Raw genomic sequence first — 62,303 nt, 5'->3', positions numbered from 1 at the left:
TACTGTCCTGTAGGTTTTCAGTCCAACCCAAATTTAGCATATCTGATTCAGCTAGTTAAAAGGTCTTGTTGAGCAGCTAATTAGTAGAATCAGGTGTGTTAAATTAGGTTTGGACTGAAAACCCACAGGATGGTAAATCTCCAGGAAGAGGGTTGGGCAGCCTTGCTGTACTGTATTGAATCATACTGTATTATATGGACTGAAATTACGATAATCATACAAACCATGATAAACCAGGAGAGAACAAGTGATTCTGGTGCAGCGCCTGCGGCCTACAAAGTTAAAAATATAGGCTAGCGAATTTGATTTAAATTTTGAAATATAATAGTGCCTATTTGTATAGGCTAATTAGTAGGCTGTCGCATATATACAGTTGAAGTCAGAAATTTACATACACCTTAGCCAAATACATTTAAACTCAGTTTTTCACAAAGCCTGACATTTAATCCTAGTAAAAATTCCCTGTCTTTCGGTCAGTTAGGATCACCACTTTATTTTAAGAATGTGAAATGTCAGAATAATAGTAGGGAGTGATTTACATACTCTCAATTAGTATTTGGTAGCATTGCCTTTAAATTGTTTAACTTGGGTCAAACGTTTCGTGTAGCCTTCCACAAGCTTCCCACAATAAAGTTGGGTGAATTTTGGACCATTCCTCCTGACAGAGCTGGTGTAACTGAGTCAGGTTTGTAGGCCTCCTTGCTCACACACGCTTTATCAGTTCTGCCCACAAATTTTCTATGGGATTGAGGTCAGGGCTTTGTGATGACCACTCCAATACCTTGACTTTGTTGTCCTTTAACCATTTTTCCACAACTTTGGAGGTATGCTTGGGGTCGTCCATTTGGAAGACCCATAACTTGAAAATGATGTGATATCTTAGAAAATAGAGGTAACTGTCAAAATGAAGGAAACACTTGAGTAAATGAGGGATGCAAATTATATTGAAAGCAGGTGCTTCCACACAGGTGTGGTTCCTGAGTTAATTAAGCAATCAAACCAAATGTTGATTGTCACATTGTCACGAGAACTTTCAATCCCAATGATGATAACAATCACTCTACCTTTGACCAATTCCCCCTAGGTTGTAAAGCTAGGGTTAATAAAAATTAGGCAAATACTCAGATTCTGCAAAATGTTCGTTGTAGTTTATTCATGAGTGCTCAAGTGCTCAAAATGTGAAGTCTTTATAACCCCCTTTACTCTCTCTCTCTCTCACAGACAGACAGACAGACAGACAGACAATTTTATCACTTTTCTACCAGCCTTGGCAGTTTCTCACCGTTCTTTTCCTCCCCAGATAAGAGAGGCTTTGGAAGTGCCTTCCTGTTGTAGCTATCATGTGTAGTCTACCAGCCTCTGTTTTCCTCACATATTTCTCCCTCTTAACTTGTCCCACATTGGAATATAGTCTTATACGTTTCAGGGTGGAATTCTTTAGCCATTACCTTAAACATATAAATTCCCTTATCACACATACGCCGAATACAACAGGTGTAGACTTTACAATGAAATGCTTATAGTCTGGGTAGCCATTTGATCAGCTGTTCAGGAGTCTTACGGCTTGAAGCTGTTATGAATCTGTCTGGCCAGCGGCCTTGTGAATGTTGACCTGTCTTACTCACATCGGCTGCGGAGAGCATGATCACACAGTCGTCCGGAACAGCTGATGTTCTCATGCATGCTTCAGTGTTGCTTGCCTCGAATCTAGCAAATAAGTCATTTAGCTTGTCTTGCCTCAAAGCGACCATAGAAGTCATTTAGCTTATCTGGTAGGCTTGTGTCACTTGGAAACTCGAGGCTGTGTTTCCCTTTGTAGTCTGTAATAGTTTGCAAGCCCTGCCACATCCGACGAGCATCGGAGCCAGTATAGTATGATTAAATCTTAGTCCTGTAATGACGCTTTGCCTGTTTGATGGTTCATCTGAGGGCATAGCAGGATTTCTTATAAGCGTCCGGATTAGAGTCCCACTCCTTGAAAGCGGCAGCTCTACCCTTTAGCTCAGTCCGGATGTTGCCTGTAATCCATGGCTTCTGGTTGGGGTATGTACGTACAGTCACTGTGGGGACGACATCATCGATGCACTTATTGATGAAGACAGTGACTGATGTGGTGTACTCCTCAATGCCATCAGAATAATCCCGGAACATATTTCAGTCTGTGCTAGCAAAACAGTCCTGTAGCTTAGCATCTGCGTCATCTCACCACTTCTTTATTGGCCGAGTCATAGGTGCTTCCAGCTTTAGTTTGCGCTTATAAGCAGGAATCAGGAGGATATAATTATGGTCGGATTTTCCAAATGGGAGAGCGTTGTACGCATCTCTGTGTGTGGAGCAAAGGTGGTAGAGTTTTTTTCCCCTCTGGTTGCACATTTAACATGCTGGTAGAAATGAGGTTAAACGGATTTAAGTTTCCCTGCATTAAAGTCCCTGGCCATTAGGAGCGCCGCCTCTGGATGAGCGTTTTCCTGTTTGCTTATGGCCTTATACAGCTCATTGAGTGCAGACTTAGTGCCAGCATCGGTTTGTGGTGGTAAATAGACCGCTACGAAAAATATAGATAAACTCTCTTGGTAAATAGTGTGGTCTACAGCTTATCATGAGATACTCTACAATAGGCGAGCAAAACCTCAATACTTATTTAATCTCTATGGGACAGTTGCGCTAACGTGTGCTAATGTGATTAGCATGAGGTTGTAAGTAACAAGAAAATTTACCAGGACATAGACATATCTGGTATGGGCAGAAAGCTTATTCTTGTTAATCTAACTGCACTGTCCAATTTACAGGAGCTATTACAGTGAAATAATACCATGCTATTGTTTGATGAGAGTGCACAGTTATGAACTTGAAAATGTATCAATAAACCAATTAGGCACATTTGGACAGTCTTGATACAACATTTTGAACAGAAATGCAATGGTTCATTGAATCAGTCTAAAACTTTGCACATACACTGCTGGCAGCTAGTGGCTAAAATCTAAATTGCACCTAAACTGGAATAATACATTGTGGCCTTTCTCTTGCATTTCAAAATTAAAAGTATTATCTTTTACCAGGTCTAATGTGTTATATTCTCCTACATTCATTTCACATTTCCACAAACTTCAAATTGTTTCCTTTCAAACGGTATCAAGAATATACATATCCTTGCTTCAGGTTCTGAGCTACAGGCAGTTAGATTTGGGTATGTAATGTTAGCTAAAAATGGAAAAAATGGTCCTTAAGAGGCCTTAATATTAGATTTTGTACACCGGCTGTTGTTTACAAATATACACAGACCGCCACCCCTTGTCTTACCGGAGGCATATGTTCTATCTTGCCGATGCAGCTTAAACTCTACAAGTTGTATTTTATCCATGTGTCCGTTTAAGGTAATGGCTAAAGAATTCCATAGCCAGTTCATTTTTTTATTTTTATTTTTTACCCCTTTTTCCGCCCCAATTTCGTGGTATCCAATTGTTGTAGTAGCTACTATCTTGTCTCATTGCTACAACTCCCTTACGGGCTCGGGAGAGACGAAGGTTGAATGTCATGCGTCCTCCGATACACAACCCAACCAGCCGTACTGCTTCTTAACACAGCGCGCATCCAACCCGGAAGCCAGCCGCACCAATGTGTCGGAGGCTACACCGTGCACCTGGCAACCTTGGCTAGCGCGCACTGCGCCCGGCCCGCCACAGGAGTCGCTGGTGCGCGATGAGACAAGGAGATCCCTACCGACCAATCCCTCCCTAACCCGGACGACGCTAGGCCAATTGTGCGTCGCCCCACGGACCTCCCGGTCGCGGCCGGTTACGACAGAGCCTGGGCTCTGTGTTGATAGAACTTTGATAGCATTTTCCTCAAATTAGATTTTTTTTTAAATCCCCAGCTACAATAAATGCGGCATCAGGATATGTAGTTTCCAGTGGAGGTCCTTGAGGGCCGTCATAGTATCGGCTTGAAGGGGAATATACACGGCTGTGACTATAACCAAAGAGAATTATCTTGCGAGGTAATACGGTCGTCATTTGATTGTGCGATATTCTATGTCGGGTGAACAAAAGGACTTGAGTTTCTGTACATTATCACAATCACACCACGAGTAGTTAATCATGAAACATACACCACCGCCTTTCTTCTTCCCGGAGAGTTATTTATTCCTGTATGCACAATGTACTGAGAACCCAGCTGGCTGTATGGACGGGGACATTATATCCGGAGAGAGCCATGATTCTGTTTAACAGAGTATGTTACAGTCCCTGATGCCTCTTTGGAAGGAGATCCTCGCCCTGAGCTTGTCTACTTTATTGTGCAGAGACTGAACATTAGTGAGACGTCTACTCCAAATACTTCTTCTCCACCGGGGAAGCAGACTCTGGAATAAGTTCAATTGCCTTGGGGGGTACGATCTAAGAATCCAATTCGGGAAAGTCGTATTCCTGGTTGTAATGCTGGCGAGTTACCGCCGCTCTGATATCCAAAAGTTATTTCCAGCTGTATGTAATAACAAAAAAACCTTCTGGGCTAATGTAAGAAATAACACAGACAAAAAACTAAATCCAGCAAAGTTGCTTAGGAGCTAGAGGCAGAGCTGCCATGTCTGTCGGCGCTATCTTTACTTGTTTGGACCACAGACTTTGTCTTGTACTCAACATGCTACAGCAAGAACAACTTATTACCCTGCTGACCACCATCATAGACACAATATCAACTCACCACTGTAGCAGACAAAAGGGAAACTGTCATTGCATTTCAGTGTAATACTGATGAGACTGATTATTGTATTGAAGTGTGACAGTGCTGATTCAAGTCAATAATGTAGAAAATACATATTCACCACTTGAAGATGAAGGTGCAGTTGTTCCATCTTGAGTGGTTGTAGGTTCAGTTGTTGGGAACATGGCTGTTGTTATACGGTGCACTTGGGAAAGTATTCAGACCCCTTGACATTTTCCACATTTTGTTACATTACAGACTCATTCTAAAATTCTAAAAAATAGTTTTATTCCGTCGTCAATATACATACAATAGCCCATAACAACAAAGCAAAACAGATGTAGAAATTTGTGCAAAAAACCCTCCCCAAAAACACTGAGATATTACATTTACATAAGAATTCAGACCCTTTACTCAGTACTTTGTTGACGCATCTTTGGCAGCATTTACAGCCTCGAGTCTTCTTGGGTGGGAAACTACAAGCTTGGCACACATGTATTTGGGGAGTTTCTCCCATTATCCTCTGCAGATCCTCTCAAGCTCTGTCAGGTTGGATGGGAAGCATCGTTGCATAGCTATTTTCAGGTCTCTTCAGAGATGTTCGATTGGGTTCAAGTCCGGGCTCTGGCTGGAGCCCTCAAGGACATTGAGACTTTTCCTGAAGCAGCTCCTGCGTTGTCTTGGCTGAGTACAATCTTGGTGTCATCAGTCCAGAGAATCTTGTTTCTCATGGTTTAAGAGTCTTTGGGTGCCTTTTGACAAACTCCAAGCGGGCGGTCATGTGCCTTGGTGGACTCTACCATAAAGGCCTGATTGGTGGAGTGCTGCAGAAATGGTTGTCCTGGAAGGCTCTCCCATCTCCACAGAGGAACTCTGGAGCTCTGTCAGAGTGACCATGGGGTTCTCGGTCACCTCCCTGACCAATGCCCCTTTCCCCTGATTGTTCATTTTGGCTGGGCGGCCAGCTCTCGGAAGAGTCTTGGTGGTTCCCAAACTTCCATTTGAGAATGATGGAGGCCACTGTGTTCTTGTGGACCTTCAATGCTGCAGTTCTTGGGGTACCCTTCCCCAGGTCTGTGCCTCGACACAATCCTGTCTCGGAGCTCTACAGATAATTCCGTCAACCTCATGGCTTGATTTTTGCTCTGACATGCTCTTTCAACTGTAGGACCTTTACAGAGCAGGTGTGTGTGCCTTTACAAATCATGTCCAATTAATAGAATTTACCACAGATGGACTCCAATCAAGTTGTAGAAACATCAAGGATGATCAATGGAAACAGCATGCACCTGAGCTCAATTGAGTCTCATAGCAAAGGGTCTGAACACTTATGTAAATAAGTATATGTTTATTTAAAAACCTGTTTTCACTTTGTCATTATAGGATAGTGTTGTAGATTGCTGAGGAAAATGGAAAATGTCAATTTTAGAATAAGGCTGCAACAAAACAACATTTGGAAAAGTCATGGGGTCTGAATACAGTAGTGCAGTGGTTTTGTTCAGTTGAGGTTATTGTTGTTACTGGAGTGGCTGTAGGTTCAGTTGTCAGCAGTGGTGGTTGTAGGTTTAGCTGTCAGTAGTACAGTAGTTGCATGTTCAGTTGTCAGTTATCCTTCCTGTTTGGCCCTGTCCGGGGGTGTCCTCGGATGGGGCCACAGTGTCTCCTGACCCCTCCTGTCTCAGCCTCCAGTATTTATGCTGCAGTAGTTTATGTGTCGGGGGGCTAGGGTCAGTTTGTTATATCTGGAGTACTTCTCCTGTCCTATTCGGTGTCCTGTGTGAATTTAAGTGTGCTCTCTCTAATTCTCTCTTTCTTTCTCTCTCTCAGAGGACCTGAGCCCTAGGACCATGCCTCAGGACTACCTGGCATGATGACTCCTTGCTGTCCCCAGTCCACCTGGCCGTGCTGCTGCTCCAGTTTCAACTGTTCTGCCTTATTATTATTTGACCGTGCTGGTAATTTATGAACATTTGAACATCTTGGCCATGTTCTGTTATAATCTCCACCCGGCACAGCCAGAAGAGGACTGGCCACCCCACATAGCCTGGTTCCTCTCTAGGTTTTGGCCTTTCTAGGGAGTTTTTCCTAGCCACCGTGCTTCTACACCTGCATTGCTTGCTGTTTGGGGTTTTAGGCTGGGTTTCTGTACAGCACTTTGAGATATCAGCTGAAGGGCTATATAAATACATTTGATTTGATCAGTAGTGGTTTAGTTGTTGGAGTCATGGCTGTTTACTTAAAAAAAAAATGGAAGATCCATCCTGTGAATTCCGTCAGCAAAAAGGACACTTCTGAAGCACCAAATCAACTGACCACGTTTCCATCCACAGTTATGAGAATAAAGTCTTATCGTAATTTTTTTTATCACAACAGCTGTGATAGAAACAGGAAGTTTCGGTGTAATTTTATAATTTCCGACAGATCATTTGTCCATTCAACATGGTGGGATGTTTGTCATGGTAAAATTATACTGAACAAAAATATAACATGTAAAGTGTTGGTCCCATGTTTCATGAGCTGAAATAAAAGATCCCTGAAATGTTACAACTTATTTCTCTCAAATGTTGTGTACAAATGTGTTTACATCCATGTTAGTAAGCATTACACAGGTACACCTTGTGCTGGGGCCCACTCAAATGTGCAGTTGTGCAACAACAACGCCACAGATGTCTAAAGTTGAGGGAGCATGTAATTGACATGCTGACTGTAGGATTGTCCACCAGAGCTGTTGCCAGAGAATTGAATGTTCATTTCTCTACCATAAGCCACATCCAACATAATTTTAGAGAATTGGACAGTACATCCAACCGGCCCCACAACCGCAGACCACGTGTAACCATGCCAGCCCAGGACCTCCACATCTGGCTTCTTCACCTGCGGGATCGTCTGAGGCCAATCACGCAGACAGCTGATGAAACTGAGGAGTATTTTTTGTCTGTAATAAAGCCCTTTGGGTGGGGAAAAAACTAATTTTGCATGGCTGTGCCCTTGCCCAGTCATGTGAAATTCATAGATTAGGGCCTAATGAATTTATTTCAATTAACTGATTCTTATAGGAACTGTAACTCAGTAAAATAGAAATTATTGCATTTTGCATTTATATTTTTGTTCGGTATAATTATGCGGGAAATGGCGGTGGAAACGACTATCATATCGAAGTAAATTTGGAGCGATGATATATCCTCCCACTATGACTGGGGAAACCATGCAGTTTATTAGGCCAAATAGTAAATAAATTATGAACTTCACAGGGTGGTGAAAGTGCACAGTGATGAGCTACATGCTAATTTCCAATTAATATTTTAGGGTCTAATCCTGGTGACATGCTGACCGATGCTTGTCAAATACAAATGTTCTCGCTCTTATACATAATTATCTCGTCATGTAGACCAGACAACTCACACAGCCTAGCCGCATGGTACTGTCAATCTGCCAACTTCTGTCTGTAGTGTCCGAAGGTTTGGGCTACACACACACACACACACACCTCTACGGAAAGGTGAGACATACATTAACAGGTGTGCCTTGTTAAAAGTTAATTTGTGGAATTTCTTTCCTTCTTAATGTATTTGATCCAATCAGTTGTGTTGTGACAAGGTAGGGGAGTATACAGAAGGTCTTTTACCAAATAGGGCTAAGTCCATATTATGGCAAGAACAGCTCAAATAAGCATAGAGAAATGACGGTCCATCATTACTTTGTCATGAAAGTCAGTCAATAAGGAACATTTCAAAAACTTTGAAGGTGTAGTTGCAAAAACCATCAAGCGCTATGATGAAACTGGCTCTCATGAGGACCGCCACAGGAATGGAAGACCCAGAGTTCTGTGCTGTAGAGGATAAGTTCATTAGAGTTGCCAGCCTCTGAAATTGCAGCACAAATAAATGCCTCACAGAGTTCAAGTAACAGACATCTCAACATCAACTGTTCAGAGACCATGTGAATCAGGCCTTCATGGTCAAATTACTGCAAAGAAACCACTACTAAAATGACACCAATAAGAGACTTGCTTGGGCCAAGAAACACAAGCAATGGACATTAGACCGGTGGAAATTTGTCCTTTGGTCTGGAGTCCAAATTTGAGATTTTTGGTTCTGCCGTGTCTTTGTGAGATGCGGTGTGGGTGAACGGATGATCCCCGCATGTGTATTTCCCACCATAAAGCATGGAGGTGGTGTTATGGTGTGGGGGTGCTTTGCTGGTGACGCAGTCTGTGATTTATTTAGAATTCAAAGTATACTTAACCAGCATGGCTACCACAGCATTCTGCAGCGACACACCATCCCATCTGGTTTGGACTTAGTGGGGCTATCATTTCATTTTCACCTCCAGGCTGTGTAAGGGCTATTTTACCAAGGAGGAGAGTGGCGTGCTGCATCAAATGACCTGGCCTCCACAACCCCCCAACCAAATTGAGATGGTTTGGGATGAGTTGGACCGCAGAGTAAAGGAAAAGCAGCCAACAAGTGCTCAGCATATGTGGGAACTCTTTCAAGACCGTTGGAAAAGCATTCCAGATTAAGCTGGTTGGAGAGAATGCCAAGAGTGTGGAAAGCTGTCAAAGGCAGAGTGGCTATTTGAAAGAATTTATAATATAAAATAGATGTAGATTTGTTTAACACTTTTTTGGTTACTACATGATTCCATGTATGTTATTTCAGTCGATTTCTTCACTATTATTCTACAATGTAGAAAACAGTCAAAATAAAAACCTTTGAATGAGTAGGTGTTCTAAAACTTTTTGACCGGTAGTGTACATTTTCATCTCTTGATTCATTTCTCTGTTGTTCCATGTATGAATCTGTTGTTCAATTAATTTCTATGGGCTAATACACTACATGACCAAGAGTATGTGTACACCTGCTCATCGAACATCTCATTCTAAAATCATGGGCATTGATATGGAGTTGGTCCTCCCTTTGCTGCTATAATAGCCTTCACTCTTCTGGGAAGGCTTTCCACTAGATGTTGCAACATTGCTGCGGGGACTTGCTTCCATTCAGCCACAAGACCATTAGTTGGGCACGGATGTTGGGAAATTAGGAATGGCTCGCAGTCAGCATTCCAATTCATCCCAAATGTGTTCAATGGGGTTGAGGTCTGGGCTCTCTGCAGGCCAGTCAAGTTCTTCCACACCAATCTTGACAAACCATTGCTGTATGGACCTCGCTTTGTGCACAGGGGCATTGTCATGCTGAAACAGGAAAGGGCCTTCCCCAAACTGTTGCCACAAAGTTGGAAGCACAGAATTGTCTAGAATGTCAGTGAATGCTGTAGCGGTAAGATTTCCCTAAACTGGAACTAAGGGGCCTAGCCCAACCATGAAAAAGAGCCCCATCCTCCTGGCATCCGCCAAGCCCATTCGTCCGTCAGACTTCCAGATGAAGAGCGATTCATTACTCCAGAGAACAGCCCATTCGTCCGTCAGACTTCCAGATGAATAGCAATTCATTACTCCAGAGAACGTGTTTCCACTGCTCCAGAGTCCAATGGAGGAAAGCTTTACACCACTCCAGCCAACGCTTGGCATTGCGCATGGTTATCTTAGACTTGTATGCGGCCATGGAAACCCATTTCATGAAGCTCCCGACAAAGTTAGTGCCGACGTTGCTTCCAGAGGCAGTTTGGAACTCGATGAGTGTTGCAACAGGACAGATCATTTGTACTCGCTTCAGCACTCTGCAGTCCCGTTCTGTGAGCTTGTGTGGCTTACCACATTGCGTTTTTTCTGTTGTTCCTCCTAGACATTTCCACGTCACAATAAGAGCACTTAAGTTGACCGGGGCAGCTGTAGCAGGGCAGAAATTTGACTTGTTGGAAAGGTGGCACATTGGAAGTCACTGAACTCTTCAGTAAAGGCCATTCTACTGCCAATGTGTGTATTTTACACCTGTCAGAAAAGGGTGTGGGCGACCACCTGCACACAAGGCCAAATTCAATGTTTCATCAAATAATTGTTTTTGATCACTAAAGGGGTCGTAAACTCAAATCACAAGCTAAATGATCCTTGTTATGACCATCTTAAAACCAATTCCATATGTTAGTTTATTAGAACCTGCCATCATGACTTAACTGATATCTCATTGACGGTAAGACTATCGCAACTGGGGTCTCAGCCATCACTCTTCCCATCTGTACCACAGTCAGTCTCCATCTCAGACCAGCTCTGGCACTAACAAATCTGGACAAGGAAGCGCCTCAAACTTGTCAGAAGTTTCACATTTCTCTCTGATGATCATATGGTTAACTGTTGTGAACTCAAATTCATGTTTACAGTCACAGTACCCCATCAACACTTAATTCTGGGAGCGCCGAGTAAGACTCAGAATATTACCCAGGTAGCAGTATAAGGTTTAATACAGTATACTTTACTGGAAGGGCCACTCTGGCATTAAGGCAGGGGTGTAAAACTGAATTGGAAGGCATGAGTCTGCTGGTTGTAATTTCCTTTCAATTAGTAGCCAATAAAGACCTCTACAACCAGGTGAGGAAAGTTCCTAACTGATCAATGACCTTGATCAAGGCCTATTTTTTTTCTCCTTAAGATGCACAAGAAACCTAGCCTGGTCACAGATTTGTTCCCAGATCATTGTACTTTTGCCATTGTCAAGCAAAACAGGTTTAGCAATGACAAAAAGGCAAACAAATTATTGTGCTCTATTACACTGGGGCACTCACATTGGGTCATGTCTTTGCTGTCAACCTAGACCAGGGCATTTCTTTGTTAATTTAGTTGCTATATGTAATCTTGATATAACATTTAGGAACATCACCCAACCATGAATGACAAGGCCAAAGGAAGTAACTTGCATTGTAATTTATTGTGGTTTAACAGATTCTTTCCACAGCATGAAGCATACAAAATTCTAGGGCCATTCACACATCGATTTGCAGTACTGCAGTGACAGAAACCCCAAACAGTCTATTGACCCAAGTCCATTAAACATTATATGTCCACAAGTCAAATGCATTGACATGCTGTGTTAGGCCAATATTAATAAAAACCGACCACTGCATTTCAGAAGCCTACGCATATCTGAGATGACTGACTCCCAACACAAACCACATCAATATTGTTCATAGGGTGTGACAGTACACCCAAGGTCAAAAACACCAGTTTTCTTGGCAGGCCTCTTCCTCTGACCATTGGTCTGGGCCCTTGGAGTAATGGGGGGCATCTGAGGACACCAGGGCCCCACAAGGCAATTGAGGGACATGTTGTGGACCAGGTAGTCCAGGATGGCATCCAGAGAACCGCTCACTTTGCCCTGAGGTCTGATGCCCAGGTGGGGGTCAGTGGAACTAAAGTTGTTTAAGATCTGTGAGGCAGAAAGCAGCACACACACAGCCTGCTGCTGGAGGTGGCGGGGGAGATTTTGTAGGCTGCAGGCCAGGGTCAGACAGTTTCTCTGCAGCTGGTGACTCACACTGGGAGAGACATTCAGGCAGTGGATAACCACCCGCTGGAGAAACAGAGGTTATGTACTGCTTTATATATGGTACTTTGCTGAACCATGCAAGCGAACACAACCAATGGTCTGGGAAAAGCAACAGCATGGTTGAGCACAATTCTGTTTTATTTAACATGTTAATTCAGGTACTGAAATGTTTTCAGTAAGGATTTCTCAATTAGCCACTTGAATATGAGCTAATTTCTAGGGAAATAATTTAAAAACCCCTAGAGCAAGCTTGTAACAGTAATAATCACAGCTTTTAAGACCCATTTCCACCAACAGTACATTAGTAAATAGATTTGATAATACCTCGGTCTCCTTGTCTTCCTTCTCTTGAACGTTACTAGTCCATTCCACCAAGGCGCCAAGATTGTCCTGCACACATTAATTCCATCAGAAGCATAATGGACATTTTGGACTCAAAGTAGCATTTCTATTTCAAGAACATGGATTATACTGAATATAAATGCATCATGCAACAATTTCAAAGATAACAGAGTTCATATAAAAGTAGTCAGTCAATTGATATAAATGCATTATTCCCTAATCCATGACATATGGATCTGTTGGGCACAGATATCTTAAACGGGTAGGGGGTGTATCAGAAATCCAGTCAGTATCTGGTGACCACCAGCCTTATGCAGCACAACATCTCCTTCACAGAGTTGATCAAGTGGTTTGTGGCCTGTGGAATGTTGTCCCACTTCAATGGCTGTGCGAAGTTGCTGGATATTGGCGGGAACTGGAACATGCTGCCATACACGTTGATCCAGAGCAACCAAACATGCTCAATGGGTGACATGTCTGGTGAGTATGCAGGCCATGGAAGAACTGGGACATTTAGCTTCCAGGAAGTGTACAGACCCTTGCGACATGGGGCCGTGCAGTATCATGAGGTGATGGCGGTGGGCCTCGGGATCTCGTCATGTATCTGCATTCAAGTTGCCATCAATAAAACGAAATTGCGTTTGTTTTCTGTAGCTTATGCCTGCTCATACCATAACCCCACAGCCACCATGGGACGCACTGTTCACAACATTGACACCAGCAAACCAAATCAAACCAGGACCCCAAACTGACCTGAAACTATTAGGCTACCAAATCCTATCAGTGGGTCCCTCTCCCAAATGGACTTCTAGAGAAACTGGTTTAAGCATCTACCAGGCTTATTACCAAGTGCATGGTGTGCTGAAGCAAGTTGAGGGATTTCTGACCGCAGACTTTGACAAAGCGCATCTTCTCCTCTGCCTGGTGGTATGCTCGTTTACACAGCTTGACCGCGAGGGAAACCAGTCGGACAGGAGAGCTGGGCCTGGCGGCGGCAACGTCAAAGCCCTTCACAGTCTTGACCTCGTCTTCTAAAGACAGAAGAGTAAGTGTGATGAGAGATTACAAGAGAACACATCAGCTTTCAGTTGCCTTTCATTTGTGTCAGTATAAGTTTCCAGAGGCCTTGGAAAACCATAGTTAAGGTGCAAAACATTGTTGAGTACACTTTGATATGCTGGTGTAAATAGCCCCTCACTTCCATTACGAAATATTTTGCTACATTTCGCTATGGTGTGCCACTAATGCATACACCCCAGCATTAGCATCACTCACCCATCTCTTCATCGGTCGGAGGAAGGGCTTGGTCCACCAGGGCTTCTGACAGGCTCAGTGCATTTTCCAGTCCAATACTAACCAGCTGGACAGCATGTTCCAGGGACACAATATTGGCTCTCCCAACACTTGCTCCTTTTGTCATCGCAACCATTCCAGTCAGGGTGTAATACATGCAGTTCTTTGCTCCGTAGACAGCAATGACTACAGCATCTTTGGCCTCCATCATTATATTCTTCACATCTGAAACAATCTGGGTGATAATGATAAACAAACAGAAATAGTTCTTACAATAATATAAAAATTATATTTGTCACAAAGGACAGCCAATAGAGGATTGGGACATATTTGAAGATTGAATTCACCTGCTGTGAAGGCTGTTGAAGCACTGGCAATGTACTCTCAAGCTTATCCAGGCCTTTGCATGCAAGATCATTCACAACAGAAACTGTGGGAGCACAGCATAGGGGTTGGATTTGGTGTGAGAGAATTGTCACAGTTCAAGCCCTGGTTTGGCCTAAAGTGATTCCATAAGTGGAAAAACTTGAAAGGTGACAGAGTACTTACTTTGGGGCTCCAGCTTAATGATGATGGGGGTGGCACTGTTACAGGCTACGGAGGATAAGGTCGTCACACTAATCTCCACCACTTTACACAACGATCGGATGTAGGGGTGGTTGTGCTTGGTGTCACAATACAAGACAGATACGAGTGCACACGCTGAACTAACCATGGGGAGATTAGCCAAACGAAAGACCACATTCTGTCAAGGAACAAACCAAAAATTGTAACCACAAGTCATGACTAATAAAAATACCTATGACCAATGCAAAAAAAACACTTTCACTGGGTATGGCTACTTTAGATCGTCAGTGCTCTCACTAACATTAAGCAAGCAGTTAATATAGCTAGAACATGGTTGAGTAGTAGGAATACAAAGCATAGGGAACATGTGCTGTCTAGGCCTAGTGGCTGGGGACAAGAATGTAAATTTAACCAACCTGACTGGAGTTAAGATTCCCAGGCATCATATTTGGCCCTATTAGATTAGGTAATTTAAATTTATATAATTTGACAATACATTTAATTTCAAATTTACATGAGAAAAGAGATGGTTCAAAGTATAAATGCTACCTGAGAAATTCCATATTTTGCTTTATAAATTGTGGCTTTGTCTATTCACCTGCCAAACTTTTACCTGCATGTTCTTCGTAAAACCACATTCTTTCTTGCGATGTCCCTTGCACCATGGCGTAATGACGATAGAATTGGTCAGCAAAAATAATATGTTAAGGCTAATCGCAAAGAAAACGCAAACAGGGTGGATCCCTATAGTATGAAGTGGTGTCCTCTCCTTTGCCTTATCGGTCCTATGAATGAAATGCGACAGCTGAAACCCAATTCCTGATATATATTCATTAGGCTATTGCGTCACCTGTTGTTTCACCCCATAATTAGTGACTATGAATCAGTGTAGACGAGGAAAGGAAGACGTTTGAGATGCGCGCGCATGCACACAAGCGATGTCAATTACACTTTGAAGGATAACTGTGTGTGTTTGTTTTTTGCTTGCCACTTAATTTATCTCATACATATAACTTTCTAGGTGATATAAATGCCCACCTGACCTACCACCTCCAATTTTGTTGAGGACACTGGGACTCAATCAGATGGTGTAAACATGATGACCCAGTGCTTATGCCAGATCTGCGCCTGCAGATAATACTTTTTTCAAGTAGCCTTTTGCCGAAAAAGTGAAAGCTTCATGGTAGGCTAGCTATCAACTTTGGCAAATTACAATTCTGTGTCGTGGAACGAGTAAATTGTTTACTATTGTCATGCCGTTAAATTTACATTTACATCCATAAAGAATATTTTCTAATTGCTTTTTTGCATAATTTCCTAGGAGTGACATCACTTCCTAACACAGCCTAATCACGGCTACAGCTGATAATTGTTTATGCAATCGTAGTCCAATTAGAATTTTGTAGTTCATGTTATTGTTCATATTCTTTGGTTATTAGGTTTACTCATTAAATTGTTGGGAGCATACTTAGGTAGCCTGGGTTTCACTGTTTGTTTGTGGGTGATTGTCTATGTTGATTGCTTGTGTCAATCACAGTTCTCATTTAGCTTCACGGTCGTTATTTGTTTATTGTTTTGTATAGTGTGTTTCAGTGTTCAGTGTTTTTGTCATTAAATATCAAGATGAACACAAACCACGCCGCATTTTGGTCCTCCTCTCCTTCCCAGGAAGAATATCGTGACAGTTGAAATCATTTGAGTCTGTGGAGAGTAGTTTGACAGAAGTCTCTGGTTGTGTAAGTCTCTGGTTGTCAACCAGAGGTCACAATGTACTTAGTAGTTATGGTAGTAGGCTTTCTTTGTTCTGGAAGTGTTCATTAGACTGGATCCATCAGAGTACCACACGGTGGTGTGAGGGAAATGTTCTTCCCCTCTCGTCTTCATTAGATTGGTTCCTTCAAAGTTACACTCGCGGTGGTCCTCGGTCGAGCTTACTAGACTAAAGTACTTAAACAAATGCAGACTGAATGTTCCAATGTCGTCTTTATCTTCTTAACTCAAGAGTTTGAATCTTACCATTTTATGGTCTAGTAGAGTCTAACCATTCTTGACGTCCGGCTCAACACCGTCCATATACTGGTCTCAATGGTTGATTATTTATGGTACAGCTAGACATGCCAGTAGCAACCCGGCAATGTACTGGTCTATAGAGATTTCTTCTTCTCTGTTGAAAGTTTCAGAGTTTCTAACCATTTCGTACTTTTCAGCTCACGCTGTCGGTCACACTGGTCTTTAGTTTTAAACCATTTCTCAGCCGTGTAGCCACTGTCTAATATGTTAATTCTTCAGCGCGTCCTTTTAAGCACTTGCCTTGGAGGGCGGTCCCATCACGTTGCACCAATGTCTGTGCTCATGTGTGCATGGTTACTGACTTGGCAAAAGTCTATATAAAAAAACATTATCTCATTTAGAAGGCTACAATCACATTTCATCTTCTCACAAATAGTTTAATATATTACAACATTTAGACAACCTGACCCCTTGAATGCATTCACTTTCAGAGATAGTTATTTCATTATATCGTCCTTAACGATATCACAAAACAACAACTGATAGGATATGATTATAGTTTAAGTCCCACCAACCATTTCCCACATTATTTCCATTAGAAATATTGTTTTAATGTCCAACCTTTTGATGTTACAGCACTGCAAAATCTCTCTCTGTTGTAACAAGGATTTTTTACTTCCATTTCTGCAGAGTGGGAGAGAGAGTTCCTGCGAGGTATTTACGAACGTCAAAAACTGTCCAACTCCCGCAAGAGAGGGGGGCTCTTGAAACCTTTGGTTAGCTGGCACCTTTGATCTCCATCCAGGAGGGCAAGTCATGACAACTTTAAAGCCTTGACTAAAGCCAATTACCAACACTAGTTCCTGATAAAAACTAATTATTTCAAAGTGGAAGAATAAAATAAATGTGTTCTGAAAAAAATGCATTGTGGTTGAAATGCTACATCATTACCAAACAAATAAGATAATGTATAAAATCTGTGGAAATATGAAATTTCTACACAGCTGTATAAAAGCATAATAACCATTCTCCAGCCATATAGTAAATAATGAAAAGTTACAAAAGGTTGGCCTACAGAAGTCTACAATATGGATTAATGATGTTCCTAGACTAATATCCATTATAGCTTCACAAGTTTCATTATTTATATGTATGGGCAAAATGGAACCACACATGCACGGGTTGGACGCACACACTTCAACAGGCCAATGTCTGTGATACGAATATGGGTGTTTGGGGGCAACCTTGCAACAATATCTCTGTTTCCATTAATTTGTCCAGTGATTTTATTGTCGACATTTAAAAAGTTGGCATAGAAAATAGTTGCGACAATTGCCTTCTAGGGTGCATTTCAGAGGAGGCTGGTGGGAGGATCTACAGGAGAATTGGCTCATTGTAATGTTTAGAATGGAATAAATGTAATGGAGACATGTGTCTCCAAGTGTGCCATATATTCCACTCCACCCATTACAATGTGTATGTCCTCCTACAGCTCGTCCCACCATCCTCCTCTGAAATGCACCCTATAAGGCAATTGTTGCATCTATTTTCTATGCAAACTTTTTTAAAACTATTTTGTGTCGATAATAACAGCTGGACCAAATGACCTTACACCTAAAGTGTCAAATAAAAATATGGTGGGTGAAGTGTTTGCATTACCCATTTAGGCAAATTGGCATTAATAAATTGACTGTTTAATGTCTCAGGTAGCCCGCAAAAGCCAGCATGGATAGAATACAATAATTGACAAATATTTGCCATGTTCTAATAACTCATATGTCATTGGAAACCTGCCTAGTGTATCGCCAACATTTCATTGGGAGAATCTCAATTACATAAACTCAGCAAAAAAAGAAAAGTCCCATTTTAAGGACCCTGTCTTTCAAATATAATTAGTAAAAATCCAAATAACTTCACAGATCTTCATTGTAAAGGGTTTAAACACTGTTTCCCATGCTTGTTCAAAAAACCATAAACAATTAATGAACATTCCCTGTGGAACGATCGTTAAGACACTAACAGCTTACAGATGGTAGGCAATTAAGGTCACAGTTATGAAAACTTAGGACACTAAAGAGGAATTTCTACTGACTCTGAAAAACACCAAAAGAAAGATGCCCAGGGTCCCTGCTCATCTGCGTGAACGTGCCTTAGGCATGCTGCAAGGAGGCATGAGGACTGCAGATGTGGCCAGGGCAATAAATTGCAATGTCCGTACTGTGAGACGCCTAAGACAGCGCTACTTTGACAGAGACTAAATAAATGTTAAGTGCAGAGAGATGAGAGTTCAGGCTCATGTCTATTGGAGCAGAGAGGGAAAGAGATCATAGAAAGTGAATCTCATTCTAGTTATGTGAGAAATACTGGCGCACTTCTCACACAGCCACCGGTCTCAAACATATACTATGCCCACATACTCTAATTTAGCTGTGGGGCTTTACAAGTCTGAATTTCTTATAGCCTAATTTTCAAGACATCAATGTCCAGCAACATTTTTAGGCATCACTGCAGAAACCCCCGCCATGCATTTGCACACATAGATGTGGGGCTTACAAGACTCGAATTTCATATACTTTTCAAGACATCAATGTAGCAGTAGAACAAACATATCACAATAATTTGATTTGAAGCGCATATTCAGATTAGCATCACAGTACAGAACAAGTTTGTAAGGGAAAAAGATGTTCCTACCTTAGTTTTCCAAAACCTCCCAGAACACAGCCATTTTCTCGTGTGTCTTCTCCTCCATATTTCTTGTTTTGCTCCTGGTGTCTGTGACACATTTGTGTCCTTTAGCAATCCATGACCTCACATAGAGGACTGGGTTGAATTGGGTCAGGGGTGGGCCAATTAGCTTCAGAAGGTGTAGCCCTGATATGGTGGAGGTATGCAGAGAGGCGCAGGTTGAGGTGCAAATCAGATTAATTTGAGAAAATCCCTGCTCTCATTCTGCACTGGAGATGGGGATGGTGCTGACCGTCATTAACAGCTCTTTACGTCCATCTGGAATGTATCCTTTATCATTACCATTAGTGTCCCTGTACTGCCTGTAGGCCCGTATGAGTATGACCATACGTGGACTGTCAATGCCAAACCGCTGGTAGAGAGATTCTATCTGTTTCTCCATACAGGGCTCCTGCGTCCTCCGGCCAGTATTGCAGGCAAAGCACCTTCAGCTTCTCTATGAACTGGCTGTATCCTGTATTGTCCACTGCTCGTCCTCCTTTTGTCCCACTCCTCTTTGCAGATCCTCTCCAAGTCATTAAGGTTTCGAGGCTGACGTTTGGCAACTCGAACCTTCAGCTCCCTCCACAGATTTTCTATGGGATTAAGGTCTGGAGACTGACTAGGCCACTCCAGGACCTTAATGTGCTTCTTCTTGAGCCACTCCTTTGTTGCCTTGGCTGTGTGTTTTGGGTCAACGTCATGCTGGAATACCCATCCACAACCCATGCCCTGGCTGAGGGAAGGAGGTTCTCACCCAAGATTTGACGGTACATGGCCCCGTCCATCGTCCCTTTGATGCAGTGCAGTTGTCCTGTCCCCTTAGCAGAAAAACACGGCCAAATCATAATGATTCCACCTCCATGTTTGACGGTGGGGATGGTGTTCTTGGGGTCATAGGCAGCATTCCTCCTCCTTCAAACACGGCGAGTTGAGTTGATGCCAAAGAGCTCCATTTTGGTCTCATCTGACCACAACACTTTCACCCAGTTGTCCACTGAATCATTCAGATGTTTATTGGCAAACTTCAGACGAGCATGTATATGTGCTTTCTTGATCAGGGGGACCTTGCGGGCGCTGCAGGATTTCAGTCCTTCACGGCGTAGTGTGTTATCAATTGTTTTCTTGGTGACTATGGTCCCAGCTGCCTTGAGATCATTGACAAGATCCTCCTGTGTAGTTCTGGGCTGATTCCTCACCGTTCTCATGATCATTGCAACTCCACGAGGTGAGATCTTGCATGGAGCCCCAGGCCGAGGGAGATTGACAGTTCTTTTGTGTTTCTTCCATTTGCAAATAATCGCACCAACTGTTGTCACCTTCTCACCAAGCTGCTTGGTGATGGTCTTGTAGCCCATTCCAGCCTTGTGTAGGTCTACAATCTTGTCCCTGACATCCTTGGAGAGCTCTTTGGACTTGGCCATGGTGGAGAGTTTGGAATCTGATTGATTGATTGCTTCTGTGGACAGGTGTCTTTTATACAAGTAACAAACTGAGATTAGGAGCACTCCCTTTAAGAGTGTGCTCCTAATCTCAGCTCGTTACCTGTATAAAAGACACCTGGGAGCCAGAAATCTTTCTGACTGAGAAGGGGTCAAATACTTATTTCCCTTATAATGCAAATCAATTTATAACATTTTTGACATGCATTTTTCTGGATTATTTTTGTTGTTATTGTCTCTCACTGTTCAAATAAACCTACCATTAAAATTATAGACTGATCATTTCTTTGTCAGTGGGCAAACGTACAAAATCAGCAGGGGATCAAGTACTTTTTTCCCCCCACTGTATGTTTGACTAAAACAAAGAATTTCAAACCTTGCTTACATTCGTATACGATCACAGCTCTCTATTATGCATGGGAATACTTGGGAACAAATTTCTTAAATCAAAATCACATTTTTTTGTGTTTAATTTTGTAACCTTGCTTAATGTTATGTATTCCGTCCTGTATTTATGTGTACAAGGACACTTATATACAGACAGATGTGTTTGACTGCTATATATGTAAACTAATGAGTAGAGAGCTACAAGTACCTTGAAAAGTTGTGCTATCAGTGCTCACTACTACTCACTCCTGTTCAATTCCGTGTATTTGGGCATCAGTAACTTTAATATGAACTTTCTTGATATTTCACAGCACTTTTGAGGTAGCCTGCAAGTAAGCATTTCATTGCATAGTTTTACACCCCGCTGTACCCTGTGTATTCAATGAATACATTTTCCTATAATGGCTCTAAGGCCGTTGGAAATTAAATTGTTACACGCACCAGTGCTTCAACTACACCAAAAAGGTCACCAGTAACACCTGAGAAACATCCTAGCCTTTAATTATAAATATGACCATAGACAAACATGGGGAATTATTGGGTCAGTTGTATTAGGACCAGACAAAACTTAACGTACTGAATAATTATTTTCTCTTCCATATTCACAATATTGTTCCAACAGTAGTCATAGATAGTAAGGCCTAGATTAAATCTGGACCACATATTGCGATTGACATGTAAAGGTCATGCCCGACTGATGACAGTGCATTTGGAAAGTATTCAGACCCTTTACCTTTTTTTCCCAGTTACAGCCTTATTCTAAAATGGATTAAACACATTTCTCAATCTACACACAACACCCCATATTGACAAAGCAGAAATGTTTGCAAATGTATTGAAAACCAAAAATACCTTAAGTATTCAGACCCTTTGCTATGAAACTCGAAATTGCGCTCAGGTGCCTCGTTTCCATTGATCATCCTTGAGATGTTTCTACAACTTCGAGTCCACCTGTAGTAAATTCAATTGATTGGACCTGCTTTGGAAAGGCACACACCTGTCTATGTAAAAGGTCCCGCAGTTGACAGTGCATGTCAGAACAAAAACCAAGTCATGAGGTCAAATGAATTATCTGTAGAGCTACAAGACAGGAGTGTCAAGGCACAGATCGGGGGGAGGGTACCAAAAATGTCTGCAGCATTGAATATCACAGAGGCCTCCATTCTAAAATGGAAGAAGTTTGGGACCACCAAGACGCTTTCTAGAGCTGGCCGCCCAGCCAAACTGAACAATCGGGGGAGATGGGCCTTGGTCAGGGAGGTGATCAAGAACCCGATGGTCACTCTGACAGAGCTCCAGAGTTCAAGAAGGACAACCATCTCTGCAGCACTCCACCAATCAGGCCTTTATGGTAGCGGCAAGACGGAAGCCACTCCTCAATAAAAAGGCTCACGCCAGCCCGTAAGGAGTTGCCAAAAGGCACCTAGAGGACTGACCATGAGAAACAAGGTTCTCTGGTCTGATGAAACCAAGAGTGAACTCTTTGGCCTGAATGCCAAGTGTCAAATCTGACACCATCCCTACTGTGAAGCATGGTAGTAACAGCGTCATGTTGTGGGGATGTTTTTCAGTGGCAGGGACTGGGAGACTAGTCAGGATCGAGGGAAAGATGAACGGAGAAAAGTACTGAGAGATCCTTGATGAAAACCTGCTCAAGAGTGCTCAGGACCTCAGACTAGGATGAAGGTTCACCTTCCAACAGGACAACCCTAAGCACACAGTCAAGACAATGCAGGAGTGACTTCGGGACAAGTCTCTGAATGTCCTTGAGTGGCCCAGCCAGAGCCCGGACTTGAACGCAACCTAACTTCTCTGGAGACCTGAAATTAACTGTGCAGAAACGCTCTCCATCCAACCAGACATAGCTTGAGAGGATCTGAAATGAGGAATGGGAGAAACTCCCCAAAGACAGGTGTGCCAAGCTTGTAGCGTCATACCCAAGAAGGCTCGAGGCTGTAATTGCTGCCAAAGGTGCTTCAACAAAGTACTGAGTAAAAGGGTCTGAATACATATGTAAATGTGATATTTCAAAATGTTTTGTCTAAACCTGTTTTTGCTTGGTCATTATGGGCTATTGTGTGTAGATTGATGACTTAAGATATATATTTCAGAATTAGGCTAACATAACAAAATGTATGGGGGTCTGAATACTTTCCAAATGCACTGTATGCAGCGTTTACTGTGAATTTGGTCTCCGAACGCAGGAACATTGTGCTTTTTGGCTTCACAACAAGCACCCATTCACTGAGGTAAAAGGTATGAGACTTCAAGAGTTTAATCATTTCAACTTGGCAGTAGAAGACTAGCCAAAAAGTTTATTTTAATCCCAAGACAATTATGACAGTCACAGCACAGATACCAGTAGCAGAACTTCTTGAGAGGTCTATGGAAAGTTTATTTAGTTTGACTAATTCCCATGAAGAATGGAGGAATTAAACAGACAACTCTTGATAGTAAAAATGGGGTAAATAACTTTTTTCATCATCAGTTGAACATAACGAAGTATACCAAATTACAGCAGCTAGGATTCAATTGAATCCTACAGATGAAGAACCACAAAAAGGTCAATATGCATTATGAAATGTAGATAACATATCATTACATCATTAAAAATTAAACAAAAACATTGATTTAATAATTGGCAAGTATCTTCTAAACTATGCTGATGTGGTATACAAAAACATTTATTCTAAAATGGAAATAGGCCTATGGTTCTTCGCTGTGAGGATTCAATTTGGCAACATGAATTATAGCTTCCAACTATCTTCTCTCGTGACTTTTGGACACCACAAAATCCCAAACGGTACTAAACGTGACATCAAAGCAGACAGAGGGTGCTCAAAACCTGCTAATTTACAAATCAAAACACCATAAAAATCAAACTTATATATATATATATATATATAAAAAAATGTCAGTGACAGCATCCATAGCGCTTCCAAAATCTCAGAATCTTCATTTCTGGTCATCTAAGGAACTTAACCAGAAATCCATTTCCTCCACTCAGGCACACGATCCAACTAAAAGACAGCCAAGTCACCTTGGAACGTAGATCCGGGTATCCAGCCCAAAGGACCGCTTCGGCACCACAGTTAGCATTGTATGTTAAGAGAATAAAATGTAAGATGCGGTTTGTGCACGTTTCCAGAGGGGGCTGGGTTGAGGTTGGAGTGATGTGACGGGGTCTTATGAGGTCTGGCACTGGACCCCGCCAGCAGACGGGTTGTCATCCTCTTCCATGTAATGGTATTGGCTGCGTCTTACTCTGGCCGGGTCGCAGTCCTCCAGGTCGGTGTATATGTAGAGGTCGTCGTCCATGCTCTCAGGCTGCTCCGCTTCCCTCTTGGCAGGAAGGTAGTGCTCTAGCTCCTTCAGCTTGTGCTTGGGGAGGAAGTTGGCCTCGGGGAATACCACCTTAGGAAAAAAGAAAATGGGTTTAATTTCTACGTCGTAACTTTTTCTTTAAAAAATGTAATGAAATTAAGAACCAACTGAAACAGTAGAGCAACCACGTTGAGTTACACAGTGCAGACTTGTGTCAATTACATAATCACAATAAAAGTTATACTACAAAATGGCCACAAGGTTTAATAGAACAGCAGTAGTCTGCAGCAGTAGTTAGTCAAGCAATTTAATACATTTTAACTGAGGGAATGAATGACACCATTTACTTCTTAAATTTTTTTTTAAAGCTTATGGCACCTGGTATTCCCAGATGGTCTCCCATCCCAATACTAACCAGACCCTGTTTTCTCCCTGGCTATCTCTGCAACTCCTCAATGCGATTGGGAGAAGTGATGGTCGAGTCATGCGTCCTCCAAAATATGTCCCACCTGGCCGCCTACTTATCACACCGTTTGCTTGACCCAAATGTCAGCCACACCAATGTGTCGGAGGAAACACCGTTTGACTGCCCGGAGTCAGCTTGCAAGCGCAAGGAGTAGGACACGATGAGCCAAGGCAAGCCCCACCGTCCAAATCCTCCCTCGGGCGGCGCCGGGCCAATTGTGCGCCGTCCTGTGGGGGTCGCGGGCGAATTAGGACACCATTTCCCAATATATTCACACGGCACAAAAATATGAACTCAAAGATTTTACTGAGTTACATTTCATAAGGAAATCAGTCCATAGAAATATAGAATTTCACGACTGTAAATACAAATAACTTTACTTTTATTTTTTAAAGTAGGGGCGTGGATCAGAAAACCAGTCAGTATCTGGTGTGACCACCACTTGCCGCATGACATCTCCGTAATACAGTTGATCAGGCTGTGGAATGTAGTCCCACTCCTCTTCAATGGCTGTGTGAAGTTGCTGAATGTTGGCAGGAACTGGAACGCGCTGTCGTAAACGTTGATCCGGAGCATTCAAATATGCTCAATGTGTGACATGTCCGGTGAGTATGCAGGCCATGGAAGAACGGACATTCAGATTTCAGGAATTGTGTACAAATTCTTGCAACATTGGGCAATGCATTATCATGCTGAAACATGAGGTGATTGCAGCAAATTAATGGCAGGACAATGGGCCTCAGGATCTCACAGTATCTCTGTGCATTCAAATTCAAATCAAATGTTATTTGTCACATACACATGGTTAGCAGATGTTAATGCGAGTGTAGCGAAAGGCTTGTGCTTCTAGTTCCGACAATGCAGTAATAACCAACAAGTAATCTAGCTAACAATTCCAAAACTACTACCTTATACACACACAAGTGTAAAGGGATAAAGAATATGTACATAAAGATATATGAATGAGTGATGGTACAGAACGGCATAGGCAAGATGCAGTAGATGGTATTGAGTACAGTATATACATATGAGATGAATAATGTAGGGTATGTAAACATTATATTAGGTAGCATTGTTTAAAGTGGCTAGTGATATATTTGACATAATTTCCCATCAATTCCCATTATTAAAGTGGCTGGAGTTGAGTCAGTGTGTTGGCAGCAGCCACTCAATGTTAGTGGTGGCTGTTTAACAGTCTGATGGCCTTGAGATAGAAGCTGTTTTTCAGTCTCTCGGTCCCTGCTTTGATGCACCTGTACTGACCTCGCCTTCTGGATGATAGCGGGGTGAACAGGCAGTGGCTCGGGTGGTTGTTGTCCTTGATGATCTTTATGGCCTTCCTGTGACATCGGGTGGTGTAGGTGTCCTGGAGGGCAGGTAGTTTGCCCCCGGTGATGCGTTGTGCAGACCTCACTACCCTCTGGAGAGCCTTACGGTTGTGGGCGGAGCAGTTGCCGTACCAGGCGGTGATACAGCCCGACAGGATGCTCTCGATTGTGCATCTGTAGAAGTTTGTGAGTGCTTTTGGTGACAAGCCGAATTTCTTCAGCCTCCTGAGCGCCTTCTTCACGATGCTGTCTGTGTGGGTGGACCAATTCAGTGTGTCTGATGTGTACGCCGATGGAACTTAAAACTTACTACCCTCTCCACTACTGTTCCATTGATGTGGATAGGGGGGGGTGTTCCCTCTGCTGTTTCCTGAAGTCCACAATCATCTCCTTAGTTTTGTTGACGTTGAGTGTGAGGTTGTTTTCCTGACACCACACTCCGAGGGCCCTCACCTCCTCCCTGTAGGCCGTCTCGTCGTTGTTGGTAATCAAGCCTACCACTGTTGTGTCGTCCGCAAACTTGATGATTGAGTTGGAGGCGTGCGTGGCCACGCAGTCGTGGGTGAACAGGGAGTACAGGAGAGGGCTCAGAACGCACCCTTGTGGGGCCCCAGTGTTGAGGATCAGCGGGGTGGAGATGCTGTTACCTACCCTCACCACCTGGGAGCGGCCCGTCAGGAAGTCCAGTACCCAGTTGCAAGGGGGGGGGGGGGGGGTCGAGACCCGGGGTCTCGAGCTTGATGACGAGCTTGGAGGGCACTATGGTGTTGAATGCCGAGCTGTAGTCGATGAACAGCATTCTCACATAGGTATTCCTCTTGTCCAGATGGGTTAGGGCAGTGTGCAGTGTGGTTGAGATTGCATCGTCTGTGGACCTATTTGGGCGGTAAGCAAATTGGAGTGGGTCTAGGGTGTCAGGTAGGGTGGAGGTGATATGGTCCTTGACTAGTCTCTCAAAGCACTTCATGATGACGGAAGGGAGTGCTACGGGGCGGTAGTTGTTTAGCTCAGTTACCTTAGCTTTCCTGGGAACAGGAACAATGGTGGCCCTCTTGAAGCATGTGGGAACAACAGACTGGGATAGGGATTGATTGAACATGTCCGTAAACACACCAGCCAGTCTGCGCATGCTCTGAGGGCGCGGCTGGGGATGCCGTCTGGGCCTGCAGCCTTGCGAGGGTTAACACGTTTAAATGTTTTCCTCACGTCGGCTGCAGTGAAGGAGAGTCCGCATGTTTTGGTTGCAGGCCGTGTCAGTGGCACTGTATTGTCCTCAAAGCGGGCAAAAAAGTTATTTAGTCTGCCTGGGAGCAAGACATCCTGGTCCGTGACGGGGCTGGTTTTCTTTTTTGTAATCCGTGATTGACTGTAGACCCTGCCACATACCTCTTGTATCTGAGCCGTTGAATTGAGATTCTACTTTGTCTCTATACTGACGCTTAGCTTGTTTGATTGCCTTGCGGAGGGAATAGTTACACTGTTTGTATTCGGTCATGTTTCCGGTCACCTTGCCCTGATTAAAAACAGTGGTTTTCACGCGAATGCTGCCATCAATCCACGGTTTCTGGTTTGGGAATGTTTTAATCGTTGCCGTGGGAACGACATCTTCAACGCACGTTCTAATGAACTCGCTCACCGAATCAGCGTATTCGTCAATGTTGTTGATTGACGCAATACGAAACATATCCCAGTCCACGTGATGGAAGCAGTCTTGGAGTGTGGAATCAGATTGGTCGGACCAGCGTTGAACAGACCTCAGAAACTAAAACAAGAAGCTCCCGCGCTGTCTGTAGGCAGGGATCAACAAAATGTGGTCAGCTTTTCCGAAAGGAGAGCGGGGCAGGGCCTTATATGCGTCGCGGAAGTTAGAATAGCAATGATCCAAGGTTTTTCCAGCCCTGGTTGCGCAATCGATATGCTGATACAATTTAGGGAGTCTTGTTTTCAGATTAGCCTTGTTAAAATCCCCAGCTACAATGAATGCAGCCTCCGGATATATGGATTCCAGTTTGCAAAGAGTCAAATAAAGTTCGTTCAGAGCCATCGATGTGTCTGCTTGGTGGGGGGGGATATATACGGCTGTGATTATAATCGAAGAGAATTCTCTTGGTAGATAATGCGGTCTACATTTGATTGTGAGGAATTCTAAATCAGGTGAACAGAAGGATTTGAGTTCCTGTATGTTTCTTTCATCACACCATGTCTCGTTAGACATAAGGCATACGCCCCCGCCCCTCTTCTTACCAGAAAGATGTTTGTTTCTGTCGGCGCGATGCGTGGAGAAACCAGTTGGCTGCACCGCCTCGGATAGCGTCTCTCCAGTGAGCCATGTTTCCGTGAAGCAAAGAACGTTAGTCTCTGATGTCCCTCTGGAATGCTACCCTTGCTCGGATTTCATCAACCTTGTTGTCAAGAGACTGGACATTTGCGAGAAGAATGCTAGGGAGTGGTGCACGATGTGCCCGTCTCCAGAGTCTGACCAGAAGACCGCTTCGTTTCCCCCTTTTACAAAGTCGTTTTTTGGGTCGCCGGCTGGGATCCATGCCGTTGTCCTGGGTGAAAGGCAGAACACAGGATCCGCTTCGCGAAAGTCATTCTTGGTCGTACTGATGGTGAGTTGACGCTGCTCTTATATTCAGTAGTTCTTCTCGACTGTAAGTAATGAAACCTAAGATGACCTGGGGTACCAATGTAAGAAATAACACGTAAAAAAAAAAAAAAAACTGCATAGTTTCCTAGGAACGCGAAGCGAGGCGGCCATCTTTGTCGGCGCCGGAATTGTGAGCGATAAAATGCAATTGTGTTCGTTGTACGTAGCTTACGACTTCACATCCCATAACCCTACTGCCACCACAAACCCCTTGCCCACACAACACATACACACTGTCTGTCATCTGCCCGGAACAGTTGAAACCAGGATTCATCTGTGAAGAGCACATATCTCCAGCGTGCCAGTGGTGATTGAAGGTGAACATTTGCCCACTGAAGTCAGTTACGACGTCTAACTGCAGTCAGGTCAAGACCCCGGTGAGAACGACAAGCATGCAAATGAGCTTCCCCGAGATGGTTTCTGACAGTGTGTGCAGAAATTCTTCAGTTGTGCAAACCCAGTTTCATCAGCTGTCCGGGTGGCTGTTATCAGACGATCCCGCATGTGAAGAAGCCAGATGAGGTGGTCCTGGGCTGGCGTGGTTACACCTGGTCTGCGGTTGTTAGGCCAGTCAGAAGTACTGCCACACTCTACGATGACGTTGGGGGTGGCTTATGGTAGAGAAAATAACTTTCAATTCTCTGGCAACAGCTTTGGTGGACATCCCTGCAGTCACCATGCCAATCTGTGGCATTGTGTTGTGACAAAACTGCATATTTTAGTGGCCTTATATTGTCCCCAGCACAAGGTGCACCTGTGTAATGATCAGGCTTCTTGATATGTCACACCTGTCAGGATGGATGGATGATCATGGCAAAGGAGAAATGCTCACTAACAGGAATGTGTACACATTTGTGCACATGTGAGAGAATCAAGCTTTTTGTGCATTAGGAACATTTCTGGGAACTTTTATTTCAGCTCATGAAACATGGGACCAACACTTTATATGTTATGTTTATATTTTTGTTCAGAATAAATACAAAGATAGATATTGAACTACAGTATCAACTCCTGAATGGTGGAACACATTGAAAGATGTGTTTCACAGAACATACCGAAAAGAGGATAATGAGGCGTCCCTTTTCAAACGGCCGGCGGTGCATGGGCATCCCCTCATTCATGACACACTTCTTGTCACCAGGTTTGATCAATTCCCCTGCGAAGGTAAAAAATATTTTAAGAGACTTTAAACTAGTGCTGTCATGATACCAACATTTTACTAAGCCAAGTATCAAAGACAGCTATGAATATAGATGAGAACTCTTGGTAGAAAGTGTGGTCTACCGCTTAGGTACCCTATCTCAGGCAAGTATTACCTCAAGACTTCTTTAATATTAAGACCTCGTGCACCCACTGTTATTGACAAATATACACAACCCTACCCCTCGTCTTACCAGACGTAGCTGCTTGGTCCTGCCGATGCACGGAAAACCCAGCCAGCTCTATATTATCCGTGTTGTCATTCAGCCACAACTCGGTGAAAAATAGATTTTACAGTTAATGGCCCATTGGTAAGATGATCTACTGTCCAGACCATCAAGTTTGTTTTCCAGCGATTGTACGTTGGCCAATAAAACCAATGGTAATGACGATTTACTCACTCGCCTACGAATCCTAACGAGGCACCCCAACCTTCTTTCTCCCTCTATCTCTGTAGCCTTTTCACGCAAATGACGGGGATTTGGGCCTGGTCTGCGGAGAGCAGTATATCCTTTGCGTCGGACTCATTAAAATAAAAATCTTCGTCCAGTACAAGGTGAGTAATCGCTGTTCTGATGTCCAGAAGATATTTTCAGTCATAAGAGATGGCAGTAGCAACTTTATGTACAAAACAAGTTACAAAAATTAGGGGGAAAAAACGAAATCGCACAGTTGGTTAGGAGCCCATAAAAACGGCAGCCATCCCCTCCGGCACCATTACAAAGTCATTGTGGCAGTAAGGGGAAAACACTGCATGAAATCTTTACGCTTCAGTTAACACTCTCCCTCCCTCCTGATCCCCCTCTCAAACACACACCTCTCCCCCCCAAAACACAAACGCACGACTCCCAACTTTAAAAACATTAGGCAACAAACGTTGTTAAGTCCCCTGTTTAGGGGACCTACGTGGTTCTGGTAAGGGTTCCGACCGACATTTTCGTTGAAATCGATCGGTGGACACCATAGATCGAAATGGCAAGCATTGAGCATTCTTACGGACACAGGAAGGAGTATGTCTGTTGCCTGTGTGAAGCAGGATGTGAAATCTGACACCACTTGAAGCTGGGATGTCCCTCCTATGATATAATTCGCTCTTCAGACTGTCCATCAACTCATGGTTTCATTGCTGTAGCACATTCAGAGCGATTTATAGCCAGTAATCTAAAATTTGAGATTTTAAACAAAAAACAATCAGACAGACAAGATTAATATGAGATGAAAGGCGAGTTCCTAGCCAGACGTTCACAGCGATGGGGCCAGACATTTTGATCGAGACCTTTACATATTTTCTACATTCTAACACTAAATATACAAATGTGTATTTATTTTATTCTAGGCAAGTCAGTTAAGAACAAAATCTTATTTACAATGACGGCCTACAGCGACCAAATCCGGACGATGCTGAGCCAATTGCGCGCCGCCCTATAGAACTCCCTATCACGGCCGGTGGTGATACAGCCTGGATTCGAACCAGGGTGTCTTTAGGTGACGCCTCTAGCACAGAGATGGTGCCTTAGACCGCTGCGCCACTCAGGCGCCCCATTTTACAGTTATAAGGAAGGAGAAATTTCATAGTTTGGCATTTTATAAATTGATTACACTATATTTAGAAACAAGTCATTTCAAGCCTCATTTCACAGTTGTTAAAACTACGTCAAAATATTTCATATTTTCAAACTTTTATAATTTTGTTCTCTTTTGGGGCAGCAGGTAACCTAGTGGTTAGAGCGTTGGACTAGTAACTGAAAGGTTTCAAGATCGAATCCCTGAGCTAACAAGGTAAAAATCTGTCATTCTGTCCCTGAACAAGGCAATTAACCTACTGTTCCTAGGCAGTCATTGAAAATAAGAATGTGTTCTTAACTGACTTGCCTAGTTAAAAGGTAAAATAAAAAACTACACCTCAGCAATTTATAGCAATATTTGAGTATGCAGCATTACTAGTTATTGTTTATGTCCCTCGTGATAAAAAAATGATAAAAAAAACTTTTGCTTATATTCATGAAGAGGATGCGCGATCGACAAAGGCAAACTAATCTGCTGGCATCATGGCACCTCATCAACGTCGCTCTAATTAGTCAGACAGTTGAAGAAACTTGCGGACTTCTAGAAAGGCTCTGTAAGAAATGTTTCATATTTACTTTTAATTATCAGAACATTAACCATGTGTGTTCGCTTGTTTTGTACTGTTCTGTAGTTTCGACCCAATGATTCATCTGACAAAGAAAAAAAAAAGGAGGAAGATCAAGTAAGCAGAGTCCCGAGCATCCGCCATGTGTGGGGGGCAATTTTTCACCAGGGACCAGGCCTATATTTGATGGTAAGTTTGACCATTTACAAAGCAAAAGTTACATAAAATATTGCAGCCTACCCCTGACGGACCGTTATTTGTTCCACAATAATTCCGTTGCCTCCTTTTTCAGGTATCATGGCTCGAGATTTCATTGATGAAGAAATCATAAAGCGATATGCTGGACCCTATGTCAGAAAGGTGTTTCTGGGTACATATTGTTTCTTTCAAGGTAGGATTATAGCAATATTGTGTTACGTTTAGGCCTATTTACATGTATATTTATATTATTGTACTAATTTTAGCTGTTAGACTACATTTATTTTTTTCTCCAAATGCAGACAATGACCAAACACACAATGCCGCCAGGATTTGCATTTCAAATGAGGGCATAAACTGGGTCAAAACGCCAGCAGAGTAAGTAGACCTTTAAGGTTAAATAAAAATAAAGACCTACAACACCTTCGGTAGGCCTACAGTATATCTAAAAGTATTTCTCATCTCTACATGTAGGTCTCCTGATTTAACCAGTTGCGACGAGCAAACCCGGATCCGGGATCCTATTTATAGCCTCAAGCTCATTACCATAACGCAACGTTAACTATTCATGAAAATCACAAATTAAATGAAATAAATATGCTAGCTCTGAAGCTTAGCCTTTTGTTAACAATACTGTCATCTCAGATTTTCAAAATATGCTTTTCAACCATAGCAAAACAAGCATTTGTGTAACAGTATTGATAGCTAGCGTAGCATTTAGCGTAGCATTGAGCGGGCAACATTTTCACAAAAACAAGAAAAGCATTCAAATAAAATAATTTACCTTTGAAGAACTTCTGATGTTTTCAATGAGGAGACTCTCAGATAGCAAATGTTCAGTTTTTCCAAAAAGATTCTTTGTGTATTAGAAATCGCTCCGTTTTGTACATCACGTTTGGCTACCAAAAATTCAGTCATCAAAACGCCAAACTTTTTTCCAAATGAACTCCATAATATCGACTGAAACATGGCAAACGTTGTTTAGAATCAATCCTCAAGGTGTTTTTCACATATCTCTTCGATGATATAACGTTCGTGGAAGTCTGGTTTCTCCTCTATCAAATGGAAAAATAGTTGCACCTGGCGTTTGCGCACCAATTTCGACGCAGGACACCAGGCGGACACCTGGTAAATGTAGTCTCTTATGGTCAATCTTCCAATGATATGCCTACAAATACGTCACAATGCTGCCGACACCTTGGGGAAACGGCAGAAAGTGTAAGCTCATTCCTGTCGCATTCACAGCCATATAAGGAGACAATAGAAAACAGCACCTCAGAAATTTTGCTCATTTCCTGTTTGAAGTTTCATCTTGGTTTCGCCTGTAGCATCAGTTCTGGGGCACTCACAGACAATATCTTTGCAGATTTGGAAACGTCAGTGTTTTCTTTCCAAAGCTGTCAATTATATGCATAGTCGAGCATCTATTCGTGACAAAATATTGCGCTTAAAACAGGAAAGTTTTTCATCCAAAAATGAAATACTGCCCACAGAGGTTCAAGAGGTTAAACCTGATCGAACTTGTTCGGCATCAACTGAAAACATTTTCCCATAACTCTGCCAAGCTGACAGGCAAAGGCCATCAAGATGTTTGGCTAGAGGAATTGACGATATGATGAATATATTTGTCTCAGCAAGGTTTTACCTGTGGTCGTGGAGCTGGGTGGAAGTGCGACTAAAATGTAGTTAATATAAACATCCGCATTTGATATAGAGGTGGACCGATTAATCGGAATGGCCGATTAATTAGGGCCGATTTCAAGTTATAACAATCGGAAATCTGTATTTTTGGGCGCCGATTTCCGATTATTTTTTATATACCTTTTATTTAACTAGGCAAGTCAGTTAAGAACACATTCTTATTTTCAATGACTGCCTAGGAACTGTGGGTGAACTGCCTTGTTCAGGGGCAGAACGACAGATTTTCACCTTGTCAGCTCGGGGGTTGCTAGTCCAACGCTCTAACCATTGCACTCCACGAGCAGCCTGCCTGTTACGCGAATACAGTAGAAGCCAAGGTAAATTGCTAGCTAGCATTAAACTTCTCAAAAAACTATCAATCATAATTACTAGTTATAACTACTAATCCAGTTTAGCAGGCAATATTAACCAGGTGAAATTGTGTCATTTCTCTTGCGTTCATTGCACGCAGAATCAGGGTATATGCAACAGTTTGGGCTGCCTGGCTCATTGCGAACTAATTTGCCAGAATTTTACGTAATTATGACATAACATTGAAGGTTGTGCAAATGTAACAAGAATATTTAGACTTAGGGATGCCACCAGTTAGATAAAATACCGAACGGTTCCGTATTTCACTGAAATAAACGTTTTGTTTTCGAAATGATAGTTTCCAGATTCTATCATATTAATGACCAAAGGCTCGTATTTCTGTGTGTCATGTTATAATCAAGTCTGATTTTATAGAGCAGTCCGAGCAGCAGCAGGCCCGTAATAATTCATTCAAACAGCACTTTCGTGCGTTTTGCCAGCAGCTCGTCACAAGCACAGCGCTGTTTATGACTTCAAGCCTATCAGCCTAATGGCTGGTGTAACCAATGTGAAATGGCTAGCTAGTTAGCTGGGTGTGCGCTAATACTGTTTCAAACGTCACTCGCTTTTAGATTTGGAGTAGTTATTCGTAGCGATGGGTAACGATGCTTCGAGTGTGGCTGTTGTCGATGTGTTCCTGGTTCGAGCCCAGGTAGGGGTGAGGAGGGGGACGGAAGCTATACTGTTACACTGGCAATGCTATAGTGCCTATAAGAACATCCAATAGTCAAAGGTATATGAAATACCAATAGTAGAGAGAGAAATAGTCCTATAAATACTATATTAACTACAACCTAAGACCTCTAAAACCTCTTAAGTCTCATGTTAAAAGGAACCACCAACTTTCATATGTTCTCATGTTCTGAGCAAGGAACTTAAGTTAGCTTTTTTACATGGCACATATTACTTTCTTCTCCAACACTTTGTTTTTGCATTATTTAAACCAAATTGAACATGTTTGATTATTTATTTGAGGCTAAATTGATTTTATTGATGTTTTATATTAAGTTAGTGTTAATTCAGTATTGTTGTAATTGTCATTATTACAAAAAAAAAAAAAAAAGTCTGATTACTCGGTATCAGCTATTTTGGTCCAATAAATCGGCGTTGAAAAATCATAATCGGTCGACATGAGTCTTCAATATTCCCAGGTAAGAAGTTTTAGGGTGTAGTTATTATAGGACTATTTATCTCTATACCATTTGTATTTCATATACCTTTGACTATTGGATGTTCTAATAGGTACTTTAGTATTGCCAGCCTAATCTCGGGAGTTGATAGGCTTGAAGTCAAACAGCACAATGCTTGAAGCACAGCGAAGAGCTGCTGGCAAATGCACGAAAGTGCTGCTTGAATGAATGCTTATGAGCCTGCTGCTGTCTACCACCGCTCAGACTGCTCTATCAAATCATAGACTTAATTATAATATAATAACACAGAAATATGAGCCTTAGATCATTAATAAAGTAAATCCAGAAACTATCATTTCAAAAACAAAACTTCAGTGAAATACGGAACCGTTCCATATTTTATCTAACGGGTGGCATCCATAAGTCTAAATATTGCTGTTACATTGCACAACCGTCAATGTTATGTCATAATTATGAAAAATTGTCAAATTAATTACGGTCTTTGTTAGGAAGAAATGGTTCACACAGTTCGCAACGAGCCAGGCGGCGTAAACTGCTGACTATGCCCCGACTTTGCTTGCACAGAATGCAAGAAAAGTGACAATATCCCTAGTTAAAAGAAATGTTTCCAGGAAATATTAACTAAATATGCAGGTTTAAAATTATATACTTGTGTACTGATTTTAAGAAAGGCATTGATGTTTATGCTTAGGTACACATTGGTACAACGACAGCGCTTTTTTCACGAATGCGCTTGTTAAATCACCAGTTTGGTGAAGTAGGCTGTGATTCAATGACAAATTAACAGGCGCTGTACAAAGTGATGGTTGGCAGTACAGTACTGGGCTATTTAGCTAAATAATCCCTATGTTGTGCGGACGGGAGACCGGTTGTAATTGTAAGTAGGCCTATTATTATTATTTTTTTACTACTATTTTATATAGGTTTAGGCGTCGAAGAAAGACTCCAATTAAGCCCTCTTGTTTGTAAAGTCAAATTAAAATGAACATTGTTGAAATGAATTGCTCGTCTGGTGTAGGTTCTCGCCATCTGTTGGTGTGTAACACTTGCATAACAAGTTAGTTGTATTTTTAGCACCAGTCACTGTTCACCTAATATTGATTGCACTGCAGTTGTCGCCAGTTTAAATTGAACCTTTATTTAACTAGGCAAGTCAGGTAAGAACAAATTCTTATTTACAATGAAGGCTTACCCCGGCAAACCCAGATGACTATGGGCCAATTGTGCGCCGCCCTGAATTCGAACCAAGGACTGTAGTAAAGCCTCTTGCACCAAGATGCAGTGCCTTAGAGAGCCAAGAACAACACACACATGTATATATTTTTCTCTTCAGAACCTTAACCGGGTGTAGGTAGATGTGGAAAGATGCAAGTTGGGGAGGGGGGTTCCCACCTAGCTCGGCTATTAGACAATTCTTTAGTGAAGGTTGAATAATCTATTGTTCCGCTAAGTATTAAAGGTTCCAATTGATAAAGCGTGTTTAGCCACAATTGTCCCCAACCAACAAATTTGGGCAAAGTCGAAAGCGTGCTGGACTTTGGGCGAGAATGTTGAGTTCAAAACCTGCTCCCTGCTTGTTTCATTACATTATTATGCTGGTCTCAGCGCAAATAACCTGGATTGTTACTCCCATCTCGCTCCTGCTCTCTTCCACGCGTCATTCTCCGCCTGAGTGGATCGCTTGTGGGCGTGCTGGCAGGATGTACTGTTTTTTATCCTGTATATATGAATGACAAAATCAGCCTTCACTTAAATCATGTTTCTAGTCTATTGCATAGTTACAATGTGTAATCATTGATGTCCCAAGAGCGGTGTATAATTGTAATACATACATGCATGCAGACACAGCATCATTCAAAGAATGGCTTTTGATACACCTGGTTTTGGATAATACTGAGAAAAATAACTTGCCAAATAACGATTTTCATGAATTAACTTTGACAAAAAAAACATGTACAATTGTCTACATTAACTAACATTTCCTCTCAATTGTACATTTTTTTGCTTGACCTGTTATGACATTCTAATTACTTAAATTAGCTTCCGCTGTATTGTTTTGTCAGCCATCTTTGCTGAAGAAAGTCACCAGGAACTGGTGGCTCGCGTCAAATTCGTCATTGGAACCACTTGATATGATTGGTCCTATAAAAACCTTGGGACCATAATGAGTGCACTAACTCCTCCTTGGTGGTCTGGAGCAATGAAGCCGTGATGCTGGGTACCTACTGCGGTGTAAGCTCGTAATTTGTGAAGGAGGAACCACTGTACTGTCAAGTGAGCAGGTTGTTAGCTAGCTAGGCAACATGACAATGTTTTTTGTTATCAAACCAATAATTAACGACCCGGGATTAGTTTAAAAAATGGCCCACAACATGGTTGTGAACTCATATCAAATGCGCGCAAAATGCAGGAAGAAAAAAAAAAAAAAAGTAGCACTGGTAATATGGGTCATATCTTTAACCATTTGAGCTAGAGACACGCCGTTTTCTTGGCTGTAATGCTGCAAAAATGCCTGTCATTAAGTTGTGCATTTCCGGTCACTCAGAGGCTGCATGACCGCAAACTTGCACGTGCAAAGTCTACTTAGACTGGCCTGTGCTCTTGGTTATACCAGGCAATAAAATGCTCCAATGTACCAAATGTAACAGAAGAGTCAGGGTCTGTGTACCCGCTCGCTATCACCACTAACCTATATTTTTAAAACTGATGGAGGAATAGATGCACAGAAAGAGTGGACAGAGAGAAGTAGGTGATGGCTGGCTGATCACAGCTGCCACACGAGAGATGCGCATGAAAGTGAAGTGGACATTGAACATACAAGAGCCTAGTTGCTGTTGCTTAAATTTAACTTTTTATGACAGGCGCCAGCAGGTTCTTTAGATTGGTAGGACCGACAAATTTGGTAGCATCATATGAAACGGTATTACGGTAGAAGTATCATGACATTTAGATACCGTTACGATGGTGCCAGTATACCGTGCAACACCACAATAATTGTTTCTTTTTTAAATGCATTAAAAAAAAAAATTGCACAATGTTGTACAAGGTTTCTGTTAAGTGAAATAATCTAGGAAGTGTACCTGGGTGGCAGGTGATGAGGAGGCTTCGGTTGTCCAGAGTTTGACAAGGCTTCTGGAAACCACACAGGGCCTCCACCAGCTGCAGCTCCATAGTCATGATCAGATTGTCCCCTTGCCTGTAGAATAGAGCACAGTCAATACCAACCGGACTGCAATCAATTGCATTTCAATTCAGGAAGTGAAAATCAAGAACTGAGAAGTGACTGGCTCTCAAATGGGGATTTTTTTGTTGCTGAAAAATTTCATTCAGTTCTTGAAATTGGCCAAATTTTCATTTTGCTACAAGCCTAGATATAGACCTTTTTCCAGTACACGACACACTGATGTCACACAGTAACATACAACTTTTATTACCTTTTTGGGTTCTCATACGTTTACAATGATATTTTCATTATTGCGTGAACAGTTGCTAAGATTATATTTGGTTTTGATTTTTGCTAAATAACAGTTTCTAGCTAGAATGCGAACGCTCATTGATATAGGCTGTAGCAAAAACTAGCCAAAGAGCCATTTTACTGGTTGAAATGTTTACTTATAATGCTGTTGATTTGCATTAAGCAGGACATTCATACGAGCCTTAAAACCCAATTAAAATCCAAAAGTAGTGTGAAAAGCACTCATAAGCAACATGTAAAGAGCCTTTTTTTTGCTGGCCTTCTATAACAACTCCCACCAACTTCCGTGCGTCGCCCTCAAAAGCAATGTTTGCAAACACAGAAAGGAGTCTATAGGCTAGTACAGAATACAGACCAATACAATACTGAAGAATATAAAAGGTCTCATGTGGAACATTGGAACTGCCAAATATGTGCACAAACACATTTGTTGGTCCAATCAGACAATGTGATATAGACATAGGGTAGAGAGGTAGGTAGTGAATAAGAACTGGCATGAGAGGTTTAATCTTTTACCTGGTGAAGACGGGATGGACTCTCTGATCCAGGACAATGATGATGTCACCAGGCTCTAGTCCTGGCTCCTGATCTCCCTCCCCGTGGAAAACTAGCTTCTGCCCATCCTTCATACCTGCAACAATTTAGGATTAATTTAACTCAACTGGCCCGTATTTAACTGCATTAAGAAAAGACTGATCAGAATTCTGGTAATGGCGTTCACACGCAACCATGCCATGGGGAACATTTAGGGCACATTCACATATCCCTAGATGATTTGGATCCTAGAGCGTTTGGTAACCAGATCCATGCTATCCTGGTCCAGAGATGTGATCCATTAGTACTAGTCGCATGAAATTTAGTTACAGAAATTATATCCAGTTCAGTTCATTTCCATTCTTGTCAAAGCATTTGTAGAATTCAAGAAACACTCCAGGGTACCAAATTCTTAAACTCATCAAAAAAAAGAAAAGTCCCCTTTTCAGGACCAAAGATAAATTCGTAAAAATCCAAAGTAAAGGGTTTAAACACTGTTTCCCATGCTTGTTCAATGAACCATAAACAATGAACTGTGGAACGGTCGTTAAGACACTAACAGCTTACAGATGGTAGGCAATTAAGGTCACAGTTATGAAAACTTAGGACACTAAAGAGGAATTTCTACTGACTCTGAAAAACACCAAAAGAAAGACGCCCTGTCATCTGCGTGAACGTGCCTTAAGCATGTTGCAAGGAGGCATGAGGACTGCAGATGTGGCCAGGGCAATAAATTGCAATGTCCGTACTGTGAGACGCCTAAAGCAGCACTACAGGGAGACAGGACAGAGAGCTGATCGTCCTTGCAGTGGCAGACCACGTGTAAGAACACCTGCACAGGATCGGTACATCCGAACCTCAACTGCGGGACAGGTACAGGATGGCAACAACAACTGCCCAAGTTTCACCAGGAACACACAATCCCTCCAGTGCTCAGACTGTCCACAATAGGCTGAGAGAGGCTGGACTGAGGGCTTGTAGAACTGTTGTAAGGCAGGTCCTCTCCGGACAAGGACCTGCCTCACCGAACAAACCCACCGTCGCTGGACCAGACAGGACTGGCAAAAAGTGCTCTTCACTTACGAGTCGCGGTTTTGTCTCACAAGGGGTGATGGTCGGATTCGCGTTTATCGTCAAAGGAATGAGCGTTACACCGAGGCCTGTACTCTGGAGCGGGATCGATTTGGAGGTGGATGGTCCGTCATGGTCTGGGGCGGTGTGTCAGCATCATCTGACTGAGCTGGTTGTCATTGCAGGCGATCTCAACACTGTGCGTTACAGGGAAGACATCCTCCTCCCTCATGTTGTACCCTTCCTGCAGGCTCATCCTGACATGACCCTCCAGCATGACAATACCACCAGCCATACTGCTCGTTCTGTGCGTGATTTCCTACAAGACAGGAATGTCAGTGTTCTGCCATGGCCAGGAAAGAGCCCGGATCTCAATCCCATTAAGCACAAAACAAACATTTTTTAGTCACGCACGTCGGCATAACCAAGGAGGAGATGGCACGTGGGTACCAACTTCTATAAACCATTGAGGAGATGGGAGAGGCAGGACTTGCAGCGCGATCTGCGTCACAAATAGAACTGACTTCTATATTATCCCTTGGCAACCAGATGCACCTAATTTATGAAAGTTGCCAATCTCAATATAAAGTCAAGAAGAGAAAGCCTAGAAGGAAGAGAGATGACGAAAAACGATTTGGTTGACCATTGTGTGTGTGGATTAATTGGCGGAGTAGAGGACCTTGTGCATTTCAGGTAAAATAACACTACAGTTTGCTTCAGTATAGGGATTTCACTATGGCTGTCCATTGGATAAATTCACAAAGGCTTTAGTAACTCAAGGTTACACCTAGTGATCTTGCTGAGTGAGCATTATTAAAAAAATTAAATGGGCAATTCCACCCCTTATCAATCATCTCCAGCACAATACCAGTGTCTACATGCGAAAACAGCAGCCACAACATTTTGTAGAAAATAAATAAAGGGGTTCTTTTTCAAAACAGATTCGCGGGGAGCAAGAAAATACCCTCCTTATGGATAGAAACTTGTTGCAGGACACAATCCTGTCTCGGAGCTCTACAGACAATTCCGTCGACCTCATGGCTTGGTTTTTGCTCTGACATGCACTGTCAACTATGGGACCTTATATAGACAGGTGTGATCCTTTCCAAATCATGTCCAATCAATTGAATTTACCCCAGGTGGACTCCAATGAAGTTGTAGAAACATCAAGGATGATCAATGGAAACAGGATGTACCTGTGCTTAAAGTCTCATAGCAAAGATTCTGAATAGTTAGGTAAATAGTATTTTTTTCCCCCAAATATATTAAAAATAAAGACAAATCTAAAAATGTGTATCCGCTTTGTCATTATGTGGTATTGTGTGCAGATTTAGGAAAATGTTTAATTTAGTCCATTTTAGAATAAGGCTGTAACGTAACAAAAAGTCAAGGGGTCTGAACACCTTCCGAAAGCACTGCATGCATACACAGTGGACAAAACGGTCTACATTTCCGTAACAGACTGACCAGGTGAAAATGATGATCCCTTATTGATGTCAGATGCTAAATCCACTTCAAAATCAGTGTAGATGAGGGGGATGAGACAGGTTTTTCTTATGGCTGGGGGGGCAGTATTGAGTAGCTTGGATGAATAAGGTGCCCAGAGTAAAACTGCCTGCTACTCAGGCCCAGAAGCTAAGATAAGCATATTATTAGTAGATTTGGATACAGAACACTATGAAGTTTCTAAAACTGTTTGAATCACGTCTTTGAGTATAACAGAATTTATGTTGCAGGCGAAACCGAGGACAAACCATTCAGCATTTTTTGTTGTTGAGGTCACTCTTTTCAAATGAGTTTATTGGGAATCCAGATTTCTAAGGGACTTGATTGCAGTTCCTACCGCTTCCACTGGATGTCACCAGTCTTGTCACTTCATGTGTACTGTTTGATAGAGGCGCATGACCAGAAAGCTAGTGTCAGTTTGTTGTCTTCCTGTATTGAACACAGATCATCCCGTCTTCAATTTTATCGATTATTTACGTTAAAAAATACCTATTGCAAAAGTGGTTTGAAATGTTTTGGCAAATTTTACAGGTAATTTGAGATATTTTGTAGTCATGTTGAGCAAGTTGGAACCGGTGTTTTTCTGGATCAAACGCACCAAACAAATGGACATTTTGGATATATATGGACGGAATTAATAGAACAAAAGGACCATTTATGGGACATATTGGAGTGCCAACAGAAGAAGCTCGTCAAAGATAAGGCATGATTTACATTTTTAATTTCTGCGTTTTGTGTCGCGCATGCAAGGTTGAAATATGTTCTCTTTTGTTTACTATGGTGCTATCCTCAGATAATAGCATTGTTTGCTTTCGCCGAAAAGCCTTTATGAAATCTGACATGTTGGCTGGATTCACAACACGTGCAGCTTTAAATTTGCTATCTTGCAAATTGTGATTTCATGAAAGTTGGATTTTTATAGGAATTTATTTGAATTTGGCGCTCTGCATTTTGGCAAAGTGGGACGCTACCGTCCCACATATCCCAGAAGGGTAAAAAGAAACTATCGTTGCACACACAACTGTACCTAACCATAAACAATGCCTTTCTTAAAATCAATACACAGAAGTATATATTTTTAAACCTGCATATTTAGCTAAAAGAAATCCAGGCAATATTAACCAGGTGAAATTGTGTCATTTCTCTTGCGTTCATTGCACGCAATCAGGGTATATGCAACAGTTTGGGCAGCCTGGCTCATTGCGAACTAATTTGCCAGAATATTACGTAATTATGACATAACATTGAAGGTTGTACAATGTAACAGGAATATTTTGACTTAGGGATGCCACCCGTTAGATAAAATACCGAACAGTTCCGTATTTCACTGAAATAAATGTTTTGTTTTCGAAATGATAGTTTCCAGATTTTACCATAATAATGACCAAATGGCTCATATTTCTGTGTGTTATGTTATAACTAAGTCTATGATTTGATAGAACAGTCTGAGCAATGGTAGGCAGCAGCAGGCTCGTAAGCATTCATTCAAACAGCACTTTCGTGCATTTGCCAGCAGCTCTTCGCAAGCACAGCGCTGTTTATGACTTCAAGCCTATCAGCCTAATGGCTGGTGTAACCGACGTGAAATGGCTAGCTAATTAGCGGGGTGCACGCTATCAGCGTTTCAAACGTCACTCGCTCTGAGACTTGGAGTAGTTATTCCCCTTGCTCTGCATGGGTAACGCTGCTTCGAGGGTGCTGTTTGAGCCAAGGAAAGGAAAGCTATACTGCTACACTGGCAATACTAAAGTGTCTAAGAACATCCAATAGTCAAAGGTATATGAAATACAAATGGTAGAGAGAAATAGCCCTATAAATACTATTAACCACAACCTCAAACCTCTTACCTTGGAATATTGAAGTCTCATGTTAAAAGGAACCACCAACTTTTATATGTTCTCATGTTCTGAGCAAGGAACTCAAACGCTAGCTTTTTTACAGGGCACATGTTGCACTTTTACTTCTCCAACACTTTGTTTTTGCATTATTTAAACCAAATTTAACATGTTTTATTATTTATTTGAGTCTAAATTATATTATATTAAGTTCAAATAAGTTAATTCAATAGTGTTGTAATTGTCATTATTACAAACAAATAAAAAAATGCAGCTTTTTTGGGTCCTCCAATAAATCGGTATCGACGTTGAAAAATCATAATCGGTCGACCTCTAGATCCAACTAATCAAGATTTTGACTACATGAATCAGATGTATTAGCTGTGTAACTCTCCAGGACCAGAAGTGAAGAAAATGTAGGTTACATCACATAACAGACATCCAAAAATCTGGTTAAATGGACAAACATCTAAAACCTCCTACATCCTCAAAATGGAGAAAGAAAATCTTCACACTTTTACCTGTTAAATTGGCAGTCACTCGGCTAGCATTCCCATCCACAGGCAGCTTGGTCTGTCAGGTAACGGTGTCAACAGGGCCCAGGGCCATGGCGCATCCCGTGTCAACATGCTTAACCCACCCCCAACCCCCCCACGTCGCTACACAAACATAGTGAACAATTTAGGCATTAGAGTCTATGCTCTTGACAATTTGTACTCCACACAAATCAAAGGAGTCAAAGAACTGTTGGACGTTATAGCAAAAAAAAAAAAAAACATTCAGGGTAGAACATTTTAATTTATTGTATATATTAACTATAATATGTTTGTCAATTGTGAGCTGTGGAAAGACTTCAATTGATGGACAACTAATCAACCACCTCACCTTTGCCAATGTGGACCTCCAGGATCTTTTTCTGCCGCAGAATCTTCCGTCCACTGCAGGCCTTGCAGCGGTCCTTGTGGCTGATGCGCTGGCCCTGGCCCTGGCAACCCCCGCACACGGTGGACACCTGCTGCACCATGCCCGGCCCCAGCTGGTGGAGGCGCACCTGCATGCCCGTGCCGTGACAGGACATGCACATCTCCACCGCACCCTTCCTTCCCCCGCGACCTACCCCAAACCATAGCCATGTCAGTCCACATCACCCCAGTCGTTTGCAGCAGTAACTCATTACATCACTGTTAAACAGAACCCCACATGCTGCGTTTGACAGGGCGGTAAATGCTAGTCAACAGATTAATTTGGATTAATGATGCGCTGTATAAATGTACTTGGAGTAAGAAAGAACATCTATGTATGCATTTTATAGTCAGAGCAACAAAAATGGAACCAAATAATACAGTTTGGGCATTGTACGATGATAATCTTAAAAATGTTTTACCCTAGCCGAGGCATTTACCTCTAACAGTTAATTTTTCATAATGTAATAACGTAAAAATGTTAAAAATGACATCCAATCCATGCATGAACACACAGGGCTATTCAACCTGATGACTTTAGGGTTACCACACTGGTCATTTTCATCCATCCCTTTTAATAAGGGACTGATCAAGACCAATGTTAACCAACAATGTAACATGTGTAGTAACGTAGCACCTTCACATCGCTCGCAAATAACATTCTTCTGGACAGCAAGTTTCCTCGTGGCGCCATTGAAGAGGTCTTCCAAAGAGACTGTGAGCTGATGAACCACATTCTTTCCTAGGTTGAGAGCACATTGGGGCAAAGCATTAGCTTTAGAGAAGTTAAGAAGAACCACAGAAAACAAAGGCCAGGCCATTTGAAGTCTTCTGTGGAAAGTAATATTTGTCTCTGTACTTCATTTGGTTTTTACCTCTTCTCTCCCGGTGCAGTCGGCCACCTCCTCCAAAGAACATGTCAAAGATGTCCATGGGGGATCCAAAACCTCCGCCACCTCCGCCACCCCCTCCTTTTATTGCCTTCTCCCCTCCCCGGTCATACACCTCTCTCTTCTGGGAGTCTGACAGCACCTCATATGCCTGAGATATCTGCTTAAACTGGGAAGAAAAAAACTGAATGAAAGGGGGATACCTAGTCAGTTGTACAACTGAAATGTGTCTTCCGCATTTAACCCAACACCTATGAATCAGAGAGGAGCGGGGGGCTGCCTTAATCGACATCCACGTCTTCGGCGGCCGGGGAACAGTGGGTTAACTGCCTTGCTCAGGTGCAGAACGACAGATTTTTACCTTGTCAGCTCTGGGATTCAATCAAGCAACCTTTCGGTTACTGGCCCAAACGCGATCAATTCTCAGAGTGCAAACTACTAATAGAAATCTCAACTAGTACTCAAAAATATTAAACTTACTAGAATTTTCTGACAACTGTAGAAACAATATATGTATTTTCCATATTCATCTCTTAACCTCTTTGATCTCTAGGGGCGCTATTTCATTTTTGGATAAAAAACGTTCCCGTTTTAAGCGCGATATTTTGTCACGAAAAGATGCTCGACTATGCATATTCTTGACAGTTTTTGAAAGAAAACACTCTGAAGTTTCAGAATCTTTTTATTTTTTTATTTTTTTATTTTACCTTTATTTAACCAGGCAAGTCAGTTAAGAACAAATTCTTATTTTCAATGACGGCCTGGGAACAGTGGGTTAACTGCCTGTTCAGGGGCAGAACGACAGATTTGTACCTTGTCAGCTCGGGGGTTTGAACTCGCAACCTTCCGGTTACAAGTCCAACGCTCTAACCACTAGGCTACCCTGCCGCCCCAATCTGCAAAGATATTGTCTGTAAGTGCCCCAGAACTCATTCTACAGGCGAAACCAAGATGATGCATCAACCAGGAAATGAGCAGAATTTCTGAAGCTCTGTTTTCCATTGTCTCCTTATATGGCTGTGATTGCGCAAGGAATGAGCCTACACTTTCTGTCGTTCCCCCAAAGTGTTAGCAGCATTGTGACGTATTTGTAGGCATATCATTGGAAGATTGACCATAAGAGACTACATTTTCCAAGTGTCCGCCTGGTGTCCCTGCGTCGAAATTGGAGCGTAAAGCCAGGTGCAATTATTTTTCCATTTGAGAGCAAGGAGAAACCAGGCTTCCACGAAGGATATATCATTGAAGAGATATGTGGAAAAACACCTTGAGGATTGATTCTAAACCACGTTTGCCATGTTTCAGTCGATATTATGGAGTTAATTTGGAAAAAAGTTTGCGTTTTGAGGGCTGAATTTTCGTTTTTTTTTTTTTTTTTTTTTTTTTTTTTGGTAGCCAAATGTGATGTACAAAACGGAGCTATTTCTAATACACAAAGAATCTTTTTGGAAAAACGGAGCATCTGCTATCTAACTGAGAGTCTCCTCCATGAAAACATCAGAAGTTCTTCAAAGGTAAGTTATTTTATTTGAAGGCTTTACTTGTTTTTGTGATAGTTGCCTGCTAAATGCTAACGCTAATGCTAACGCTAATGCTAACGCTAAATGCTACGCTAGCTAGCTACTGTTACACAAATGATTGTTTTCCTATGGTTGAAAAGCATATTTTGAAAATCTGAGATGACAGTGTTGTTAACAAAAGGCTAAGCTTGAGAGCTAGCATATTTATTTCATTTCATTTGCGATTTTCATGAATAGTTAACGTTGCGTTATGGTAATGAGCTTAGGTCTATAAATAGAATCCCGGATCCGGGTTTGGTCGTCGCAACAGGTTAAAAATAACCTGGCATCAATGTGCTGGATTAGCATACACCGCTCCCGCTCTGAACTTGCCTCTGACTGGGCTTGAACCAGAGTCCTCTACCTTGCCAACACACGTGACCACCCGCTCGATAATGTGAAAAAAACTTGAGAGCTATACAATAGGAACCAATTGTATAGATCCATCTACGAAATGTCAAGCTAGCTGTGGAGTGAGCTTACTGTACCTCTTAACTCTGCTACACTGGCATGAATAACTTATCTCCACTCAACCACTAGTCATAAATCAGAACCTATTCATAGGAGTTTTACGTTGTTTATAACATACACAGCTCACAAAGATAAAGGTGGTACGACAAAAATAAACTCTGACCATCATGGACGCAAAGTGGTTTCCTGAATACTTCCACTCACTTTCTCCCCCTCCGTAGGGTTCTTGTCAGGGTGGTATTTCAAGGCCAGCTTACGATAAGCCTTTTTCAGCTCATCTGGTGTGGCATTGGGCTTAACACCCAACATATCATAAAAGCCGGTTTCCTTCACCATTGTTGTTGGTTAGTCTGCAGAAGAAAAAAAAAATTTCACACAAGTGTCAGTTTCTCTTCCTGTATGACATATAGTGCTGAGCGATGTGCTTTGAGGTTGGTTCAGAAATAGATTATAAAAATGTTGATTGATTTTTTTTTTGGGGGGGGGGGGGGGCTATGCAGTCTTACAAAATCATTATCTTAGTAGTTCTTCAAAGTAAATATGGCATACTTTACGACTGCTGAACACCAACTATCAAATCTTAGATTGTGTATTTTCATGTAGATAGCACACGAAGCAACTAGGCGTTCAATGGATTATGTTCAGTGCAGTTAATGTAGAATATTGGCCTGTTGGGAAGAGTTCGGGCTTGATCTTATCTAAAAGAAACTGAGCATTGCACTCAGAAAAAAAAAAATCAAATAATTTAACCGAAGTTGGCCAATTAGTTAATCGCTCAGCACTAATGCCATTCTATTTGCATTTGAAACCACTTATTGGTATGACAAGTTCCCCACCACTGCAACTTCATGATAGAAATATCCCAATCAGATAGCATTAGAAACAAAGTTGGTGAATAGCAACATATATTTTCAACATGAGGGGTTAGCGCTTAACATCTGAGTTTCTGAACCCAGAAGCTCAACAGCGTGAGACTTCTGTGAGCGCATGCTTAACAGACCAGAGGGGTGTCCTACTACAAAGCAAGCTAGATCTACTCAGGGTATCTACAGAAAATCAGCTTCAGATAGCTTCACATTCCAGATCAGGCTTCTTCCATCATACAACAGTATTTATTGCTTGGCCAAATGCCACCAACTCTAGCAGGCTTGTAAATGTACATGGCTAGTCAAACGCCATGCCACAAAAATAAGAGAAATTCTCTTGCAAATTCGGCAGGCTATGGTGTGAAATAGAAGTGTCATCTTTCTTATCCTTAATTCCGATTTACGTGCACAACAAGTATCTTCCCCCCCACTCCTATCGATAAAATAATTGTTTTGTCAAAACAAAAGTATTTCTGTGCGTGAATTTTAAAATGCATTCTGTCACTAATAAATGTGCAATGTGATATTATCACTACTCTTTAACAAACATTTGCTTTCTCCATAGTTTTCAGCTGTCAGCTTCGCCCACGACGGGTTTATGTGAACTACAATCCAGACGCTGTGTTTTAGCATCAATATTCATCGCTTGGGATACGGCTTTCAAAACATATGCTTTTCTTTCATCAGCAAGAAATTATCTTTAAATAAAGAGAGATACTTACTGTAGTAGTTTTGCACAGAGCCACATAGCTATGGGAGCCCAATATTGGACTAAATTATGTTAGGTTTAAAGGGCTCTGGAAGCCAAAACAACCAAATAAACGTGAATCGATTCTCAATTGCGGTACGGTTATATAAATATAAATCCCTGTACTCATATCAATTTCAAATGTTAAATACACAATTACTGTATACTGTTTTAACCGGGTTTAACAGTTGCAGAGGATAGTATTTTTCAGTGACACATTTGTGGCGTTTGTCTTCCGTTTACACACAGGTAAACGTTAGGTGTTCACTCAGACGCAGATAGCTAACATTAATTAGCACAGAACGTTAGTCTACTGTCTGTAAAGAAGCGCTGTAACATGGGCTTATGGGAACTCTATAAAATGGTGTGTATCAATTGAACATTAATGTTTTACTATTAGCGTTATTTCTCTATGAAATATAAACTCATGGTTCCACGTTAACGTTACGGTCTTTGCCAATACTAGAAGCGCTAGCTAGCATCGAACGTTAGCCACGTCATTAACGCTGGCTAGCTAACGTTACATTATTACTAACAAAACAAACGAGACCCATCTAGCTAATTTCCCGTATCCAACATGATCACGTTAAGTTAGCTAGCCAGCTAGGTAACTTACCTTGGTTTGGTAGCTAGCTAGCTAGGCTAACGTTAGCTGGCCAGCTATCCACGACCTAGCTAACTGATTAGCTTAGCTAGTAGTTTATTACTATACCAATTAGGAACATTATTTTTTTTGCAGAATGAAAACACCATTAAATTGTGGTTAGCTACCTGTTACAATAGACGGCCGTTGAGAGAAAGGACCTTGTTTAACTTATAACACCCCCGTCCTGGCGATGAACTTCCAGAACCTTCTACTACTTGCACCGCCTACTTTAATGGTGCTTTCAAGACAACTCGGAAAAAACGAGGTCAAACCATGACGTCGGTGATTTTCAGGTCGGGAAGTCGGGGGCTATAGAAAGATGCCCGAGTTTCCGACTTGGGATTCCGAGTTTGATGGACTTTCAAATATTTTTTTAGTCGGAACGCGATTTTTTTCTCCAGAGAACGCACTGAAGTCAGAGATTTCCCAATTCAGAATTCCGAGTTGTTTTGAACGTGGCATTATTGACAGTGGCATGTATTCATGGTTGCCAAGGGAAGCCGGCCTCCCTCCAAAATGACCAAGAAAAAAATATACAATTATTTATCTTTTGTCTCTCTGGGTTTCATAATTTTCCTTGCATTCACAAGAGCCCCTCTGTATGTGTAGGCCATCTATCTGATGCTGTCTGGGCCAAAAGACTATGACATTGTTGCCACCCCTAGCATTGAATGTAACGGAAGCCAGCAAACATTTGGCCTTTCTTTAAAAAGAAACAGGTGTAAAATAATAGCCAATCAGTCTCGAGCTGAACTGAACGAGCTCACATGTGAATGGTCCTGACACACCAAAAAAAGTGTCAAGGGGGAAGCCAGTTTGGATTTGTCCTCACTCCTATCAAATCGCATTGAGAGCATACTTCATTGACAGAAACAACTTGACTTGTTGCATCTTGTGTTGTTGTCCTCAGGTGGCTGGCTAGCTAAAGTTGGCCCTTTCCTAAATTAGCCATGGATGGAGATATGGAAAAACAATACATCATGTAACTAGTAGCTTAAACAGGCATCTTGGCATGTTCATTTGGTGCATTTGGCATGTCAACACTTCTTACAAAAACAAGTAGTGATGAAGTCAATCTCTATTTTATTAGGACCCCCATTAGCTGTTGCGAAAGCAGCAGCTACTCTTGCTAAGGTCCACACAAAACATGAAACATGACATAATACAGAACATTTATAAACAAGAACAGCTTGAGGACAGAACTACATCGTTTTTTTTAAACGGCACACATACTGAAGCCTACAAATCAACACATACACACAAAATATCTAGGTCAAATAGGGGAGAGGCGTTGTGCCTTGAGATGTTACGTCATCTATTTTTTTAAACCAGGTTTGCTGTTCATTTGAGGAATATGAGATAGAAGGCAGTTCCATGCAATAATGGCTCTATATAATATTGTACGCTTTCTTGAATTTGTTCTGGATTTGGGGACTGTGAAAAAAACCCTGGTGGAATGTCTGGTGGGGTAAGTGTGTGTGTCAAAGCTGTGTGTAAGTTGACTATGCAAACCATTTGGAATTTTCAACACATTAATGTTTCTTATAAAAATACCTGTGCAGTCAGTCTCTCCTCAACTCTTGGCCAAGAGAGACTAGCATTCATAGTATTTAAAATAGCTCTCTGATTACAATGAAGAGCAAGATGTGCTTCTCTGTTCTGGGCCAGCTGCAGCTAACTAGGTTTTTCTTTGCAGCACTTGACCACACATGACTTGACACATGACACATGACTTGCTTTTTGGAGTGTGGTGTCAAAAAAAGCAGACCATCTCTTTATTATGGACAGACCTCTCCCCATCTGTATAACCATTGAATCTATATGTTTTGACCATAACAGTTTAGAATCAAGTAATTTAGTCTCCTCAACTTGTTCAACAGCCACACCATGCATTACCAGATCCAGGTGAGGTCTAGAACTTAAGGAATGATTTGTACCAAATACAATGCTCTTAGTTTTAGACATGTTCAGGGCCAGTTTATTACTGGCCACCCATTCCAAAACTCTCTGCAACTCCTTGCATGGCCACGCAGTCATGGCTGAACACAGAGTAGGGGAGGGGGCTGAGCACGCACCCCTGTGGGGCCCCCGTGTTGAAGATCAGCGTGACGGAGGTGTTGTTGCCTACCTTCACCACTTGGGGTAATCCCGTCAGGAAGTCCAGAAACCAGTTTCACAGGGAGGGGTTCAGACCCAGGGCACTGAGCTTAGTGATGAGCTTGGAGGGCACTAAGCTTAGTGATGAGCTTGGAGGGCACTATGCTGTTGAAGGCTGAGCTGTAGTCGATGAACAGCATTCTTACATAGGTATTTATCTTGTTTAGGTGGGATAGGGCAGTGTGCAGTGCAATGCTGTGGATTATGTCGTCCATGGATCTGTTGGGGCGATATAAAAATTGTAATGGGTCTAGGGTGTCAGGTAAGGTGGAGGTAATATGATCCTTAACTAACCTCTTAAAGCACTTCATGATGACAGAAGTGAGTGCTATGGGGCGATAGTCATTTATACCGAACAAAAATATAAAAGCTACCTGCAACAATTTCAAATATTTGACTGAGTTACAGTTCATATAAGCAAATCAGTCAATTAAAATGCATTAAATTAGGCCCTAATCTATGGAGTTCACATGACTGGAAATACAGATACAAATCTGTTGGTCACAGATATTGTATCTTTAAAAAAAAGTAGGGGTGTGGATCAGAAAACCAGTCAGTATCTGGTGTGACCACCATATGCCTCATGCAGCGCGACACATCTCCTTCGCATAGAGTTGATCAGACTGTTGATTGTGGCCTGTGGAATGTTGTCCCACTACTCTTCAATGGCTGTGTGAAGCTGCTGGATGTTGGCGGAAACTGGAACACGCTGTCGTACATGTTGATCCAGAGCATCCCAACATGCTCAATGACTGACATGTCTGGTGAGTATGAAGGCCATGCTAGAATTGGGACATTTTCAGCTTGCAGGAATTGTGTACAGATCCTTGCAAAGTGGGGAAATTAAACATGTAACATGCATTATCATGCTGACACATCAGGTGATGGCGGCGGATGAATGGCACGACAATGGGCCTCAGGATCTTGTCACGGTATCTCTGTGCATTCAAATTGCCATCGATAAAATGCAATTCTGTTCATTGTCTGTAGCTTATGCATGCCCATACCATAACCCCACCATGGGGCACTCTGTTCACAAGGTTGACAACAGAAAACCTATCAATCACACAACGTCTGTAGTTGTGAGGTGCGCGTAATGATGAGTGCCAGGCGTGATGATGAAACCCAGGACCTGTGGTTTGATGGCATGGAGCAGCACGGGATGAGGGTCAAGGACCAGTAACACATCTGTAAATGGTATTCTTAATGTCTCCTCGGATCTCTACCGAATTAGGTAACTCCGCTTTTAGTTTTAATGCACCTCATTGCTGGAACCAACTGCAAAATACACTGCAATTGGACACTCTGATGCAACTTGGGCAATTTAAAATGGTGCTATGTTTAGGTCTGAATGTATTAAAATTGTATTTGTTTTACCTTTATTTAAACAGGAAGTCACCATTTAGACCAGGGTCTCTTTTGCAAGGGACCCCTGCACATACAATTCATAGACATGTAACGACGTTCGTCTGTAGAAGGAGAAGCGGACCAAAAAGCAGCGTGGTGGTTACTCATGTTTCTTTAATGGAAAATTAACGATACATGAAATAACTTAAATCTACAAAACAACAAACGGACCGTGAAAAACCTATACAGCCTATCCTGTGACAACAAACACAGGGACAGGAACAATCACCCACCAATACACAGTGAAACCCAGGCTACCTAAGTATGATTCTCAATCAGAGACAACTAATGACACCTGCCTCTGATTGAGAACCATACTAGGCCGAAACATAGAAATCCCCAAATCATAGAAAAACAAACATAGACTGCCCACCCAACTCACGCCCTGACCATACAAACAACATACAAAACAAAGGAAATAGAGGTCAGAACATGACAAGACAAATCAAAAATACAGCACAATCAAGAAAAACAGCCACAGTCCTTAGCAAACAGATATTGCAAATGCCTTAGATGAAAGAAAGAATTGTTCTGCCATATTTGTAAACTTGTCAAAAGCGTTTGATACTGTAGACAGTGTTATTCTGTTGAATAAGCGGCCCTCGATAGGGTTGGGTAGTGATGCTTGCCGATGTTTTCATAATTATCTCAATGACAGAACTCAGGCCATCAAGGTCGATGGGGTCAAATCTGAGTTCCTTGAGTTACATAAAGTGGTGCCCCAAGGTTTGATACGAGGCACACCACTGTTTACAATCTATATAAATAACATTGGTAATGGTGTAAAAAATATATTTATTTGTATGCAGACAATAGTGTTGTATTCCATTGCTCCATTGGTTGGCCAAGCCTTTTCACATTTGAAGTCTAATTTTCAAGCCTATTATTGTCAAGCACTATTATTGTATCTAAAGTTAGTGCTAAATGCAAAGTCCCATAACCCAAATTTAAATTAATTTGTAATGACTAGTTTGAACGGTACACAAATTGAGTTCCTTCCTACAAATATCTTGGTATCTGGCTTGATGACAAACTGTCATTTAAAAAACATGTCACTGAGCTGGTAAAGAAGTTGAAGTTCTTTTACAGAAACAAAGCAAGTCAGACTTTTGTTAATATGAAGGAAATTGTCCAGGCTTTTTTTACTATTTTTCGATTATGAGGATATTATCTACACTCTAAAAAGAAAAAGTACCTGGAGTATCCTATACGGGTTCTTCAAATTGAACCTGTGGGCCCTGTAAGTTCTTTGAAGAACCCTTTAGGGGTTATTTCAATAATCCCTTTTAATGGCTCCTCAAAGAACCCTTTGAAGAACCTTTTGGGTTGATTTATTTAACTACGCCCCCCTCCCCTATTATTATTAATAGTGATAATACACATAACAATAACACAATATTTTTGTTCTCAGTGTTTATTATCATTTTAGTGCCAAAGCATAATTAAACAAATCCAAATATGAGGTAAACTCCAATGGATATATCCTCTGGCGTGTTTTGTATTTGTATTTATTATGGATCCCCATTACTCTTCCTGGGGTCCAGAAAAATTAAAGCAGTTTATACAATTTTAAAACATTACAATACATTCACAGACTTCACAGACATATCTACAGTATTAAATCCATGTGTATGTATAGTGCGTATGTTATCATGTGTGTGTGTGTGTGTGTGTGTATGCATGTGTCTGTGCCAATGTTTGTATTGCTTCACAGTCCCCGCTGTTCCAAAAGGTGTTTTTTAAATATATTTTAAAAATATATTTTTACTGCTTACTTGATGAGGAATAGAGTTCCATGTAGTCATGGCTCTATGTAGTACTGTGCATCTCCCATAGTCTGTTCTGGACTTGGGGACTGTGGAGAGACCTCTTGTGGCATGTCTTGTGGGGTATGCATGGGTGTCCGAGCTGTGTGCCAGTAGTTTAAACAAAAAGCTTGGTACATTCAGCTTGTTAACACTTCTTACAAAAACAAGTTGTGATGAAGTCAATCTCTCATCCACATTGAGCCATGAGAGATTGACATGCATATTATTAATATTAGCTCTCTGTGTACATCCAAGGGCCAGCCGTGCTGCCCTGTTCTGAGCCAAATATGAAAAGATAGATGGTATCATCATAAAACAATACCAATTTAGATACTACAAGGGACACCCTTACCTTAAATTGAGGATATCTTTACATTTTTCAGTCAAGTGCCTGCACCTGCTGTCCTTTCAAATTCAAGTCCAAATGTTTCAGTTGGGCATAACTAAGGAAGAAGAACTAAGGAGGTTCCCTTTAAAAACATTTCAAAAAAACTTTATTTAACTAGGCAAGTCGGTTCCTTGATGAACCCCACTTCCTATGGGGTTCTTGGAATAACCTTTTGGGGACCATTTTCAGTGCCAAGAACCCTAAGGTCATTTGAAGAACTTTTAGGATCTTAGAAGAACCCTTGTTGAACCCCTAATTTTTTGAGTGTATATGCATGTAGCAGTATCTACACTTAAACCACTAGATGCTGTTGTGCCCTTAGGTTTATTAGTGGTAATGGTTATATAACTCATCATGCCTGTAGATTGCTACTAATGAAAATGTGGTGAAGGTGAGTTGGACTGATTTGATTGACTTAAAATCAATGTCCTGCCTGGGCAATTCCATGCAAGATTGCCCAAAGATATTTATAGCCTTTCACCTTGGAGTTGTGTGCACATTTTTGTTGTGATGTTTCAACCCATCCACCTATAAAAGTGACATGATTGATTGTAACAGGGTTGATGATTTAATCTTAAAGGGCAACTGTACTTACTGATTATGCCTCGGTTTAGATTTGTTTCATTAAGAAATTCCAGCGGCATACTGAATTCAACCGTCAATTAGTTTTCTGGGTGTGGTTTGATGTGGGGGTCTCATGGTCATGGCTAGAAAGGATCCAGCTTTTGTCAAATTTACCTCAAAAGTTGACATGTATTGCATTTTAGCTAACCCTAACCCTTTTTCCTAACCTTAATTTAATAATCTTAACCTGTGTAAATTCTCCTAGCCTGCTAAGAAAATTCAATTCTGACATTAATTTGACAAAAGCTAGATCTATTCTAGCCATGACCTTGCCTCGTGTATGTGTTCTCAGGCGGGAAGAGTTAGCAAAATGATTTAGCCAATAAGCTTCAGCCAGCTGGTGTGCGACCATGGACAAATTAGTTTGAGTTAGGAAAGTCTATTTCTGGGGCAAGTTAGGGACCGTCAATAAATTACACACTGTAAATAAAACAATATTTTCATGTTGCACACATTTTAGGTCTCATTAAATACTTTCAATATTTGTTTATACATTTATACAATTTACAGTTGGTTTGAGGTTAAGTCATTTCAATTTGGAGCCATTGGAATTTGAATGTATTGTCCCATATTAAATAAAAACCAAATCAATTTATTTTTATTGGTTACATACACATGGTTAGCAGATGTTAATGTGAGTGTAGCGAAATGCTTGTGCTTCTAGTTCCGACAGTGCAGCAACATCTATCATGTAGTCTAACAATTCCACAATAACTACCTAATACACACAAATCTAAGTAAGGAATGGAATTTGAGTATATGAATGTATGGATGAGCAATGACAGAGCGGCATAGGCAAGTATGAAATACAGTATATACATTTGAGACGAGTAATGCAAGATATGTAAACATTATTAAAGTGACATTATTAAAGTGATTAGTGATCCATTTAATAAAGTGGCCGATGATTTCAAGTATGTACCGTTGAAGTCGGAAGTTTACATACACCTTAGCCAAATACATTTAAACACAGTTTTTCACAATTCCTGACATTTAATCCTTGTAAAAATTCCTGTCTTAGGTCAGTTAGGATCACCACTTTATTTAAGAATGTGGAATGTCAGAATAATAGTAGAGAGAATTATTTATTTCAGCTTTAATTTATTTCATCACATTCCCAGTGGGTCAGCAGTTTACATACACTCAATTAGTATTTGGTAGCATTGCCTTTAAATTGTTTAACTTGGGTCAAAGTTTCAGGTAGCCTTCCATAAGCTTCCCACAATAAATTGGGTGAATTTTGGCCCATTCCTTCTGACAGAGCTGGTGTAACTCAGGCAGGTTTGAAGGCTTCCTTGCTCGCACACACTTTTTTCAGTTCTGCCCACAAATGTTCTATAGGATTGAGGTCAGGGCTTTGTGATGGACACTCCAGTACCTTGACTTTGCTATCCTTAATCCTTAAGCCATTTTGCCACAACTTTGGAAGTATGCTTGGGGTCATTGTCCATTTGGAAGACCCAAGCTTTAACTTCCTGACTGATGTCTTGAGATGTTGCTTCAATATATCCACATAATGTTCCTCCCTCATGATGCCATCTATTTTGTGAAGTGCACCAGTCCCTCCTGCAGCAAAGCACCCCCACAACATGATGCTGCCACCCCCGTGCTCACGGTTGGATGGTGTTCTTCGGCTTGCAAGCCTCCCCCTTTTCCCTCCAAACATAACGATGGTCATTATGGCCAAACAGTTCTATTTTTGTTTCATCAGACCAGAGGACATTTCTCCAAAAAGTGCGATCTTTGTCACCATGTGCAGTTGCAAACCATAGTCTGTCTGTTTTATGGTGGGTTTGGAGCAGCGGCTTCTTCCTTGCTGAGCGACCTTTCAGGTTATGTTGATATTGGACTCGTTTTACTGTGGATATAGATACTTTTGTACCTGTACTTTTGTACCTCCAGCATCTTCACAAGGTCCTTTGCTGTTGTTCTGGGATTGATTTACACTTTTCACACCAAAGTACGTTCATCTCTAGGAGATAGAACGTGTCTCCTTCCGGAGCGGTATGGCGGCTGCGTGGTCCCATGGTGTTTATACTTGGGTACTATTGTTTGTACAGATGAACGTGGTACCTTCAGGCGTTTGGAAATTGCTTCCAAGGATGAACCAGACTTGTGGAGGTCCACGTTTTTTTTTCGGAGGTCTTGGCTGATTTCTTTGGATTTTCCCATGATGTTAAGCAAAGAGGCACTGAGATGAAAGGTAGGCCTTGAAATACATCCACAGGTACACCTCCAATTGACTCATATGATGGCCGGTTCCCCTCTTTCCACTGGGATTCTCTGCCTCTAACCCTATTACAGGGGCTGAGTCACTGGCTTACTGGTGCTCTTTCATGCCGTCCCTAGGAGGGGTGCTTCACTTGAGTGGGTTGAGTCACTGATGTGATCTTCCTGTCCGGGTTGGCGCCCCCCCTTGGGTTCTGCCGTGGCGGAGATCTTGTGGGCTATACTCGGCCTTGTCTCAGGATGGTAAGTTGGTGGTTGAAGATATCCCTCTAGTGGTGTGGGGGCTGTGCTTTGGCAAAGTGGGTGGGGTTATATTCTTCCTGTTTGGCCCTGTCCGGGGGTATCATCGGATGGGGCCACAGTGTCCCCTGACCCCTCCTGTCTCAGCCACCAGTATTTATGCTGCAGTAGTTTATGTGTCGGGGGGCTAAGGTCAGTTTGTTATATCTGGAGTACTTCTCCTGTCTTATCCGGTGTCCTGTGTGAATTTAAGTACGCTCTCTCTAATTCTCTCTTTCTTTCTCTCTCTCGGAGGACCTGAGCCCTAGGACCATGCCTCAGGACTACCTGGCATGATGACTCCTTGCTTTCCCCAGTCCACCTGGCTGTGCTGCTGCTCCAGTTTCAACTGTTCTGCCTGTGATTACTATTTTTTGACCATGCTGGTCATTTATGAACATTTGAACATCTTGGCCATGTTCTGTTATAATCTCCACCCGGCACAGCCAGAAGAGGACTGGCCACCCCTCATAGCTTGGTTCCTCTCTAGGTTTCTTCCTAGGTTTTGGCCTTTCTAGGGAGTTTTTCCTAGCCACCGTGCTTCTACACCTGCATTGCTTGCTGTTTGGGGTTTTAGGCTGGGTTTCTATGCAGCACTTTGAGATATCAGCTGATGGGCTATATAAATACATTTGATTTGAATTAGCCTATCAGAAGCTTCTAAAGGCATGACATAATTTTCTGGAATTGTCCAAGCAGTTTAAAGGCACAGTCAACTTAGTGTATGTAAACTTCTGACCCACTGGAATTGTGATACAGTGAACTTTAAGTGAAATAATCTGTCTGTAAACAAAAAGTAGATGTCCTAACCGACTTGCCAAAACTAAATTAGTTTTAATGACTCCAACCTAATTGTATGTAAACTTCAGACTTCAACTGTATCCATGGAGTAACCATGGTAAGTCTGATGTTTAGACAAATGTGACTGACCGCCTTGTTTCGGACTTATGTAGCAAAATTTGAAATTGTGTTTTTTACGTTGGATAAAAGTAGACACACAGGGCTAGAAATGGAACAATGGGAAATAAATTCTGCTTTGAAAGTTGATAAACTTGCAACCCCACTTTTGAGAAAATGGCCCTTGAAGCCCTTCTTTGTCTACACCCATTTAACATTGTTCACACCCTCTCAAACCTTAGCCCCACCTGTCTCTTTAAGGATTCACATGAGACTGTGTGCTAAACAGAGTGAGTAGTTTAGTAAACAACCAAAGATTTCAAGACTAAAAATGGTCAAAGTAGTTGTCTACAATAAGGAACAATTCCAGTTAAAAATACACTAACTAGTCCTTGGCCTATATCCTAATCTGACTTGGTGCAGTTCTTCACATTACCGTCTCTGGTAAACAAACACTATATCAAATAAAATGTGTCAAATGCACAGGATACAGAAGGTGTTTACTGTACCGTGAAATGATTACGTGCATAGTAGCAATGTCAAATCCAGATAAAAATATTTTATACATATTAAACATTTTATTAGATGACACTTACCCGACATACTTGGCGAAATTCATGGGGCATGTGAAAGAAATGCTATAACCACCCCCATGCCACATCTAGCTAAGTGGATGGGTCACAGTTGTCTAGAGTACACTACCGTTCAAAAGTTTTAGAACACCTACTCATTCAATGTTATTTCTTTATTTTTTACTATTTTCTACATTGTAGAATAATAGCAAAGACATCAAAACTATGAAATAACACATATAGAATCATGTAGTAACCAAAAAAGTGTTAAACAAATCTAAATCTATTTAATATTTGAGATTCTTCAAATAGCCACACTTTGCCTTGGTGATAGCTTTGCAAACTCTTGGTATTTTCTCAACCAGCTTCATGAGGTAGCCACCTGGAATGTATTTCAATTTCCAGGTGTGCCTTCTTAAAAGTTAATTTTTCAAATGTCTTTCCTGCTTAAAGCGCTTGAGCCAATCAGTTGTGTTGTGACAAGGTAGGGGGTATACAGAAGATAGCCCTATTTGGTAATAGACCAAGCCCATATTATGGCAATAACAGCTAAAATAAGCAAAGAAAAATTACAGTCCATCATTACTGTAAGACATGAAGGTCAGTCAATACGGAACATTTCAAGAACTTTGAAAGTTTCTTCAAGTGCAGTCACAAAAACCATCAAGCGCTATGATGAAACTGGCTCTCATGAGGACTGCCACAGGAATGGAGGACCCAGAGTTCTCTGCTGCAGAGGATAAGTTCATTCGAGTTTATTTGTTATTATTTATTGAATATTCGAAACATACAATATACTTCCAGTGAAGCCGCTCAATAACTACATCATACCAGTCATCCAACAGATTCCCATTCAGAGCGACACACAGAAGCATCCAGGGTCAATGCCCTGCTCAAGGGCATGTTGACCGATCTACCACCAGGACAAAAAACGTGAACCCGAACACTCCAAGATCCCCCCACAGTTCCCCAATAGCTGTCCCTCAACCATTCGAGACCCACCAGGAAGAAAAAATCAAAATAAAAAATACAATTAATTCCATTCCCCACCCCCAAGAACCCCCCAATGTACCAACAACCAAGAGAATGAACTAAAGAAAAAAAAGGAAAAGACAGAAGAAAACAGCAAACAACAATGCAAAAAATAAAACTAAACAATACATTTAAAACAAAGGACATCAAGGACAACTAAAATCACAACAGCAATGCCAACTGTATATGTTTGTGTGCATGTCTGGCACTATTACATGTTCAGTATATCACAAAAGTGAGTACACCCTCACATTTTTGTAAATATTTGAGTATATCTTTTAATGTGACAACACTGAAGAAATGACACTTTGCTACAATGTAAAGTAGTGAGTGTACAGCTTGTATAACAGTGTAAATTTGCTGTCCCCTCAAAATAACTCAACACACAGCCATTAATGTCTAAACCGCTGGCAACAAAAGTGAGTCCACCCCTAAGTCCTCTAGTAAACTTTGATTAAATTTCCAATATCCCCGTCCATGTGGAAAATCTATAAGTGTTATGTGAATGCCAATTAGATGATGATCCGACCGCATTCTGTCTCCTATTAAAACTTGTTTAGCCTTTGATGCAAGAGAGAAAGAGACAAGAAAGTAGTCAAGACGATTAGCTTGATTAATTCTCCATGTATATCTCACTAGGCTATGTATATCAGATATACTATGTATATCTCACTCACTAGGTTTTTTAGTCTCCAAATATCCACCATTTCTAATGTGTCCATAATATTTGTGATTTCCTTAAGGGCACGGTGATGATTTTTTGTAGAGTGATTACCTTTACGGTCCATTGAGGTACTCAACACTGTGTTATAGTCTCCTACCATAACAATTAGATCATTTGTTGCCTGTAAGTTCAATAAATTGGTATAAATGTTTTGAAAGAAGTCTGGATATTCCTGATTTGGACCATGTAGATTGATGAGCCAAATGTATTTTTCGTCC

The 62,303-nt window shown here is 41.7% G+C and overlaps 2 protein-coding genes across 2 annotated transcripts; both read right to left on the bottom strand.

Moving 5' to 3' along the window:
* Positions 1-11,621: 11,621 nt before the first annotated feature.
* Positions 11,622-15,089, bottom strand: LOC139419641 (perilipin-2-like). The gene is made up of 8 exons (XM_071169626.1): positions 14,956-15,089; positions 14,759-14,796; positions 14,325-14,520; positions 14,123-14,205; positions 13,758-14,010; positions 13,329-13,513; positions 12,465-12,530; positions 11,622-12,164 (listed from the first exon to the last, which is right to left on the bottom strand). The coding sequence occupies exons 1-8, from the start codon at positions 15,005-15,007 to the stop codon at positions 11,769-11,771; spliced, it is 1,269 nt and encodes a 422-aa protein (XP_071025727.1). The 5' UTR covers positions 15,008-15,089; the 3' UTR covers positions 11,622-11,768.
* Positions 15,090-23,185: 8,096 nt separating this feature from the next.
* Positions 23,186-48,072, bottom strand: LOC139418761 (dnaJ homolog subfamily A member 1-like). Its single transcript, XM_071168443.1, has 8 exons — positions 47,913-48,072; positions 45,664-45,847; positions 45,426-45,530; positions 44,712-44,939; positions 39,397-39,511; positions 38,486-38,601; positions 29,729-29,829; positions 23,186-24,319 (listed from the first exon to the last, which is right to left on the bottom strand). The coding sequence occupies exons 1-8, from the start codon at positions 48,042-48,044 to the stop codon at positions 24,092-24,094; spliced, it is 1,209 nt and encodes a 402-aa protein (XP_071024544.1). The 5' UTR covers positions 48,045-48,072; the 3' UTR covers positions 23,186-24,091.
* Positions 48,073-62,303: the final 14,231 nt, after the last annotated feature.

The sequence above is a fragment of the Oncorhynchus clarkii genome, chromosome 10, assembly GCF_045791955.1.
Source record: "Oncorhynchus clarkii lewisi isolate Uvic-CL-2024 chromosome 10, UVic_Ocla_1.0, whole genome shotgun sequence".
Taxonomy (NCBI): domain Eukaryota; kingdom Metazoa; phylum Chordata; class Actinopteri; order Salmoniformes; family Salmonidae; genus Oncorhynchus; species Oncorhynchus clarkii.
The sequence above is the reverse complement of the archived record's forward strand: the minus strand, read 5'-3'. Positions and strand labels throughout refer to the sequence as shown.

Excerpts from the sequence above, each read along its gene's own strand:
- LOC139419641 (XM_071169626.1), bottom strand. The coding sequence starts at position 15,007 with ATGGTGCAAGGGACATCGCAAGAAAGAATGTGGTTTTACGAAGAACAT. Across the intron at positions 14,206-14,324 it reads CATTAAGCTGGAGCCCCAAA|TTTCTGTTGTGAATGATCTT; the intron begins GTAAGTACTCTG and ends GTGCTCCCACAG. Across the intron at positions 13,514-13,757 it reads TCCGACCGATGAAGAGATGG|AAGACGAGGTCAAGACTGTG; the intron begins GTGAGTGATGCT and ends TTCTGTCTTTAG.
- LOC139418761 (XM_071168443.1), bottom strand. The coding sequence starts at position 48,044 with ATGGTGAAGGAAACCGGCTTTTATGATATGTTGGGTGTTAAGCCCAAT. Across the intron at positions 45,531-45,663 it reads ACTGCACCGGGAGAGAAGAG|GAAAGAATGTGGTTCATCAG; the intron begins GTAAAAACCAAA and ends CTCTCAACCTAG. Across the intron at positions 44,940-45,425 it reads TATTTGCGAGCGATGTGAAG|GTCGCGGGGGAAGGAAGGGT; the intron begins GTGCTACGTTAC and ends GGTTTGGGGTAG.